Source organism: Bidens hawaiensis, unplaced genomic scaffold (assembly GCF_021521415.1).
Source record: "Bidens hawaiensis isolate Kalapana, Puna unplaced genomic scaffold, B.hawaiensis_p1.1 tig00021378_1, whole genome shotgun sequence".
In the NCBI taxonomy this organism is placed as follows: domain Eukaryota; kingdom Viridiplantae; phylum Streptophyta; class Magnoliopsida; order Asterales; family Asteraceae; genus Bidens; species Bidens hawaiensis.
The window spans coordinates 101304-162251 of NW_027493320.1; the positions used below are offsets into that span (position 1 = coordinate 101304).

Here is a 60948-nt window from a genome sequence, read left to right on the forward strand (position 1 = left end):
AATTGGATTTAAATAATTTCATATTTTTATAGTTGGCCGATAATAATCTTATTTCTTTTCTTATTACTAGCCCCACGTTTCATCCTGTTTTTTCTCATTAGACTTCCGTTAAAAAAGACTTAACTCCATTAAGTTTTTGTGATTTTCAAATTAATGTTTTAGGGATTTTGATCGGAAAGATGATACGAGTTGATTGATGTTAAACTTACCTTGAAACAGTGCTCCAAAAGAATTTTTTGAACTTAATTATTATCGACCAACTTAAAAAATATGAGATTATTTTAAAAAGTTATAGATATAACACCAATTTGTTTTTTCGCCAAATTTTCATTGATAATTTCCAAAAGATATATATAATGCGAAGATACTATATCCTAAATTGCAATCTGTATAATTCAATCCAAAAGTTTATAAAGTTTTTAATTTATGTATCAATAATTAAATTAATCATAAAAGGTATTTAATACACTTTCTTTTAAACAAATGCAATTTATGGTTTTATGTATTCACTTTTTTGCAAGTTGACAAATAAATTATCATTTAAAAGAGAGTAAGCAAAGATTTTACACTTGAATCATTTACAAAAAGACGAAATGTAGTTCCCTTTTCTTAAGCAAGCAAATTAAACTTGCATTTGTTTTACAATAAAAAAAATAGTGTTTTTGGATTAAAAAAGTTCAAGTCATCGTTACACACTTACACAGTTACATGACATGAGTACAACGCTTAACATTGTTGAAAGATATGTTTATTCCAATTCAATGTCAAACACAAGTTATTATTATTATAAACACAATTTATATAAATATATAAACACAAGTTATTATTATTATTATAATTCAATATCACATATGTATAGGATGGGTTATTTGTTGTTTAATTGTTTCTTTAAGTTATTGTTACATGACATGAGTGCAACGCTAACTATTGTTGAATGATATGTTTATTCTAATTCAATTCAATGTCAAACATAAGCTGTTATTGTTACTTATAACACAATATCATATATGTTTAGGATTGGTTTGTTTTTAAATTGTATCTTTAATATGTTTTTTTATTTGTTGTTTTGCGTATAAATTTTTTTGACTGATATTAATAGAGATGATCAACAAAACCGGTTCCTGGAACCGAACCGGTGGACCCGAACCGGTTCCTACCCGTTTTTGTAGGAACCGGATCCTATCTGATTCAACCCGATGATCCGTGACCGGTTCTTGCATTTCTGAGTGGGGGCGGGTAGGAACCGGAACCGGTTCTGGAACCGGAACCGGTTCCTAACCGTTTTTTTGGCCGTTTTTTGACCGTTGGGGTCAAAAATAGCCGTTTTTTGACCGGTTACGGTACAGGAACCGGGTTAGGAACCGGTAAGAACCGGTTAGATAGGTTAGGGGTCCGAGAGTGGGAGAACCGGTTCGGTTCCCTAACCGGTTCGAGCCTGGAACCGGTTTAAAAGGTGGTTTTGAATATAGGAATCGGTTAGGAACCGGTTCCGGTTCCTAGTCCCAAACCGTTTTGAACATCTCTAGATATTAAGCCAATTTGGTTGTTGCTAGCTGATGTTGTTGGGCTTATTGGGAAGCTTGGTGAGCTTGGCAACCTGGGTCTGGCCCATTTCCTCTCATACACATGCGTGTGTTGTACTAGTAGACTGTAGAGTTTATGTATAGTCCCTCCCAGTGACGGCTGGCCGTAAGGTTTCCCGGAAAATGTCCAAATCAAACTTTAAAGCAAGCGTGGACCCAACTAAGACAACATAGTTTAATCAAAGTGGGGCAACAAGACTCTGGCCAAATTGGATAGTGCAGTCACTACAAGAAAAATACCATGTAGGGACGAAACCTACAGGGACTACAAGTTGTTTCTAACTTTCTATAGTTCATCCTATAAGAACAACATGTTGTCTCTACAGGGTTTTCCTGTTTTTAAGTTTGGTAACTCTATAGAAAGGACTTGTGATCTCTATAGGGTAAAAATAATTTCTTTTTAATTTTCCTTAATTCAAATTTGATGAAAAAAAAAATATTAAAAAAATGCTAAAACTTGTGGAGACAATATGTCGTCTCTACAACATTTTAAATTCATATATATTTTTTGATTTTCTTTTAATAATGATCAAAATATACGAAAATAAAAAAAAATTCAAAATATTATAACTTGTAGGGACAACAAGTTGTTCCTATAAAGTTTAATTGAAAATAATTTGTATTCATTAAGCGGTAGAATTTCCCACCATTTCAAAAAAATAATGTTAAAACATAATTTACTCTGTAGAGACAACATGTTGTCTCTATAGACTAAATTAATCTTTTGTGAATTTATAAAAAAAATATATTGAAACTTATAGAGACAACATATTGTTTCTAAAAAGTTTAACTAGTGAAATTTAGGTCAATGTTTCAAAAACCGGTATTTTACTTGTACCAGATTAGGGTAAAAAATGGTACAACCGGTTGAACCGGGTTATACCGGGAGGTTCAACCGGTTGAATAGTTTAACTTGTAATTTCCTATAAATACAACTTCAACTCCAAAAATAACCCAAAAGTAAATGATCTCATAACAAAAAATAATCCAAAAGTCATATTAAAAAAAATATACAAAAGCACTCAATTTTAAAAAAAAAATAGTCCTAAAGTTTACACGTTTGAATGTTAATTATTGAGTTAAAAGTAATTTTGAAAAATTATGGGCCGCAAATATAAAAATTTCTCGTACTTAAAACCGGTTTGTCGGTAAAAACCAGTATTAAAAAAAAACCGTCGGTACGATTTTTTAGCAAACCGGTCAAAAATACCGATCTCTAAATATCGGTCTGCTGTGCGAAATTCGGTTTAACCGGTTCAACCGGCCGGTTTGAACCGGTTTTTAAAAAGTTGATTTAGGCGCTAAAATTTCCCACCAATCCACCAAATTAAAATTTTTAAAATTAATAGAAAAAGTATTTATCATATAAACTATAAAATATGTCATCTTTAAAGGATTTTATAATAAACTGTTTTTTGTTATTAGTTGATTGGTAAATAACAACAAATTTATAAAAAAAAGGTTTTCACTTTCATACGGTTTAAATTTATTTGGTTGTTTTTTTATTCTTGATTGGTTAATATAATTACTTCTTTAGTTAACATAATAATCCTTACTATTATTTGTTAAAAAAATCACTATATTTATTTGGGTATGTGTATGCATGCATGTATGTGTATTTAAATATATATATTTATTTATGAGTAACACATAAAAATTAAATAAAACAAATGCAAATTACATAAACTTAAAATAAAAGCTACATAATTAAACAAAAAAAATCACATAACATTAATATTAGACATAACTAAAGATGTTCAATTGAATTAAACCAGCAATCTGAACGCGTTAAGTGTTCGTCTTTCATGACTATGTGTTTGTGTGTGTTCGATTGAATCATACGAGTAATCTAAATTTATTGACCACACTCAAGAACTCGAATATCCAAAGTAAGTATGAGATACATTAGAATCTAGATACCTTATTCACGAAGAAGAATGATGCTCAACTAGAACTAGTAGAAGGTGATTTGATGACTGTTTCCCAATGAGAATGATGCTCAAGAATCTATGGTGCAAGATTGGATAACTCGATCCATGGTCTCAAGCTAGTGATGCTCGTATGAAGCTGGTACTCGTCCACTTTTAAGGCTAGAGTATCGCAACTTTGTTACAACTATCCAAGGGTGGGAGACCCAACCTAGCATTACATAGTTTTGGGAACATCTTTGGTCCTTTAACTTTTGAAAGTTGGCAAAAGTAGCATGAAAGTTTCAGGATGTTACAGCAAAACAGTTAGTCGGGCGTTGATTAAAACCGAGATCAAAATCTTGTATGTCAGGTATAAGAAGAATGATCAGTTCCATTACAATCAGAACTGTAATGGTGAGAAAGACAGGGGTACGTACTAGGAGAACAAGAAACGTGGCCGCCCCAATAAGAAATAACGAAACATAAACGGACGAGATGACAACTTTAAAGAAGATTCACTGGACAAACATATCAGAGAAAAATAATCAAAATACCAAACGGAAGCGATTTCCGTATAGGTGCAATATTTGTTGACGAAAAGGGCATGTGGCGAAAGACTGACAGCAACCTACCGAGCAAATAAACATGTTTGTTGTTAGAGAAATAGAATCTAGGATGTGGATGTGGAGGCGAATATGGCTGAGGTTCTGCGAAAATATGCAGCCGTCATCGAATCAAAACCGACTTGTTAGATGAATGGTTTCAAGTAGGCTCCTGTTAGTGGATAAGTCACGAAGAAGTGCCACAGTCGAATTAATTGAAGGCAACCTTAGAATCATCTACTATAATTTGGAAATCGTGTTGGATGAAGTGAACGAGGAGGTAGCTTCGTCTCAAGTTACTGGTTATCATGATGGAATAGAAAATGATGTTTATAAACCAACGAAACTGATGTTAGAGTTCGCATAAGGTTCATGTAAATGATTTGTATGTGTATGGGTCCGGCTACATCGTTTGTGTCTGTTAGAGTCTATAAGTATGTGTCTTTAAAAATAATGAATGAACATGAACAGTTACTTAACGAATAAACACGAACACAAAAAAAACTTAACGGTCAAACATGAATAAAATCTTATCTAATTTAATTCAAAATACAATTATCTTTTGTTGGATTGTTTTAAGAAATAGACCCTGAAGAGATAAGTATGTTGTCCCTATAGAGTCGGCTGGTCAAAAATCAAATTTACAAAAATTTCTCCATTTTGTTTTACCCAACTTAGCGCCAAAGTCCATCCTTCTCTCTTTTCCCTCCTACATTTTCAACCCATTTCCATTCACCACCATTCCTCACCTCTTGTCGTCGGCATCCACCACTGCCGAAACTAGTATCATCCGTGGGCGAATCGTTCAACTCACCAGTTGCTTAGCTAAGTTGCGTTATTCCGTTCACCTTCCCCTCACCCATGTTCGAAGTTTGTACACGAGGCATGATTATTCTACAACATCGCGAAGACCCTAAGTTTTTTTTACCTCATTGAACCCTAATTTTGTGCGATTGATTATTCCATGGGGTTTGCAAGGGGTTAAGCCCTAAATTCTTTCAATATTTTTATAGAGTTTTGCAGTATTCGAGTTTGTTTTGACCAAATTACTTTTATTTTGTCAGGTGTTGGCGATGGCGGTGTTAGTTTTCTTTTTCGGCTTTGATGGGGGCAAATACCGTATATGATGCAAGCATTTGGTGAAACCGAAGTAAGGGGGTGTTTGGTACAGAGAATGGAATTGTAAAGAAATGGAATAGAGAAATGGAATTGCAGAGAAAGGGAATTGGTCTGGAGAATGAGAATTGACTGTTCTGTTTGGTAGTACAGAGATTTCAGTAGAGAAATATAGCTGAGAATCATTTCTCTTGTTTGGTACATAGAAAATAAACAGAGAATTATATCAACTTTATCATTAGCACAAGTATTTTTTTCATAACAAATATTTATTAAAAAATAAAAAACATATAAAAAGATGCATAAATTCCAACCAAAATATGCATTGATCAAACCAATTCACATACAAAACATAGTTTTTAAGCAAAAAACATCAACCATAGTTAAAACCAATTCACATACAAAACATACTTCAACCATACACAACTATCCCATTGAACCATCGGTATACAACTCGACCATCTCAATTTTCTCTTCTATTGTCAACGCAAGAAAAGAACGTCCTAGATCCACATCTTTACCAATCAAATGAGCTGCTTTGAACCGTTTTTTCGTAGTGATACATAAGTTAACAATTCAACAATCTCAACATCTTTACCAATCAAATAAGCGGCTTGACATTTGACTGACCTCTGCATAAGTTAACAATTCAACAATCTCAATTAATTAACCACTTCCTCAAAATTATTTTATAAACAAGGTGTCACATTATAAAAGCACAACATTTTGACCAATTTTATAATGGAATTTTATGATAAAATACCATAACATATAAGATAATCAGAAACTAAACATCACACTTAATTTCACTATGCTATACTACTTCCAAACCCAAAAACATGCAATATCTGACTATACACATATTAGTTTAACGATTATTTTACTACTAATTAAAAATAAAGAAACGAACTTACGGTCCAATTTTTCACCAACGCCAAGAACTTCTTGTACGTTACGAGTCATAATTTGGTGAACCTCATAAAGTTCATCATTCAACTTAGAAATGTTCCTCTGAGTTCTTGTGTCCTGGTACAGTTTCTTAGTCCTCTGTATAAATGTATCTATTCAACAAATTAAAAAGAAGCAATTAAGCACAATACCATAATAACAAAAAAAGCAAAATGAAACAAAAAACAAGTAATATCTTACCAAATTTTATGAAAGCATACGGTCTTGCAGCAGTTTCAATTTGATTTCCATAACCACGCTCGAATTCATTCTTAAGATCTTCAAGATATTGGAAAGCAAGTTTCTTCGGATAAGCACGATCACACATTGTTAAATAACAAACACGCCCTTCAATAATATAACTGATTACATAAGTTAAGGAACCTAATGCATATGATTTAGCATTTTATATGAAAATTAGCGTACGAAAAGGAATGCTAAAAAAACACTAGCACAAACTTGGTAGCCAGACCGTGAGTAGCCAGTCTGTGTTTGTTCGTTTGTGTTTGTGAACCGTTCACAAACAAATCCAATTTCTTAACGAACAAAAAATTCCGTTCGGGTTAGGTGTTCGTGAACCGTTCGCTTATCCTATAATAGCTTAACGAACGAATATGAACACGCAATCATGATATTAAACAAGTTAGGGCAAATGTAGGATACTGGAAAACATAAGGGCCGGTTTCAACGGACATCCTGGATGCATCATTTTGTCCCCTCGAAAGATTCTTAAACAATGCTTTAACTTGCTGTTTGTAGAACTCTGCATCCTGCAAATCGCGACCGTCGTCAAGTCCTTCGGCTAACGGAAGGCCATCAGTGACACGTGCAATCATTGTCAGCTTCACCATCTTTAGTTCGAGAAGCTGTCACTGTAATAATAATAAATCACATAACAATAATATTATAACAGATCGATACAAACAAGATGAACATTATTTTCTATCCTATTTCACAATTCATTCAGGTGAGCATAATCGATCGAGAATTAACTTGATTCAGGTGAACATAATTGCAATTTGATCTGGAAAATAATAAGAAATTGAAGATTACCTCATGCGTATGTGATAGGATCCGACGGATTCGAAACGGATCCAGAAGAAGGCAAATTGAATTGCGATTAGGGTTTTGGTGATCGAAAAATTGGGGATGCAGTCCAAATAGAAATAGAAATACAAATAGAAAGATCGAACAGCAGGGAGAATTCTTTCCATTTCTCCGCTTTTTTTAGAGAAACGAAATCAGAGAAATGGAAATGGTTTATTTCCATTTCTCACCTCTTTCTTTCATAAACAAACAAGAGAATTCTTTCCAATTCCATTTCTCACCCCTCAATTCCCTCTACCAAACACCCCCTAAGTGATTTGCTATTTGTTACTCCTAAGAGTTGTATTTTCTAATTGTTTCGATTTCACTTTTGGTTAAAACACAAGTCAGTTTGACACATCAAGTAGCAAGTGGCTCAATTTGTGGCTATTAGATTCTCTAAAAAAGTTGGAATTAGACGTCATATTATTTGTAATGTTATGCAAATACCTTATCAGTGATATGAATAAAATTATTGATAGTGCTAGTTTGTAGGCTAAAGCTTTGATACTAACATTGATGTGTTGCATAATGGTGCAGATAACTTGTTTTGGAGACAATATTATCCTAAAAGGACCTCTACAGTGGTATATTTAAATCTTACCATTATCATTTTGAATAAACTCATTGCCAATGTGTTTTAGTTACTTTCTTGATATTCACTTATCTATGTCTTGATACTTCACTTATCTATGTCCTACACAGAGTTGGTGCCATAGTAACCGTGACGATGATCATCAAACTGAACAACTTTTTCGTAGATACACTTTTCACGTTACTATCATGCTGTCACACATTTCAGGTGATTGTTTTAATTTTTACTATTTTTTTTATTTGAGGTTTGGCTGTAACTTATTAGATAGGATGTATTTGTTTGTGGATTTTCAATTTCCCTTTTATTACATTTCTTTGCTTTTGTGTTTTTTAATTCGGGCAGGTTCAAAATTGCAAAGAGTTCTTTAGCATAAGACTTGGGTTGACCCAAAATACATTTTGCCTAAAGTTGTTTCATTTTTATTTTGTTCAGGTATGAACACAGCTACATTTTAGCTTTTCATTTGATTATTATTCTTGTTTGAAGTTGGAATTTATAACAATGCTACATTTACAGGCCATGCATTTACAACTCTGAAAGCTAAACCAAAGAAGCATTTTAGGCAGAGGTTAGTTTTGCGAAGAAGTTTTTTAGACAGAGGTTAGTTTTACCCAATATTGGTTGAATTATAGAATTTTGTTTGTTTTGAACAGATGTATGCTGAACTTCGAATGCTATTCCCACTTGCCAACAAGAGAAACTCATTTTCTGCAAGCGGAAGTTATTGCGCCCGAAATGACAGAAGATGGAAGTTGAACTTTCACCACTCTTGTATACAAGACGCCTAATGGCTATTCAAGGGTGATAAATCTATATCATTATACATGTACTTGCGAGTTTTCACAATTTCTATTTCTCATTGTAGATAAACCACAAATGATATTGTATATTGATTGTGTATCTAATATAGTTTTATTCACCTGAAAATTATATTATTTCCATTATAACATGTTATTTGGTTGAAGTGATTTATTATGTTTGGATTTGTAGTGTTTTAACAGGTTTAAATTTGTTTGATTTATTTGGATTTTCTGGTTTAAAAACTAGAAAAAAATGTATATTTTTTAAATTTTTTAAGACCTGTAGAGACAACATGTCGTCTCTATAGGTAAAAATATGTTTTAATTTTTTATAAAGAAAGACCTATAGAGAAGACATGCCGTGTCATGTTGTCTCTATAGGTTAAAATATTTTTTTCTTATAAAACTTATAGGGACTACATATCGTTCCTACAAGATTTCCAGAATTTTTATTTTTTTATTTATTTCAAATCTATTGGGACGACATGTTGTTTTTATAGACTAAAAATATATTTTTTTATTATATGCTTATTGGGAGGACATGTTGTCACTAAAAGTTTATCTTTGAAGACGACACCTATAGAGGCAGCCTAACGACCTGTTGGTACGAGCTTCTAGTAACAAAATTTGTGGAAACATGTCGTCCCTATAACCTTTTGAGACCTATAGAGACAACATGTTGTCCTTACATGCCAAAAACACTTGGTTTCTACATGTGTATTTTTTTGTAGTGAGTTGCCTAAACACAAAAGCGTCTCGAATGGAAAAAAGGTTGTACGTTTTGGGGTCTGTATAAAAATGAGAAAGAAGCTGACTGGTCAATGGTCATTATTCCATACCTATTCGTCTAAAAAAATATTTTACACATTTACTCTTTACAATCAATGTTGCATCTTGAGTTCATACCGGGCCATAATGTTTTGCTTCATTCTTTGTTATTTTGCGAAGTAATTCTTTGTTACTTTTATAGGAAAAAGAAAACCCGAAGACATATGATTGCTAATTGTATTATCTGCGATTATTTTTATCAGTTTAATAGGTCAATTTAAATGTAGTGTCATATTCTTTTTATACTTTTTTAGGAGTCAATTTTCGGTATGGGAATATCTCATAGAATAGTAACCAACTTTCAAAAGTGTTCCAATTAGGTCACTCATGCATATTTTTCTCAAATCGGGTCAATAAATCTTCAAATCGAGTCTCACCGATTTTTTTGTTTGTTAAGAAAGAAATGGAGGATAAGATATGGGAGTCAGAATTTGCAATATATGTAGTTATATTTTTTTAAAAATAAAAAAAGTTAATTATATTAAAATTCAAAAATGAAAAATAAAATTCACGTCGTCACTCAACATCAACATAAAAAAAGATAAAATGATTTCCTATGTGAAACAAAAAATAAAAACGTTAAAAAAACATGTTAAAACCTTTAAATTAATAAAATATGAAAGTTGAGTAACCTAATTGAAACAATTTTTAAAATTGAGTGACTTAATTTGAACACTTTTGAAACTTGATTACTATTCTATGAAATTGCCCCCGGTATGGGAATATCTCATATAAAAGTAACATCAACGTCCACCTTTCTCCACCCCCAACTACCAAAACCGTAATATCTTACTCAACTCAACACCAAAACAAATCAAAACATGCAAACGAATAGACAAAAGCTATTAATTCTTGTGAACTAAATAACTACGATAATCACAAAAGCTTATTTTAATCGCGTAACAATTGTATATATTGTTTTAACTGTAATACATAAGACACGTTAATAAGTACATATATACCCAGTTGTCTAACCAACGCTAACACTGTATACAAGTGGACTAAATAATATTAGTTTCCTACTTAAAATTAGTTATGTATTACAAAACTATATATGGAAAAATAACACCCTTGATTTAATTTTCCGCATGTTAAAACCATAGCATAGATTAAGATATTATCTAAAAAATATTAAAAATTCGTAATACTACACTTATAACTATTTCAAGTAAAAGTTCCTTATATGTTATTTTGGCACTCAACAGTTCAATTTTTTTTTCACCAATCATAAAGCTATAAATTCAAATCTCAAAACCAAAGTTTCTTGGAAACACAGATATATGTTATATATATGTCTATATATGTACATAACAACACTACTGAACTTGCATACACTCCAAAGCCTTGGGTGTCCAAAACTTAATATCCCATGGTTTTCCTAGAGTTGCAAGCCGAGGTTGTACAAAGCAAGAACATAGACCAAATCATAAGGTTTCAAAAAAAAGGCAAATAAAAATAATACAGGACCATAAACAAGTGACGGAAATAAATGATATAAGGATAAAAAAACGTGTAAATGATATGCTTGGTAACTTTGATTTCTTTCAAGTCAAAGTTAATCATTTGGATCAACAACGGGAGCCCTTTCTGCAAACTAGAGCTCCTGCATTGGTTGTGATAGTAGAAACAATTGATGACGGCCTAGCTCCAAGGCTTGAGGCCCTTGCATAACTAGATGAAGCCCCCGCACCTGATGCTACAAAAAACGCACCATTCAACATCAAGTCCCCTTCAGACCTCCAATTCCAATTTTTCCACTCATTTTGTGGTGCATCCTCGTGTTTGGTCACCTACATATTTCGTCGTTATCAGTAAATAATCCTCGAATACTAAATCTAATAGTTATATTTTACTTCATGATATGTTTTGACTAGAAAGCTATGCATAAAACATTGTACCTCTTTGCTAAATCTTCTATCAGGTGCGAGGAACTGATTCCCCTGGCTATTGATGGTCGGGTTTGCACTTCCTCCGATCGCGTACATCTCCCAATGGGTGTAGTCATTGTTCACAACATGAAAGTACCCGTGCCGGCATCTACAATTTTAAACATGTAACAATCTCAACACACAAACTACATTTATTTAAAAAAAGTAGCAAAAAAACATCTAAATAGTTAGATTTTGAAATACATCCTTAAAAGGTTACAAAAAATCCACATGAAAGTAAACAATAGGTTCAAATACCGAAAAAGTTAAAAAGAAAAAAATAAAAACATTTTTGGCGGTCAATAAACTCGTTTGACCCAAAATAGTGTCGGTGATAACTTTTATTCAAATCTAAAAAAATAAATAAAACAATACCTTGGCATTCTTTGGACCAGTCCTTCACCAAAGTGATTAAAAGCAATAGTGACTTGCATGTTCTTGTCTTGCTCATAAGAATCACTATGGCCTAAAAGCATCACTTTATCATGGTGGGTCATGTAATTGTTAGATAGCGTAATTGCGGTGGACCCCATGATGGCGTCGATCAACCCGTCAGCACAATTCGACAACGAGCAATGATCGACCCACACATGACTTCCACCGAATATAGAAACACCATCACCGTCACACATTGTCCTCCACCCGAAGTGATGAGGGGAGCTTCGTACCATAGCATTACCCGCGGGCTTACAATCATGAATATTAATTCCATGAATAATAATATTTGTAACATATTGTATCGTAATGCACGGTCCCCCAGCTATGTGCACACTCGCGCCACGACCATCAATTGTCTTAAAACTATTCATAATTAATTCTTCTTTAAGCTTAATCACCATGTCGCGTTGGAAAATAATCCAGAGCGGCTCGTCTTGGATGACACCATACCGTAAAGTCCCAGGTTTAGGGTTAACAGCATCGTTGTCACTAGAATCAGTGACAACATAAATCTTCCCATCCCTACCACCAACGGCTCCTTTCCCAAAGCCAATGGCGCAGTCTGCCAGACGTTGACGGTTTTTCTCCCAGTTAGGGTCACACCGCCAACAATCATCAATAGGGTTTCCTGTCCCACAGGACAGGAAACCCAAGTTGCGTCTGGACTCATTTAAACTCCTACACGAACAAAAAGTACATTGACATAATGACATTAGTTTTGAACATTAAAAAATATATGCAAAGTAGTGGGTTCATCAGTTCATCAGTTCATGTGGTGAATGTACCTTTGTACTTGTTGTACTGTGTGCTTAGGATCTTGTACGGTGGCGGCTGAGATGAGTGTGGGGATGAAGAGAGAGAGGAAACCAAGACAGAGAAACAGTGGTGCCATGGTTGTGTGTGTGGGGTAATGTGTGTGTGTTTATTATAGGTTTGAGAGATGTGATTAACATGAAGGAAATGAGTGATATATATAAAGAAGAAAAAGTGCGTGAATAATGGCGTAATTAAATGAATCTACAGAGGATCGTTTATGGTAGGTTATGGCCGTTAATAACTTTATTTACTTTGTATTTAAAATAATTTATATAATAAGATGATTTTATTATTAAGTATAATATTGCTATATTTAAAAAAGTGATCTTATTATAGGTTGATGTATTGTTCGTCTATGGTACAACGGTGCATCCGAACACTTGTAACCAAAGTCTATCTAACTAAAGTGCATGCTCATTACATGACTCGTGTTATTTAAAAAATTAATGTCTAACCTATCTGTCTTCGCTACCAAAATTTTACATTTTTAGGGATACACGTTTATCTAATTTTACATTTTTAGGGATACACGTTTATCTCTTGTTACATAGTGATGACGGGGGTAGCCCAAGGAAATAATAAAATGGCTGGAACATATTATCGCTAAATGGGTTAAAAGGTTAAACGCTTCAAATCTCGCCCAAATTTATGTAAATAAGCACCCACGTGCTACAGTATAATGTCACATCACTATTCACATCCTTGTCCTCTCTGAGCAAAGGACACATTCAGATAAAGTATTATTATTTTATCTATGGATCATCGGTCCAAAGCTTCCCGCCCAACAATGGTCAACTCTCTATGCAAACAAGAGGCTAACTAGTTAGTTACATCTAAACTAAAAGGCTTACATCTTCTCACTTATATAAAGGATGCTTAGCCATAAACACAAACACACCATATTTGGGCAGATAACACCATCTCCCTAATCTTCTCTTCTTCCTTGAGAAATATGCTCATAGCTTATTTCTTTCTTACTTCAATATCTTCATAGCTTCACCAAGAACATCATTCCAAAATCGATTCCAAACATCACGGTTCTTGATCATTGGTGAGCTATAACAACAAACAACTAACTAGTGAACCTCCTTCTACGTTTTGCAAAAGTAGATGGACACCACGACCTGCGTTAGGCTAATCTGAACCCTTGAAGCGTTTTAGCCTAACCAGTCTATTCACTATCAATTGTCTTATCTTTGTTGTAGCAATAAGTTGGCGCCCATCGTGGGGCTACGCCGCTTACTTTATCATAAAGACCAGTAGTGTAGCTCCATCACCATGACAGAAGGTGAATCTCCCGAAGAAGTTAATCAAGTGTCAAGAACACCAACACCAAGCGCCGGTCAAGAAACTCCGGAGACAACCTCGATTTTCTCCACTCCGGGAGGAACCTCGATGGAACCTTTGTTCCTCGAGTTTTCACATTTTCGAACTCCGACTCCTTCACGATCTGGGGTTCCTTCTCCTCATGCAGGAGTCACGAACACCCCCGGAACGTGTCGACTTGACGATGGAAGGTGTGTCACGGCATTTCTTGCAACTAAGACATCTTCTTAACCGCCACGTGAGCCAAGAAAGAGAAAAAGGGATAAGATTAAGGCTGGAGTACGACGACGATGAACCCTCACTGTCACTCGGACGTCCACCTTCCCCTTTAACCAGCTCACAACCTGCTGCTTCTCATTTAGAGGCTGGTCCAAGTGTAACCTGTCAACCCTTTAACCCATCTCCCTACACCTATGGGAGACCAAGCCCAACGGCTTTCCCTTTGTTCACTTCACAACCCCTTGGACACGAAACCACTCTCGACCAAATATGGCAGTCACCAGCTTCAAGTGTTCCCCCTACAACCACTACATGGGAGCAGGCCATGTCGGTCTTACCCTTGACTCGAAGTGCTACAATGAGCACTCCCATGGGAACAAACCAAATAGCAGCAACCCCTGAAAGCTTTCAAGGCTTCAACCTCATGCCTCAGATGATAGCCCAAATGATGGCACACCTCCCTTGGACCCAGCTCATCAACCAAGCATTGGGTACTCACCAGGGAACGGCGAGTCATAATACAAGGGTAGATGAAGACCTTGCGAAGCCTTACAAACCCGACAACCTTTCTTGTTTCTCTCAACAAATTGCCGACTATGACTCTCAAACAAAGATCAAGATGCCACCCTATATAAAAACATATGATGGGACTGAGGATCCCGAAGACCACCTCCAGGTCTTCACTGGGGCGGCCAGAATTGAAAAATGGTCCCACGCTAAATGTTGCTTGATGTTCATGCAAACATTAGTCGGATCAGCCAGGATATGGTTCAATGACCTTCCTGCTCAAAGCGTTCGAAGCTTCGATGATCTGAGCAAAGGGTTCTTAGCCCACTTTTCACAACAAAGGAGGTATGTCAAGGATGCCATGGTCATTTTCCAGATAAAGCAGAAAGATGATGAAAGCCTTCGAGACTTTATCTAAAGGTACAAAAAAGAAGGGTTACAATATGTGGGGGCTGATGAAAAAATGAGGGTTGCAGGCTTCATGAATGCCATCACCTCCAAATACCTCACAAGAGACTTTAACAAGTGCCTACCTAAAACCCTTGAAGAAGCTCTTGAGCGAGCTGAAGCTCATATCCGAGGCGAAGAGGTGGTCGATTTCAAAGAACAAAGAAAAAGAGTTCCTAGTTGGCGAGGCAACAGCCCCAACCGAAAGAAAGGGAACTACAACCCTTACGATAAATACCCAAAGAGTTCAGATAAAACGAAGGCCTGAAGGTCGGAACCCTCTAAGAAGAGAAAAGACTGTGAACTTCACAGCCTTAACCAAAACCCCTCAGGAGATCCTTGCCACAGAAGAGGTGAAACACAACTTCCGACCTCCTCGACCCTTGCCCAAGAGCAAGAAAAACGAAATCTCAACCCAGTTCTGTGATTTTCATGAAGAAAAAGGTCACCACACCAACGATTGCTTTCAACTCAAGAGAAGAATTGAGGAAGCAGTTAAGTCTGGAGAGTTGGCTCATTTGGTGAAAGGGGTAAAAGACAAGATGGCTGAAAGAAAAAGCAAAGAGGTGAATTTGGTGAATATAGACGATGGTGTTTCATGCAAACGACAACGCTTGGAGGCTTGGGAGCTTCAATGTGTCTGCTTCCCACCACCTCAAGGTAACATACTTTCAAACCCTTTGGTGGTAGAAGCAAACGTGGGAACACTCAAAACAAGCAAAGCCTACATCGACACAGGGGCGACCACAGAGATCATGTATGAAGGTTATTCAATCAACTAAGCAAATAAGAACGTTCAAAGCTTCAACCCTCCGGGTCTTCTATAAAAGGTATCTCCGATGTACCCTTGAAGCCTCTAGGCCAACTAACCCTTGATGTCTGTTTTAGTAAAGGCAGGATGAAGAAAACCAAACCACTCACTTTTGTGGTTATCAACATTCCTTCCAACTATGATGTGATCATAGGAAGGCCGGGACAGTGTGCGTTCAACATGGTTGTCTCAGTTGGTCAAGGTGCTGTGAAGTTCCCAACTGACAGGGGAATCGCAACCCTTCAACCTTCCCAAGAGATTTACACGGTTGAATGGGAGAGTTCAAAATGTGAAAACGAAGAACAAGGCTTGATCATAAACCCAAAGTACCCTGAACAAAAGGTACGAGTAAACACAAGCATTTCTAAAGAAACTTTCTCACACCTTGAGAAACTGTTGGTATGTTACAACGATGTCTTTGCTTGGTGCCCAGAAGACATGACCGGCATCCCTCGAAGCATTGCAGAGCATGAGCTAAAAATACCACCTGACGTCAAGCCTGTTGTCCAAAAGAAACGGAGCCTGGCTCCTGAAAGAAGCTTGGCAACATGCCAAGAAGTTGAAAAGCTTGTACAAGCTGGGATCCTACGTGAGGTCAAGTATTAATCTTGGGTGGCTAATCCAGTCATGATTCTAAAGCCCGACAAGTCTTGGAGGATGTGCATCGACTTCAAAGACTTAAACAAAGCATGTCCAAAGGATTGCTATCCCTTACCCGAGATGGACCTCAAGGTCGACTCTTTAACCGGTCATCCTTTTAAGTGTTTCCTTGACGCTTACAAGGGTTACCATCAGATTCTCATGAAAGAGGAAGATGAAGAAAAAACCGATTTCCACACGGACAAGGGTATCTTCTGTTACCAAAAGATGCCCTTTGGCCTACGAAACGCCGGTGCGACCTACCAACGTTTGATCGACAAAGCATTTGCTAGCCAAATCAACAGAAACTTGGAAGCTTATGTCGATGATCTAGTAATCAAGAGCAAAACCGAGCATCAAATGCTTGAATACATACAAGAAACCTTCCAAAGCTTGAGAAAGATCAACATAAAGCTCAACCCGGGAAAGTGCTCACTCGGGTTCGAAGAAGCCAAGTTTTTGGGACACATTGTGGGAAAACAAAGCATAAAAGCTAATCCCAACAAAGTCAGGGCTGTTCTCGAAACCAAATCTCCACAAAGCAAAAAAGAAGTGGAAAGTCTGAATGGAAAGCTTGCAGCCCTGAAGCGTTTTACCTCCAAGCTTGCTGAGAAGTCCCTACCCTTTTTTTAAACGCTAAAGGGTTACACCAACAAGAAAGATTTCAGGTGGACGGAGGAATCAGAGGAAGCCTTCAACCAAATGAAGCAACATTTGGCTTCACTTCCAGCTATTGCAGCCCCTGAAACAGGAGAACTGATCTCTGTCTATCTCTCAGTCGCTGAAGAAGCATTAAGCGCGGTTCTAACCATCGAACGAGACAAAGTTCAGGTACCCGTTTATTTGTTTAGTAAAACACTAAAACTGGCAGAGATCAAATATCCTACTTTGGAAAAACTTGCTCTGGCTTTAATTCAAACGGCCAGAAGGCTTCGAAGGCACTTTCAAGCACACCCTATACAAGTAGTCACCGACCAACCTATCAAAAGTGTGCTTGAAAAACCTGAAAAATCAGGTCGATTGGCCAAATGGGTTGTGGAACTAGGTGAACATAACATCACCTATGTCCCAAGAAAAGCTATAAAATCCCAAGTCTTGGCGGACTTCATTGTGGAAATCCCGAAGCAAGTCATTCCTGAAATACACACAACTGCCACTGCACCTTCTGACCCTGAAGCCTGGAAGCTTTTTACCGATGGGGCTTCCAGTATCGAAGGGTCAGGAGCTGGGCTCGTTTTAATCAACCCAGAAGGGTTAGAATTTACATATGCTCTTCAACTTGAATTTCAGACCACCAACAACGAAGCTGAATACGAAGCATTGATCGCTGGTCTGAAGATTGCCAAAGAGATGAAGATTCAAAAGCTACAAGTCTTCACAGACTCGTTGCTTGTTTCAAGTCAAGTCAATGATAGCTATATTGCAAAAGAGCCCAACATGAAGAAGTACCGTGAAAAAGCAAAAGGGTTAATGACCACATTTCAAGAATGCACTATCAAGCAAGTCCCAAGATCACAAAACAAGAGAGCTGATGCCCTAAGCAATCTAGCATCCCTCACTTTTGCACACCTCACCAAGAAATTACTGGTGGAAGTGCTGAAAACTCCTTCAATTCAAGAACTGGAGGTTCAAGATGTAATCACTGAAGAAGGTCCCAATTGGATGACTCCCATAGAAAGGTTCCTCAAGATTGGTGAGTTACCTTTGGACCAGACTGAGGCTGAAAGGGTTCGAATCAAATTAAGACAGTATGTGTTGCAAGGAGAAACACTTTATAAAAAGGCTTACCTTGCACCACTAATGTGATGTGTAGGCCCCAAACAAAGTCAATATCTGATCAAAGAGGTTCACGAGGTGATATGTGGAGCTCATTTTGGGCCAAGAACGGTGGTCGCAAAATTGATGAACCTCAGATACTTCTGGCCCACCATGCACCGAGATGCAACGGAACAACTTAAGAAATGTGAAGCTTGTCAAATTCACGCACCGGTTCCCAAAAGCCCTAAACACGATCTAGTCCCCATCTCCTCGGCTTGGCCCTTTCACAAGTGGGGGATGGATATTGTTGGTCCATTCCCACCGGCCAAAGGTGGGGTAAAATTTTTGTTAGTAGCAGTTGACTACTTTACCAAGTGGCCTGAAGTCAAACCACTTGCAAAAATAACGGGCAAACAAGTCATCGACTTCGTATGGGAAACCATCATTTGCGGTTATGGGCTTCCAGGAGTGTTGGTCACGGATAATGGGAAACAATTTGCTGAGAAGCCTTTTAGCACATGGTGCAAAGAATTCAGAATCACTCAAGTGTTCAGCTCAGTCGCATACCCACAATCCAATGGCCAAGTTTAAAGAACAAACAGAACAATCGTTGAGGGAATCAAATCAAGGCTGGGAAGGCATGACAACAATTGGCTTGAAGAACTCCCAAACGTTCTTTGGGCAATAAGAACAACCGAAAAAACAAGTCACAAACGAACGCCTTACAGCCTAGTGTTCGGATCGGAAGCTGTAATCCCGGCCGAAGTCGGAGTTGTGACTCAAAGAACACTCAACATGGATCTCGAATCAAACAACAATGAGACCATGTTGAATTTGCAACTCCTCGAAGAAATTCGTGATCAAGCCGCGATACAAGAGGCTAAGTACAAACAAAAAATGGAAGCTTATTACAATGTAAGAGTAAAGCATGAACGCTTCAAGCCTGGAGACCTTGTACTCTGAAACAATGAGGCCAGCAAGAAAGAGAATCAAGGAAAGTTCGGCCCAAAGTGGGAAGGACCATACACAATCCTCGAAGCTCACAAGGGTGGATCCTACAAGCTGACCGACTCAGAAGGCAAAAAGCTTCCAAGACACTGGAACGGCAAAACCCTTAAAAGGTTCTATGCCTAGTCAAAACCTAAGAATGTATTTCAAGAGATGTATAATTCTCCTTTTTGTGAACAACAACCTCTTGAATGAATGATAAACTTTTTGTCATAACTTGTCTTTACTATCCTATAATCAGGTTGAGAACCTAGCAAGAAACTCCATGGCAAGGTCCATGTAAGGGGATGAGCTCCCAGGCCACATCGCTCAATAGGTTCAAGGGTTAAATGGACCTATATAAGGGGTGAGTACCTATATCAATCCAACTCCATGAGACTTAGAAAATTTTTAAACTAAAACTAATCTCATAGACAGGTCCGAACAGCCTACACCAATTCGTACCTTAAATTCCAAAAGTTTACGAAAACAAAAAACATACACTAAGTAGTGATACAAAGGATAGTCAACATGTGCTTTTTACCTAATGAAGCCTTGAAGCTAAAAGTGACTGCAGCACTAAAACTTCTTAAGGAAAATTAGCTAAAATCACATTAAACTAACAAGACAAGCAATCAACACACACATAGAACATCATAAATTCATAAACAAGGCCATTCTAAGGCCATAGCATCCATACATAATAAGCCAATTAAGGCTAAAACAAGGAAATCACAAGGATTCCCAAGAAAATGTTCAAGGGCCATAAAAGCCAAACACAACCACAAGGCAGAAACTTTAAGAGTTCCATGCCAAACCTACATTGTTCAAGATTACTTAACATTGTGCTAAGAAAGCTACGAATAAAGTGTTTAAACATCAGCAACAGGCTTTGAGGTACTAGCCTTACCACCCTTAGCCTTCTTTGACTTCTTAACCTGTGAAACAACATCAGCAACAGCCGAGCCTTCAAGGCTTGCCACATGAAACCCGTCGCTTCTCCCAGATAAGGTCTCTTCACTATCACCGGAGCGGGAACGTTTTTTCGACCAGGACTCAAGCACCTCCTTAGCAACCTTCTCATCAAGGCCGGTTGGTTTCAAGCCCTGCAAAACTGAAAGAGGCTTACCATAGCATGATGAAACTTCACCCACATAAGGGTAAGTAAGCCTTTCCATCGCATGAACTGAACCGGTGTAAAGCTTGTAGGCTTCAGGGTTGAACAAGGAAGACTGCTCCATAGGCTGACCGGTTTCGTGATTATGAAAGCCTGCAATAAAACCCAAATGCTTTCCATGGCCTAGCAGCTTCGTGTAAACATCACCCAGCACCGAGTTAAACTCTTTAGAATGAAGCAAGTAGGATACAACCTGCTTAAACCCATGCTCGATCAACCACTTGTTATCTTTAGAAGTCTGGGTAACCGAAGCCTTCAAGCCTTCCTTCTCCATCTCGAAGGCTCCCCTCTGCACCTCTAAGGCTTCACGATCAGCATCCAACCTAGCCCTATCAGCTTCCATAGCTTTCTTCAACCCGGCCATCTCAATCTCATGGCCACGAGACAACTCTTCAATCTTTTTCACAAGCACTTTCTCCTTATCAGAATAAACCTCAACTTCCTTCTTCATGGTCGTTATAGAGGCCCTCATCTTCTCCTTCGTGATCATAAACTCCTCATATTCCTCCATCCCTTTCCTAAAACGGGTGACACCTTCTGCCAAAAGGGCAGAAACGTTGGAATAGTTCAAAATCAACCGGGACAACAAGGAGTCACCTTCCATCTTGGAGATAGTATCACGAACCCCCGGAGGAGCAAAATGGGCTAAAGCATCGGCACAAACTTCAGGATCCTTGAAACTATCCCCAATCCTGACACTCCATTCCGGCACATAAATCGCATTTCCGTCCAACCCTTGAACGACTGGCATCTCAACCTTCTTGCCAGCCGATTTCTTCTTCTTAGAAATCACCAACCCCTGTTCCTTCTCAACCTCCATAATCGGACCCTGGTCTTCAGAAGCTTGAATATCATCACTTACCTCAACTGGTTCATGAGAAGATGAGGTAGCAACAGACTTCAGCAAACGTCGTGTGGAACGACGAGTGGAAGACTTTGGAACAGTACTTTTGGTGAACCCTTTAACGTTTTCAACCCCAGCATACTCAGCACCCTCAAAACGACCCTCCTTACACCGAACAACCGAATCCTCCCCAATAACGGCTGCAACATCAGTAAAAGCAACGTCGGAAGTATCATCACTCTTTAGGAAATCCAAAGCAGACATGACTGCAAAAACAAAACAAATCCATTAGCAAATATATCAACAAGATAAACCAAGTACGGGATAAACAAGCGCATACCCTTATTATCCCTCATAAGCACGGGATCCCGATTAGGCTTATCCCAAAGTTTGCTAATTCCTAATAACACAAGAAGATGTTCGGGAAAAGGGCGAAGACGTGAAGGACATTCCCTAATACGTTTCAGAAGCAAATCGTTCAACTCTGATTCGGCCGGTTCAGGCTCGTTTAAAACGGCTTCGGGTTGTCTCCAAACAGGTTTAAACGGAAGGATAGAATCGGAAACAAAGAAAAAACGGTCCTTCCAAGAACCGAGGGTTGTAACCGTTGAAGAAACCAAACACTTTTCAACCTTAGTGTGTTCAAACGTATACCAATCACCGTTCTTTGCCAAACGAAAGAAACGGCGAAAACTCAACAACGAAGGGTCATAACCTAAGGCTCTACACAAAACTTCAAAGTGCAAAACCCTAGCGAGCCCTAACGGATGGATTTGGCCGAATGATATACGTTAATACTCCAAAACATTAAGAAAAAAAACCGAAAAAGGGTGTCGAAGGTTAGAAAATTCGAAATGACGGCAATATAAAGCAATAAAACCCGCCGGACAACGATCAATGGAAGAGTCGACCGGCGGAGTAATCGGTTTGTACTTCAACCCTATTCCCCATTCAATACAGAACGATTCAACCTCTTCTTGGGTTAATCGGGAAAAACTGATCGAAAGGTCCTTTTTGGCAACCACAATTTTGAAAGAAAAAGGAAGGATCGAGACTAACCTGGAGATGGATTGAATGAAACTTGAAAGTGTTTATGGTGGAAATTGTTAAAAGAAATCTAGAAGAAAATAAATAGTTATCTCAACAATAACTATTAATGAAAAAGCAGTTATTGGGAACTACAATATAGCAGTTACCATCAAATCAACTGTCACATCAATAATTCAAAAAATAACCAAATCCGAACAAAGCCTCGAAGCCTTTAAGCAATAAACAAAATATGTGAAAAAGTCAGAAGCCCTTGAGCTTACCTCTCAAACACCTCTGACTTGGGGGGCTGATGACGGGGGTAGCCCAAAGAAATAACCCAATGAATTGGGATTTCCCTATTGGTCCAGGTCATTTCGAGGCAAGCGTTATGATGAAGAGGATGAGCTTCAAGAGAATGATTCGGAGTTCTTGCAGAATGAGCTTCAAGAGAATGATTTGGAGTTCTTGCAGAATAAATGGCTGGAACATATTATCGCTAAAAGGGTTAAAAGGTTAAACGCTTCAAATCCCGCCCAAACTTATGTAAATAAGCACCCACGTGCTATAGTACAATGTCACATCACTATTCACATCCGTGTCCCCTCTGAGCAAAGGACACATTCAGATAAAGTATTATTATTTTATCTATGGACCATCGGTCCAAAGCTTCCCGCCCAACAATGGTCAACTCTCTATGCAAACAAGAGGCTAACTAGTTAGTTACATCTGAACTAAAAGGCTTACATCTCCTCACTTATATAAAGAATGCTTAGCCATAAACACAAACACACCAGATTTGGGCAGATAACACCATCTCCCTAATCTTCTCTTCTTCCTTGAGAAATATGCTCCTAGCTTATTTTTTTCTTACTTCAATATCTTCATAGCTTCACCAAGAACATCATTCCAAAACCGATTCCAAACATCACGGTTCATGATCATTGGTGAGCTATAACAACAAACAACTAACTAGTGAACCTCCTTCTACGTTTTGCAAACGTAGAGGGACACCACGACCTGCGTTAGGCTAATCTGAACCCTTGAAGCCTTTTAGCCTAACCAGTCTATTCACTATCAATGGTCTTATCTTTGTTGTAGCAACACATAGCACTATATTGACCCATACAATTTTACGCTTTTAGGGATACGCAAATTTGAACGTGACTCTGGTTGAGATGGTTTCTTACAATTTTTAGACGTTTTATATTAATAAATTACCGACCATATGTATATGCATACTTTCATAAACACTCGTATTAGCACATTTTTAAATAGAATAGTTAGGTATGATTTGTTTTAACGGTTTAGATTTAGGATTATGGATATAAAAGTGATTTCAAATTAAAAATTAAAGGTTTGCAAGAGTGGGGGCTTTTAAAAACACATCTTGTATGGGGCATCCTCAACTTCCTATACCACACATACTCTCTCCTACTATCTTAATTCCCACTTAATGCCCCCTCTTTCTCTCTTATCTTTCCCTTCTCTCTTGATCAAATTAAAAGAATAAATAAATTATTTATTGCTCAACTTATATTCTAACTTTCTAAAATATTTTGTCATAGATGTCCGGTGTATGGTGCTTGTACTAATAATAGTAGTGTGGACTTAAATCCTTTAAAGTATAAAAGTAGGTAGTATTTTAGGTGCAAGAGTATTTTAGGGAGTAATTTATTTAAAATCCTATTAGCTATAAACGAGATAAAACAACTACGTACACAAGCTACAATGTTAATAAAGAATGTGGATGATCACTATCTTTAAAGTAATTAGTACCAATTATATCATAAATTAGTTAATGACTAAGACTCTGTAGGAAATCTTGTATAATAAAATCAGAAAATAAGAAAAGATATAATCAATAAACGACATGGTAAACCGGGCTTGCGTTTAACACAATTCCCTTAAACAGATTCTTAAACAGATTCTCGATCTGTTCCCAGGGTACTCCGGTTCGAAACAGAATCGGTGCTCTGCCGGACTCGGACACTTGCCTGAAACGGAATCAAAACAATATTGCAGTAGTAGAGATGAAGAAGATAATAATAATCAATGCTGTTAATGACCATTAAATAATAGGGCTCGGGTTTTCGGAGTAGTAAATATATGATGTGTTTTGATCAAGCGTCTTAAAATTTATTTAATTAATATACATGTGCTATGTGCTTTGTTTGTTTGTCTTGTTTTGTTTTTTTAAATTTACATTAATTAGAATTAAGATTTGACTAAACATTAAAATTAATATATATTAATATAGATAATCTGAACTGTTTTTACAACCCAAAAAAATTATTAGTAAAAATTATGTGTGTAACTTTTGGGGATTGTTTTGACGTTTTTTTTATTTTTTATATTTACTTATTTTTAGTAAAGATTTTAATCAACAACAATCATATTAAAACATATATACTTTACTTCATATCAAAATTAAAATATTGATATGTCAAAGATTTCATTTCAAAATAAAAACTCTTGGATTCAAGTTTGACATATGACAAAAATAAAAATAAAAACATTTTTGGGTTGGGCAATGCGGTATTTTTACCTATGTTGGGCAAAATTCTTACAAACTTTACAATTTATATAGTTTTTATTTAAACATTTATCTATTAATATGTTTACACGAGAGAACTTTTTTCCATCAAACTTTACAATTTATATAGTTTTCATTCACACATGTATCTATTAATATGTTTACCTGAAAGAACTTTTTAATATCAAAGAATTCTTCTTGTATTTTGCAATTTTGTATACAATCTTCTTTAGCATTTATTATAAAATCTACTTAAATTTGTCGTTCTCGTGAAAGGATGGTTGAATACATTTTTACTTGAAAATAATAATCCGGCTTTTGGTGAGACCTATACCCGTAAATTCGGTTCAAATGCATGAGAAACCTTCATTCAAAAATAAAACAATCTGATTGCTTGAGAGAATGTAGGAATGTTTCGTTTATATATATCCTATACTTTACTTAGGGGAAATATCACTGGATAACAATAATGGTTTATTTTATAAGTCAAGACTTAATGGTCTTGATTCCATTTCCTCTATTTTAGGTAAAGTAAATACTTGTATTTGACATACATCATTAAATTAAAAAGTTATATTCGAAATGAGACAGTTATTCTTATACATATAGTTACCTTGACTTTTCCCGATAAAAAAAATACTTTCAAATTCCAAATGAGACGGGTTGACTCTTTCTGATGCATATAGTTATTTTGACTCTTTCTGATAAAAAATTCCTCTCAAATTTCAAATGAGAAAATTTCTAATTGTCGTATGCTTTTCAATGACAACGAATATGAGCAAGTGACAATCTCTTTCTATGGTTGGTTTGGTCCTTTGATGTCCAGTTTTTTCCAGTGAACAACTGTATGTTGCATTATATTGAGTAACGAGCAAATGCGGCTTAAAATTGATATTATTAGATAAAGATGGGAAAACTTTCGATAAAACTTCAAATGTTGTATACGAAGAGATTTTTTTAAATTTATAAATTGTAAAGTCAAAACTTCTTTGCAGATGTAGTATAGATTGAAGTATATATGTAAGTACATTTTTACGCATAGTTATGTACTTATTGTTTACGTTTAATTGTGTTTTTTATTTGCATCATATTATCAAATTGTAATTTAAAGAGTGACTTGTCCCGTGTAATACACGGGGCCAAAATCTAGTAATATTAATAAATTAAATCTTTAACCAATGAAAGTAGTGCCTTGGAGAAGGCCTTAAATCATATTGAATCATTTAAGACGTGTGTAATATTTCCTTCATTCAACAAGCATAGTATACGAGTTTTAAACTACTAAACAATAAATTAAATATAACAGTTCATATCGTTTTTCTAAAGTTGGTTATTAATGTCTCTGAATTTACTACTTTGGCTACATAGGCTCACTGAACGTTATATGACTTGATAACTATATTAGTTTTTTAGGAACTAATTGTATTATTGTAATTACATGATTAATCAACATTACACATTTTCTATAACAATCTTACAAATCATTAATGGTAGTTTAGACAACAAAATCAATTTTCTAATAGACTTTAAATAAAATAATATATAATCTTAAATAAAGAAAATATTTCCTTGAAAATAATCCCTTTGTGATATAATATAATATATCTTAATTAAGAAACAAGCATTGATTAAGGAGGTTTTAATGTGTTATCAAAATTCAACCCTTTGTGATTATGTCACACTTGATCAATTTCCCTTTAGACAAGGGCACATGCTTTCCTCTATGGATTAAAAGTTTTATGGACCCTTTTAACAACCACTTTGCTCCTATCATTTTCTTTTTATGGTAAGATTGGGTTGCAAAATTTTAGAAGACCTTAATGTCTTTAGATATTGGTGTAAGTTCTCATGGCGATATTTAACTATGGTAGCATGTGGATTATTAGCGTGAGTATTTGCTACTTGATGTTTTTGGTGGGCCTCAAAGCCCCCACGGACATGTGTGATCACCACCCATTATCCATCACATGGATGGTCACTCAAGATTAAACCTTCCACCCAATTATAGATCAAGTTAATCTTAGCCATGTGTTATGAACATTATTCTTAGAACCATATCTTATCTTTTAGTTTACATCTAAAACCGTCTAAACGTTCAATTGAGCAGTATCAAACTACTTTCATCTGGTTTGATCGGTTATGGCACCACCCTATTGAGCTGGTGAACTCTAATATGATAATTCATTCGTATTTCATACCCCGTATAACTTTTATTACATACTCTATATTTTGTTAATGTTGGAAAATCTCCACTAAACGATAAAGTAATCTCAGTTATTGTTTTATACATCCGAAACCACAAGACTATTTGACAACTAAGATTGTCTATTCGATAGCCGGTCAATTATTAAAAAATATTTTTCTTTAAATTTAAGTTGGCTACTTTAAATATCTAGTGATTATGTGATTTGATTGGCTACTAGTCAATGTAAGCTCTCATTGTAGCCGATAATAACATGATAATTCAAAAGGTGGACATCATTTTCCAATTGTGCATTAAAGATTAACTATTGAAAAAGGGTCGAGCCATGCTAGATGATGGTTTAAGATGGGTGGGTTTTTAGATGGTGATAGGTGAGGTGATGATATTGACGTTGCACCAAGTTCATCTATATATTGTACACGTGTCATCCACTTGTCAATGCCACATGGCAGTCACTCTCCACCGATAGTTCTTCCTTCAATTGCACATGGCTTACAAAGATGTCTTTCACATCATACACTTAATTTGAAAGTATTCACATTTGACCATTTTGGGATTTTCCACATGATTTTAGCCATTTGTTATTGCATAATTTGTGGCTAAATTAGGTTGATTTACCTTGGGGTTTCAAAACATTTGACCAATTGAAATTACCGCAAGTCAAATAGACAAGAACTTAAATTTTCAAAGTTTGTTATGTAGGTTGAATATTGGTTGGACTTTAATTGTATATCGTTCTATATCAATATAGTTTTTAAAGGCCAAATATTAATTCTTATATTTATTTTAGTTTCAAATGTTGATCAATACAGTTGAGTGTTGTTATACGGCATTCTCATCTCTTGATCAAATCACTTTTGGGGATGCAATTTTATGCGTTATAAATAAATACCCATCTCAACCACATAGATAGAGGCATCAAAATTTGACTTGCATCATTCCTATAAAAAGGATTTAATAGTAACGGCATTAAGTTCTATGCTTCTCCTTTATTTCTCTCTCAACTCTCCTCCGAGATCTCTCTCTACATATACATATTTCTATGCATAAATATTTGATGCTAGAGATATTGATACGTAAATACTAACTTTATTTTCAAAGTGTAATCGGTGTTCTAGCTCTGATGCTTCCACATACCCAATTGTTGATGTCTATAGACTGATTTGAGTTTCGTGAAGACAAGATGTGACTTAACATCACAATCAAGACTCCTTCGCACTAGAATGGTCTCCAGTTTGTATTGCTAATGAAGGCCCAAAACAAGCTGCTTGTGTTTGTAGGGACTTGTATACCTAATGATGATTATTGATTGTCATAGAAGATATCCAAGTTTGATATATTTTAGTTTTGTATAAATGGATTATTAAAATGTGGCTAACAAAGCCGGAGATTACGTGTCAAGAATTAACATAAAAAGGGGTTAGTTTTTTATTTTAAATGACGGGTAAAATATAATAAAACACGAGTCCTTAGCAATATGCTAGAGACCGTAAACGATCACATAAGAAAGACAAGAAACAAGGTCCTTAAAACTAAAGCTACATAAGTAGACCAATATATGTGGTTCAGTTCACCTTATACTTCACCGAAGAACTTGACCCGTTTATATTGCCATATGCACCAACATGCTATTATTAGGATTGCTTGCGTCAATTTTTCTTGAGCTTGTTCCCTTGCACCTGGCTATTAAAGTCCAAGATGTCCCTTAACAACAATGGGAAAATTGGTTGAGTTTACAGCAATTAGGTAGACTTACACTTTGAGCTAACTATATTGGGGCTTTTAAAAATTTATAGAAATACGAACTATCATCACCCATAAAGTTTTGGATATGGTGAAGAAAAAGTACCGAGTTTGGGGGGCTTATTAAATATTATTTAATCAAAAGAATATTCTCGTAAGTCAACTTAGAAAGATAGCATCATCGTTCCACCATATATCTTAACACATAGTCACTAATGCACTTTTGGTTCATAAAAAGCTAAAATAAATGGTGACAAATGATCATCTATTGAGAAATGAGCTGTATTTGAGCATTTTAGTGAAGTATGGGGTTAGTCTAACTTTCACTTATTTTATTGCTTAATATCTTATAGCTGTCTTGCTTCGTATAAGTTATGTTTTATCTGATCTCATTAATTGGTTAGCCAAATTTCATTGATATTTGGTAAGTTTTCCAATTATAGATTCTCACTAGAGAAGTCTCACTAGACTTATTATTTTCATTTTCTACCTCAAAAGTCTAACCTTTATAGTATTAACTAACCTATCTTTTGAACAATATTTATGTAAAGGAACTAATTTAAAATGGAAAATAAGTTGGATAAAACTTAAACTTTGGGATGTTACACCTTTTTCCTTCGTCAAGTCACAAAACGAGCTGCGACCATAAGAAACTCTCATTAGAGGGCCCGTGAGCTTTTGCTTTAAGGACACTACGACGCTCAAGTCAATAACATCTCACCACTGATAACTATCTACCTAATGGACATGCTTATTCTCATAGCACTTAAGCTTATTAGCATTGGGTCCACTTGGTCTTGTCTAACATGTTGGGCTTTTAGTTCATTCATGAAGATTTGTGAAGATATGTCATAAAAAATTGTAGAAGGCTGCCCTGAACTAATAAAAATAAGCACACATCATCTCTTGTCGTTTCGATCTAAAACGTCATAATTGTCGCTCGTGGGAAAAACTTATTAATAGTGTTGTCTTTACTATGCTTTGTGCTTTTCAACTATTCATTCGTTTAAGTCTAACAAAAAAATTATTAAACATTAACAATTTATTTATGTCCATGTTCATTCGTTTAAATTTAACCAAAAAACTATGACATCATAAAAATTTAAAAGAATGAAAATAGTCAATACCAAAATTTGTTACTTCGCCTTCATTAATTTAATAATTATAACTCTACTACACGTGTAGGACTTCTAGCAACCTAGCCCTCTACAATGAATGAGAGTGCTCCATTTAGGGGTCAACCGAACCCAAATTAATCGATGATTGAATTAACCAAAATCGGTTCAGTATTTTTTGAACGATCGGTTTACCAAACCGAACCGAACCTTCCATATTTTCATGGCTACCACTTGACCTTGCATAAGATGTCGGATTTCTCATTGATTCGTGAATGTTTGATGTACCATGTTTTGCTAGATAAACATTAAACATACTTGATAAATCTATCTTTTCAATTTTTAGCAAAAACGGGTCTATATCGTTTGGATATGAAATCACTCATGTATGTGACTTACTGATTTTGTTTGAATTGTTCCATCGAGTAACTAAACTAACCAATCGAATACCAAATTATTCTCAATAAAAAGAAACCGAGAAACGATGTCTTAACAAAACTGATTAAATTAATCAAACAAACAATTGAATCCAAAAGGCTTAGCATTCCCAAAAAATTCAATCATAATCCAAAAACAATAAAAGTTGAATGATTACAATCACATATAAACCCTACACCGATGGTGATTACAAATGGTTTAGTAAATCACAATATCGAAAAAAACTAAATACGGTCACTATAAAGTTATTCATTAAAAAAAAAAAAAACTAAAGTTCAACGAGTCAATCTAACGGGAAAACAAACTCTTGCAACATCAATCAGCAGCAAGACTGCCGCTTTTGTCCTCAAACCTGCTAGTTGCAGACCAAACAATTGTTAGTTTTCTTTCATTTCTCAACCGGTTTAATTAATTTATTAGATTATAACATTTCTCAGACTAATAATATCACAACTCATTAGGCCTAGTTCAATATAAAAACCACATAATATAATATTATAATACTAGTTTTAGAGCTAATGTAATACACGAGATGATCTAAAAAATTAAGTTACGAATAAAGCAATACATAATGTATATAGAAAAATGTATTACATCTATTCTTGAATCATTATACATAAATTGATTTTATTTATATCACAAAATGATATTTTCCAAAAAAAAATGAACTTAACAAAAAAAAATAATAATGCACGTGCATAGGAATACCTAAGAAAAAACCCATCTACTGAAAATTATTCTCGGTATCATATATTTATATTATAATTGAAATAAGTTTGATTATGAACCAACTTCGGAGAATACTTCTCATATAATAATAGTTTTGAGCTACACTATGAAAAAGATTTTGATAAGTTTGAGGGGCTTCTCGACTTTGCCAATTGACAAAAAAGAAAAAAAAAGGTTAACATACAACACTCTGTACGACATGCTTCACATACAACATTCTGATCACTATTAAATGAAAAGTCAACGCGGACACAAATGTTTCTAATTTGATAAAAGTTAGAAGCATTAATAGGCATTGAAGTGGCATGTCAGAAGTGTTTATCATTTTTTTCTTAAATTTTAATAGTCATGAGAAAAATACTCAATGTGTAAAATCCCGAATCTTTTGACTATAACTAAAAATGTCCTTAATAATAAATTCGAAACTCAATCACATTAAAAATTCTAACTTTCATTTGTTTTATATTTTCAAGTAAAAACTTTGAACCCGTAACACTTATGACGACAAATCTATTTGCATTCTCAAATTTTTAAAGATATTCAGATTATCCCTTTTTTACTCGTAACAAATTTGAGGCAAATGTAGTTAATTTTTACAAAACGATCTATTTACCAACTTTTAACTCGTAACAATCCAATTTAAGTTCCACAAAACACACGAAGCAATCATCGATAAAAAAAACAAGAAACTAAATATGATAAACTTTATTATATATGAAAGTGATTGGTATATACTATCCATACAATTTAACACATATATGTATAGTTTAGTAAATTAATCGAAAAAATAAATAGATAGATTTAAATCATATAGTTATAATTTATAAATTTATATGAAAATGTACATAAATGGATTTATTTTTAATAAATGGATCAACTTTAGACATATATTTTTAATTTTAACGATTAAAAGAATAACTTCGTAAATTGAAAGCATATTAGAGTTTTTTTTTATTTTTTTTTATTTACAATTTTCAACAATATACATAGTATAATATGATAATGATAACATTTAAAATTATATTATTTTCAATCTTTAAAAACCACGGTTTGTTGTTGATTTTTAAATTTCACCAAGTATGTTGTGAAATATATTCTAACAATGTATAGTAGTATGATATATAAATATTTATTTTTATAAAAGTGTATAGATATAATATAAATAGAGTTTAAAGAAAAGTGAATAAGTTAATCATATTACATAAAGTGAATAATTATGAATCTATGACATATATTAGTTTTGAAGAGAAAAAAATTGTAAGAATTAACCATAAACCGACACGTGTTTACAATTATTTTACTTTATTAGAATATGTAGATGTAAATATAAGTACCTACACACAGCGATCAATGGCCCAACTCAATGCTAGAATTGGACTAATCAACTGGTCTTTACGACTCGCAAGAATTCTATGATACACGATTAAACTGTATTTTTGTTGTATAGCCTTTTCAAACACGATGGATGTTGAATTCCATCTTGTATGTACGTCCTAATTCGGGCTTAAGCCAATGGAATTTGTTCATTTACAAAATTTGCGATATCTGTAATAAATCTTTTATTTGGGCTAAAAATGTGACGTATCATTTGTTTAAAAGCCTATTTTGTTGGTTCAGCCGTTTTTAGACCGTCTTGTATGGTCAAATTGTCTTTTAAATAGTTGTCTATACACAAATAAGTCATTTAGACATAATTTATTATCAAAGTGAAGCCATAAAGATCAAAACAAACTAAAAATTAGCAATCACCTTTAAATTTATTTCACATTATGTATAATCCTTAGAGGTGCACAAACCGGTTTCAAACTCAAAGCCGGTTTGGGTTAAAACCGGTTCGATTTGGTCAACAAAAGTGAAAACCGGTTTATGATCGGTTTTTGTTCGGGTTGAAACGGGTTTCTTACCATGTTACGATTGGTTATCGGTTCGGATTTTCATCGGTTTCGGTTCGGGTTTTGACCGGTTTATGTTCGGTTAACCGGTTTTGATGGAGAAAATTACGAACCGGTTCCTAACCGACGGTTTCAATCAGTTCCAAACCGGTTTCTACATAATCAGTTTCAAACCAGTTTGGTTTTCGGGTTGGTTCGGTTAACCGTTTATTTGCCCACCTCTAATAATCCTCGCTAAAAGATTCACCAAAAGATAATCTCTGCAAACAAAATTAAATCAGCTCATTATAAAAATGGAAATTAGAGCCAAAATGTTAGCTTTTCAAACTTACTTTAAAAATAATAGAAGGAAGATACATCTACTTACATTGTCTTTTCTTTCCACTATTAATGAATTGATGTCTTCTCCAACATTCAAGGGCCCATAATCTGTCTCTAGTGTTTTTAGTTGTGGAGTAATTGAACGGCCCGCTGTGAAGACTTTTATTTTTGGGCAATCCTTAACTACCAAGGTATTGAGGGATGGCAATTTAGAATCGACCTTTCCTAAACAAAATCCCTCGAGATCCCAAAGATCTTCAAGTTTTAAGGACTTTAAACAGGGAAATATAATCTCACTCACTTTGGCATCACAATCTTCTTCTTTGACAATTGACTTCATAGATGAGCAGTTTTGTATATGTAGCTCTTGGAGTTGCATGACACAATTAACCATGGAACATGTAAAAACGTGTTTCAAGTTGTTAGGTTTGGAAACTCCAATATTCTCCTGTGATTGTTCTTCCATATATACTTGAGACTGTTTAAACTCAATAAGTGCACTTCTCTTAGCTTTGGAATATTCACAACAGTTTGTGTAGTATTGGTTGTTACTTCCGATGCTACTTCAAATACCTCCTTCACACAATAATTAGGAGAATCATGATTTGCACAAAAGTGGATTGTTTCAAGATTTTGCAGTTGTCGCAGCTCATTGGATTTAAAAATCTTTGTACGTTCATCATCATAATAATTGCATTCGATCAAATTATATAAAGACCAAGTTCTCTTTTCTGGAACAGTAGGGTGCGACCTTATACCATGTAAACTTGGTGTCTGCAAAGGCAAAACAAGAAGAGAAATAATAGCTAGAGAAAACACAAGGGTAGATGTAACATCTTAGAATCCATTTGTCTCACTTCATATGTAAGGCCTGATGTTAGAGCCAAGAAAAACACAAAATTATGATTCATTGTATTATCTTAATTTATTAATTTATAATGTAACTAAATGTGTTTAATACTTTTAGTTGGATGATATCTTGTTTCGATAATGTAAAGCAAAAAAAACAAAACATACCTGATCACGCAACGTAGGTGTCTCGTAAAAGTTAAGGCCACATTCAAGATTATGTTTTCCTAGCTTTGTGTGTATGTACTTGAGCCTAGGAGCTGTCGACTGACTAGCTGTGAACACCCTCATTTGGGGGCAAACATTGATCATGACATGCTCTAATAGTGGCCATTGGAAGTCGGTATTCACCCCTAAGAAGAAACCTGCAAGGTTTGGTAGAGAGTCTAGTTCAACTGATTTCAGCTGGGGAAAGACCATCGGCTGAGATATTTCCATTGTATCTTCTCGAGCTTCTTCCTTCACAATCACTTTCATTGCTTTGCAATAGCTTATCTCCAACATTTTGAGATTTTTGAGGCTTTTGAGGGTGGAAAGTGTGAATATGAATTCCAAGCAATCACATTTATGGATGTTCAGTATTTTTAGGTTGGGGAGTTTATGTGTAGCAATATTTGTTGGTCTTGGAATTGGGACTTTTGTACTACTACTACAACCACTAATATTGTTATGGTTGATCACTTTAGTTTCAAATATCTCTTCCATTGTATTACACTCTTTTATACTCAACTCTTGAAGATTTTGCATTTGCTCTGCTGCATAACATGGTATTACACTTGACAAAGCATGGCATTCTTCTATATAAATCTTGTTGGAATTTTGCCATAAGAACATGTCCAATTGATGAAACTGCAGTAAAATGAAAATCCGGTATTTAAAAATTCTAATTAATAATCCTAAGTTAGCTTATTAACCCAAATCATATGTTGTACCAAAGGGTTTGTAGCCAGTGGTATCAACATGTTTGTTAAAGTGGAGTCCCTACCAAATTATGAGGGTTCAAGTCTCATGATGGACAAAAGATGGTGTAATACTTTGCCGGTAAAAAAATTGATATTAAGTGGGCTTTCATTTCATATTTGACCATTGATTATTAAAGTTCGCTTAGTTAACGCTGAATGGAAAACAGTACATTTAATGAAATAGATGTTTTTATAAATATGTGGTTTTTAAGGAACCGGAAAACCACAAATTTTAAGAAACCATTTTATCTATCTTTCCTTTCAGATTTATACAGGATTAGTTTACAAAATATCATAGAACAGTGTAAATATGATGAAGATTGAGAAAACACGTGTACCTTAGATTGACCATGAGTTATGCCTTTGGCAACACCATCACCAATTTGGTTGAGATTATCTAGATGAATGAGGTTTAGTTCTTGAAAACGAGGGAGCAACAGCAACATGGTACTGGTTGTGTTGTGTGGGCAGATGTAGATGGCATCATGTCTTCATCTTCATCATCTATGTTTAAAATAACTTCTTTCATGCCTTTACAATATTGTATGTTGACTTCCTTTAGGTTGGAAAGAAGCTTGACCATTATAGGTGGAAACAAGTACTTAAGGCTATTGCATGCAAACAAATATACGGTCGTGAGGTTTTGAAAAGAGGTCTGTGGTTGGTGTTTGTGAAGAATAAAGAATTCCTTCCAATTGTTACACTTCCACACATGAATTAAATCCTTCAATCTTTCTAATTCTAATTTTTCAAGACTGGGAAGTAATACTAATGGTTGTTGTTGAGTTGTTACGTCGGATTGTTCTCTATTGCTTAGATTTGCTATCTCGAACACCACTTCCATCCCTTGAGTTGCTTCAAACTTAATATGACAGAAACCGTACGTAAAATCAAAATAAGTAGTCGCAGGTGTAACTATGTTTTTGAACCTCCCACACAAAAAGATAGATATGCGTTCTACCGCTTGAAAGCTACGGATACGGAAACTAGAGTGGTCATTTTCATAATTTCCTATCCTCCATACCTCTCTTAAGTTGTCACATTCCCACACGGTAATCTTTCTCAAGAGGACGCTGTTACTAAGTTGCTCAATTTTACCCAAGTCTATGTTAAATAACTCTTTAATGGAACCACACTTCTTAACACAAAGATCTTCTAAATGACTCAGTAATCTCATTGGATTGCTTGGAAAAAGAGTCATAAGATGAGGACAATTTGTTACTTTAATCTTTCTCAACATAGAAATTTCACAAGGCCATACCCCCGTCAAGATCTTCAAATCTTTAATTCTCAAATAATCCAACTTTGGCATCACAATCTACACATAATTCAAAACTTATTATATATAATTAAAAAATCCAAAACGTCAAAACTGAAATATATTTAATTACCTCTTTGTTGAAGATTCTCATTTTAATAATACGCGGAAGATGTTTGAGTGTTAATTCCATCAGCTCTCGAAGCTCCATTACAATATTGATAGGGTCACACAAACTTTCCAGCTTGGGCAGGTTATCCAAATGAAGAACTTTTAAGTTGTGGAATGTAATCACCTCGGGTTCATTATTTTCACCATGTACCACTGATTTCAAAACAGGACACGAAGTAATATAGAGTCTCTCAAGTTTCGTCAAACCTTTTGCCACAGGAATTGTGAAGAGGTATGTCAAGCGCGCGGTTCCGTTAAATTGGAAAATGAACTTTGAGGAGGAGGAGGATGTATTAGAATATCTTCAAGATAACTCATATCCTTCACCACCAAATAAAGTACCTCTGTTTTGCTAAACAACTTGTTAATTTTGCATTCAACAAGTTCACTGCATCTGATCATAAGCTTCAACGTATTTTTTAATAATCGAGTTTCAACACGGATACCTCGAAATTTCTTTCTAAATTTTGATATGCCCCCCACAGAAATGCTGAACCTTTTCAGGTTCTCAAAGGAGAAGTAAATCAGTTTGGCCTTGTTATGAAAGAATTCGATCTCTAACGCAGAAAGTTTCGATGTAAGCACCTTAAGTTCATCGCAATTTGCATCCGAGAACATGAGAATGCTCCCTTCAGATGCTCTCATATAAAGCTCTTAAAGTTTTTCCAAGTTTTGAAAAACACCGTCATCAATACAGAGGGTATTACATCCGGTCAGATCAAGTAACTTTAGCCTTTTCAACCTCCCTATTTCAGATGGTAATTCTCCGATACCACAGCTGACAAGTCTAAGTACTTCCAAGTTAAGAAGCCCTCCCAGAAAAGATATATCGTCATCCACCAACGAGCATGAAAAAAGAGATAGTGCTCGAAGGTTGGTCGAGAATTGCGGAAGCAATGGCCGATGCATATTCGTATATGCCACGACCATAAGTTTCTCCATGCTAGTATAAAAACCTTTGGAAACTTGAGTGCCCAGTTTCCACTAAGTTCAAGGTTTGGGTGATTTAAATCTAGTGCCCAATGCCCATTCACTAACATCAAAAGTGTAAGGTTTGGGTGATTAAAATCTGTAGGAAACTCTGACATGCCTGAGCAGTTTAATAGAATTCTCTCATAACACTCTCCCTCTTTAAGCTTCTCAGAAACATTATTATTATGGCTCACTATTGAAGCTTGCTTGACTTTTGAAAAACGGCTTAAAACAAAATCCCGCACAAGGTCATGCATTTTGACACAGCCTTCACGATCATTTTTAATCAACAAGTTCGAACGTATGAGTTTGTTAACATTAGTGTGCACCCGGTTTCTTGCTGTTGCAATGTCATGAAAATTCTTAAACTTCAACCCCCAACCATACATCACCAAGTCCTCAATGTCAATATCATAGTCCTCCGGGAACAATCCACAAAGAAGAAAAGTTGCTTTAAGATCATCCTCTTTGAGATTCTGGCAGCTATACTCGAAAATGTTAGTAAGGACAGCATTGTCTCGTTCATGTATACGAAAATGTGAAAAGTCTTGATTCTGTACACAAGAAAGTGTATCTTCCCATGCATGCTTTTCATTGATATTTTTAAGTGTGGAAGCAATAGTTTTTTATGGCAATAGGCAAACCACCACATCTCTTTACTATATCTTCTCCAATATTATGCAGGTCAGTTTCAGTACCTGAAACTGTTCCTACAGTATCCCAGAATAACTTTTTGTCTTCTGGATCTTCCAAAATATTAATTTTGAAAATTGAACCAGCTTCGATGTCCATATTGGCGCAAGTAGATTCTTCTCGTGTTGTGAGAAGCAACTTGAAGCCATTTGGCAAAGGACTCATTAGTCCAATATCTTGGAGGTTAAAGAAGTCCCAAACATCATCGAGTATTACCAATATCTTCTTTTTACCCTCTTCTGACTTCACCTTGAATCTTTCCTTAAGATGCAAAGCCCTTGTATCATTAGTTGTTTGAATTAAAGTTTCACCTGTCTGCTCTGCAACAGTTTGTTGAACAAGCTCCAGGTTCGGACTTTGCCCAACAGCCACCTTCACAATTAAATCAAACATTTTCCTATCTTTAGCAACCTTCTCTATTTCATTCATCATTGTAGTCTTTCCAATTCCCGCCATTCCACAGAGAGCCATTTTTTGGGTCTTTAAGTTGTTTGATTCAAGTGATTCCAACGCTTTTTTGAGTATCGTACCTCTGGACGGGATCATGCTTTTGTTTTGGTCATCCTCATGAACTACTGGGGAGATTGATGGCCTTGGAGGGCTAACCGCACCAAGAGGTATTATATCATCAGTCCACACCATCTTACTTTTTTCGTTCATGAGACGGTCTATGTCTTTCAGAATATCAGATGACTCTCTCCCTACTTTATATCTCGTCTTTAGGCTAAAGCATCCAACTCGGCCTGCTGGAAGTTTCCCCGCCCTTTCTTTGATTGATTCGACTTCTGCCAACCAATCCGGGACACGATGAGGCACCACTCGCCTATCTCCTTTCCTTAACTCCTGCTGAGTACGCATATCCTCTTCCGCAGCATCCAATACTTTCACTCTTTCCCGCATGTGTTTGACATTGTCAGTTGAGGAAACCAAGAAACCCAAGTGTCTCTTAACAGGAACAAGCAGAGCTTGAACAACGGGTGTTATAATTGCAGGTACGATGTCCATGTTGCAAGTGAATCTGTTATTTTTACAAACATTGACGATGTTTAGTTTTCAAGGACACACATGGGTCAACATTTTTATATAATATTGAATTCCTAATCTTCACTATTGTTGAGGGTTCAAAAACATCTAGATTGTGAGTGTCATTAGGGTGGGTTGGTGTGAGTTAGCCGATAAAAAAAGAAATTAAGTTAAACGACTACTTCTTAATCCAGGTATAAAAATGTTACAATAACACTGTGTAGGGCCAATATTCTATATTAGTTTTAGGATTGTGTATGTCTTTATATTTGCTTATAGTCGGTGTATTACGTACCTCGGTACGTTTATTTTGTAAGGACGAAATGTAAAAGTTGGAGAAATTGGGACCCTATATAAGGTCACTTAACCCATTTCTCCACAACTCTTCATAACTTAACACTTCCAAGTAGGCATGTTCACGAGTCGAGCCGAGCCCGAGCCAAGGCAAGCTCAAGCTCGGCTCGATATTCAATCGAGCTGGCTCGGCTCGGGCTCGAGCTCTTTATCGAGCTAAAAATTTGAGCTCAAGCTCGGCTCGGTTTTAAATCGATCCGGCTCGGCTCGGCTCAATTTGGCTCGATTTTACCTGTAATAATAAAAATTATATGCAACCAGCATGTGTGTGTGTATATTATTATTATATACATGTGTGTGTGATAGATATATATATATGTATATATATTATTATTATATTACTATTTATAGCCCCTACACCATTACACCCCAAAAACAAAAGCCCACTCGTTGTTGACTGGGCGCCACATGGCGCAAAACGCCCCAATTTGTAGCTCATCCACTACACATAGCCTAAATAGTAAAATAGTAAGGGATGAATTGTAATAATAGTATAATATGAGGGTTGCATGTGTAATTAGTCATTTGTGTTGATTGTACTTGAACGATGAGACGATAGGTGATGAAGCAAGCTAATTATTTGAGAAATCAATCTCCTTTATGTGATTTGTTCTTCTCCATCTTTAGCTTCGTTTACCTGTTTTGATATGTAACACCCTACAACCACCATCATTGTCTTCATCAATATAGACGCCGCTGTCACGACGACAACTGACAGTGATTAAGAATTTGGCTACTGTTACACCTTGGTTCTTTGATATATAAATTTAAAACATTTTAAAAATGAACTTTTGTAAATTTCACCCTTGAACTTTGGATAATTATTATGAACTATTGACAGTTTAGCCCTTAATCCTTTGATAGTGATCGTTTAGTGTTTAGTCCTTCATTTATTTACTATTGACATTTTATTCTAAAATCTTTTCTGATCGTTTAAAATTGATCGTTTCTTAGAGGAGATGTTATAAGGTTTTTGTTGGTCAATTTTTCTAATCAATTAATGATGATTATAACAGATCGATTCTCCGATGAATATATTAAAGATAATTAACAATCCATTCTTGCACATAGAGTTAGTTATTTATTATAATATCCGATGAATATATTCCGCCCACTTTATTATAAGCATATTATATGTTTTTTGAGATTTTCCGGCCAATTTGTTATTGTTTTGTTTAGTGAATATTAAGAAGTGAATTTCTGTACAATTTCTTAATTTTTTTTCCGTTCAATTTTTTGTTGTTTTCTTTGTCCAATTCTTAAATTTTTCGTCCAATTTCTTATTGTTTTGTTTACTAAATATTAAGAAGTGAATTTCCTTTCAATTTCTGATTTTTTTCCGTCCAATTTGTTATTGTTTCTTTACTAAATATTAACAAACATAATTTCCGTCCAATTTTTTATTTTTTTTTTTTCGTCCAATTTTGATTCAGTTTGATCAAAAGTCAGAAACTTCGATTTAATGATACAATTGTTTTGAATGTTTAATAAATTTGTTTGTAAATTATTTGTTTCATATATAATATTAATCTTTAATATTCCAAAAAATTTAATTATAAATTTACTAAATTATAAACTTACTAAATTTACTATATATAATATTGATATTTAAAATACATATTAAAGTATAATATTGAATTTCCAAATATAACTTATTCTATAGTTTTCTAAAAATATAAATGTACATTAACTTAATCCGTTATTAGTTGACATGTTTACTATTATTTGAAATTCAAATTATATTTAAAGCTTTGACTATAAAAACGATAATTAAGGAAATAATTTATGTTTTTATTATTGTTATTATTTGATTCCTAAATTAGTCAATGTATTGTTATTAAATATTAACTGATTTTAGAAAAACCTTAAACATGGAAATATTAAATATTAGAATATAATACATTCTGAGAATATTTTTTTTATAATCAATCGGTTATTTTTGGACATGATTAGTTGAATATAATTTATTTTTTTAATTTATAATATTCAATGTATAATTATTCTAATAATAGTATTTTTTTATAATCAATATGTTATTTTTGGAGTTAATTATTACAATAAACCGGTTTATTATACTCAAACTTATGTTTAGAAAGTTTCTACACATAATACGTTTAACAAAATTAATATTATCTAATCCTACTATGTTTTAATTTGTGGTCAAAATTTTGAATATCAAATAAGAACAAATTAAATTCTTGATTATTTTTACAAACTATTTTTGTTAAACAGTCAATAAATTAGTTTAAAACGGATTTGACATTTCCATCAGCACCTTTAGCAACAGATTATGATACTTTGGTCACTAATTCCAACAACTCATCAACAAGTTTAGCGACACCAACACCAAGTGATTTAGCGACAGCAGTACATAATGAACCGGAAATTAACTTACGAAGATCTACACGTGTTTCGATCACGCTGGTTAAGTTCAATGATTATGTCTTATGTTCGAAAGTGGAAGACATTGAACTTCTTTTGTTAGAAGAAGGTGAATCAAGGAATTTTGGTGAAGCAAAATCTAAACCGGAGTGGATAAAGGCTATGCAAATGGAACTCGAATCCATACCGGGTGATTGTTGGTAATTCCGGACCGTGCTCACAAGTTGGTGAATATGGAAGGACCTAAGTTGACAAGTAGGTTAAGTTGGTTTTGTTTCCTAATTGTAATATGCTTAATATAGTAATGTCTTGGTCATCAAGTTAGGGTCAGATTTAAAATATAGGGCTTGGTTAGAGGCTTTAGATGTGTGATCAATAGAGAATTATTGAAACGAGATTTTGAGTCATTTTTCTTTTGCAGTAATAAAGTGTTTGATCGATCTTGTGTCTTGAAATGGTATCAAAGCTTGGTGTGATCGTGGTCTAAGATCGAAGTACCCGAGGTTGAGATCAAGATTTAGACACCCATGGAAGCATGTCGCCGTCGTGAAGAGATCTAGGGCAGATCGTTTTCGCCAAGGAGAGATCTGCAGAGTGTGATCTAGGGTTAACCAATCAGAGACGCCAAGGAAGATCTAGGGAGTGTCAAAGAATTGCTTCAAGAAGTTGCGCCAGATCTTCTTTATTGATCTCGGGAACCACGGAACCAAAGCCGATCAGTTATATTTGCTACCCAAGTTAGTGACAAGAAGACTGTTGTTTGATTTTCTAGGTTAATTGATTCAATTTACGATTTCAAGTTGTAAATTAGATATGAACCTTGATTTGAAGGACTGGATCTAGAACTGAAGACAATCAATGGCTGAAGAACAAGAAAAATCAAGTTACAATTACATTTCCGAAATTACGGGGGTGATTGTTGGTAAATCATTAATATGGTCCCATAGGTGACCAGGATGGACCTATTGGGCTCATGGAATCCATTAATGTTGTAATGGGTTTATGGGGTTGCAATTGAGCTTTATATTTGGTAATTACTTGTTGGCCAAGTTTGTGTCACCCTATTAATACATAGCCATGATTAGGGTTTTTGTATTATGAGATGAATTATTGTATTCAAGTTTTTAAGCTAGTTTATTGATTATAATAATATGAGAGGTTTACCTAAATATCGTGTGCTCATTTGTGTTTCTATTATCAATTCGTTCTTGAGAGACGGTGAATTGTAATAATAGAGGAAGTGTTAACGAATATGATGGTTGGTAAGTGTACCCTTATAAATAAACTACCACCATACTGTCCATTAGGTATTCAATTACTGTTTTAAGTAAGAAGGTGCTCTTATGAAGGCTTAGAAAAACAATAATATCGTGGAGATTTTGCTTGGATCACATACAAGAAAACTTGGCAGTTAGGTGTTGCTTCGGTCGTTTTTGAAACATTTATTTGGAAACCAGGCTGGAAATGCTATTTGGTAAAACATTGGTGGGGAGATCGATATAATTCAAATGAATATACCACCATTGACAAGCTAAGTAATGAGCTTTATTTGGAAGTAATTCTAGTAACAAATAGGAACCATATATGGATATTGAGATTGTTATAATATTATGTATGAATATATTGAAAACAAATGATATAGAATTGGCTTTGGTATCATTACCACTTATCAGGTTTGTTATTGACCAACTTGCTCAAAGTTTAAAGAAAATGGAATTAGGTTCCTAGGGGAGAAGAAGTGAGAATCGTTACTTACCCACAGCTCTTTGTCTTACAAGACAAGTTGCTAAACTAAATGTTGGTGGTGGTCATTTGGGAGGAAAAAAAAACAGATTATAGTGGATATTTGGCAAACTTGTAGTTTGCTAGAAAAGAAAAGAATGTTAAAAGCTCTCCATAGAAGATAACTAATGGTTAACTAAGCGTTCCTTTGCTAGATGGTGAGCATCACAGATTCATTAAATGGTACAATCCAAGGATGGTACCAAGTACAAATGCTTGATTCTATACCACGGGTAACCCACTTTATGATCCAAATAAACGAGACAGTTGGGTTTTGTCATTGTCATATATAAAGCTAATTTTTTATACATGGGCTGTGAAACTATGTACAACCATCATGTGTAATACGGGAATATCAAAGAGTCCAGTTTGATAATCACAGTGCCCATACATGTGAAGACTACAAGATTTAAAGCTACATGTTCTGACTTTTGAGAAAGATGTTTCAATGAAAACAATTCAACAATCAAGACCTGATAAAGCACAACAGTTTGGCTTTGATAGTTTTGATCAGCAATTCAACAAGCCCCTACTATTATTTGGATATTTGAGGACAAAAATCTTTAAAGGGGAAAATAATGTCATGTAGTAAGGCAATCCGTAATGGGGCGAGACAAAGGGCGAATTGGGGCGAGAAGAAGGGGGAACACCCCCCCCCCCCCCGGCAATATGTCGGCAAAAAGGGGCGGGGGGCGGGGTTTTCTTGTCGCCCAGCATGTGTGTGTGTATATTATTATTATATACATGTGTGTGTGATAGATATATATATGTATATATATTATTATTATATTACTATTTGTAGCCCCTACACTATTACACCTCAAAAACAAAAGCCCACTCTTTGCTGACTGAGCGCCACATGGCGCAAAAGGCCCCAATTTGTAGCCCATCCACTACACATAGCCTAAATAGTAAAATTGTAAGGGATGAATTGTAATAATAGTATAATATTAGGGTTGCATGTGTAATTAGTCATTTGTGTTGATTGTACTTGAACGATGAGACGATAGGTGATGAAGCAAGCTAATTATTTGAGAAATTAATCTCCTTTATGTGATTTGTTCTTCTCCATCTTTAGCTTCGTTTACCTGTTTTGATATGTAACACCCTACAACCACCATCATTGACTTCATCAATATAGACGCCGCTGTCACGACGACAACTGACAGTGATTAAGAATTTGGCTACTGTTTACACCTTTGTTCTTTGATATATAAATTTAAAACATTTTAAAAATGAACTTTTGCAAATTTCACCCTTGAACTTTGGATAATTATTATGAACTATTGACAGTTTTGCCCTTAATCCTTTGATAATGATCGTTTAGTGTTTAGTCCTTCATTTGTTTACTATTGACAGTTTAGTTTAAAATCTTTTGATTTTACCAACTTTCATCCTAAATTCAAGCAACAATGTTAAAGAAAAAAGATTTGCTACAATGTTAAAGAAATGACTTTCTAAGTTCAAGATTATCTGGAATAATAAACACATGTTTAATCATTTGTACAGAATAAAACTTAAAACTGAAAAGGGTTAAGATATGATCACCTTCAAATATCTCTAAATACACCACCGATGAAACTGGAAACTTGAATTGATTAGAAAATGCCGATGAAACTAGAAACTGCAATTGTAATAGTTTTTCATAAAAGAATTGACGAAGAACTAATAATATACAGAACATTATGAGACGAAAGCTGCCTAAAATGCAAGTAAAAGAATTGATGACTAAAACTAAACGGAAGATACCTTGAAAATGCACCACTGGCCAATGATGAGACGATAAGCCTGAAATGATTTAAAAAGGAATGTGAACTGGACAAACTCAAGTGGGAGCTTTATAAGCTTCAACTATGTCTACAAAGTTAAATTATTTTTGCAAGTTGCAAGTGATATTGGCTCACATTGATTGAAATATAGTACGGAGTAATTAACAAACATGGTTACGTTTTAAAATGCATGAAAAATTGACATGTGCTTTTGTATGTGAAAATAAAATTTTAACAAATATATTTTTTTACTTTCAAATTATTAAATAGTCATTCCCCTTATTTTACGTTTGATTCTAGTCTAATATAATCTCAAACATCCATACCCAAAATCAATGATTTAAAACCATTATTGTTATTCCTATAAAAGCAAACTTCCTATTATAACTAATTCAATTTTACCTTTTAAAATAATATATGCACTATTCATAACTTTAATAACTGATATATTCATTTACATAAAAGGACCAATAACAATAAAAAGCCAGGTAAGCGGATAACAAGTTGCGACGTTACCCCCATTTTAAATAGTAAAACCAATACTACAGAAAACAAAGTTATCGTTCTTCGGCATCGTTGAGTTGTTGTCCATAACTGAAGTTATGATAATAAAGAGTTAAAACGTATAAAAGAAAAGAGAAAGATCCAAACTGACAATAATTGTACATGGAAAAACTAGGTCTACAGAGTAAAATTAAATAATAATAATAATAATAATAATAATAATAACAATAAGTGTGGGTGAGCACCCTTTAAGCAATGTTTTGAAACCCGGACCGGACCGGCCGGTTGGCCTGACCGAGACCGGTAGGCAAGTCGGTCTGGTTCACACGCATAACCCGTTTTCTAACAACCCGGTCGGGGTCTGGCGGTTTACGTTCCGACTGGAACCGGTCGACCGCTGGTTGAACCGGTAAGGCTTTGTTTTTGTTAAATAAAAAAGATTTGCTGACACTGGGATCGAACCCGGGAGCTTTACTAGATGAAACGCTTAACAAGCATCAACCAACCAACCAACCTTAATCTATGCAAACTTACTTGAAATATAAATCATATATAATGAAATTAACATTATAAATTGATGTGTGCTACGCGTGCGATTAAATAAGAAATGATGAAATTATTTGCTTTTGCACAAGATCATGTTTTAAATTTATAAAAGTGATTTCTACAAAGACTAAACACACACAAAATAGGCAAGTGTACCTATCGTATATGTAGAATAGTATTGGTAAGAACCAAGTATCGATCCATGGACACAAATGTTTCTATTAATAAATCGTTATTTTACTTTAATCGGAGGTTTTAATCATTTTGGGGTTAATTTTCTTCAAACTTCTTATAAAATATAAATACTTATATATGATATATAGGTGACCAAGATAAGAAATTCTAAACGAGTTTTTCAATTATGCGAAGGTTACAATCTAAGATCAAGAATCCACTCCATTTTAACATTGATAATTAATATTTGGACATGTGATAAACTTGTCATAGCAATATATGATAGATGGCTCCTTAAACCTTAAGTGAGCATCTTTGGCACTAAGGAGATAGCATGCGTATTTTAAAGTCCACCCTTTCCTAATGTCATACCATCTCAATGATGTCAATTTAAGTTGGCAAGTAGTTTCATAAAGTAGAAAGATTAGGATTGACTTTGATTTCTCAAATACCAATTCTAACAACTTCGGGTGATTGTAGTTCATCACACAACCTCCCCTTGGTTGATTTATGTAGGTTATAATTACACATTCCGTTAACATATGATTTCTTTAACTAATTTGATATCCTAAGCAAAGCTATTTTCGGATTACCAAGGTTTAGAAAAATACATCATAACTTATATCTCATCATTTCTAAGTACAATATAAGGATCCATGTTTCGATAATGTATCAAAGTATTTCTATCTTTCAAGAACATGAATCGATCATGAACGATTGCCAATGGAATTGACAACCACCAACTTTGAATTAGTGATTTAAGATAGTGAAACATTTCTCATCAAAAGATAATTGTAATATAACCATGTACTTTACTAGACTACATCACTTATCTTGATTAATTATCAAGTAAAACAAAGCTTCTTCATAGATTTTAGATGGTAAAAGGAGTTTAGCTCATAATGAGCATGATGATAAACATTAAGATGATTGATAGTAACAAATACATGATTAAACTTGGAACAATCTAACCAAATATAGATGAACCCTTCTTCTTAATGATGGTAATGATTGTTGATGATTGATGGTGATGATCTCCAAGCCTTCAAACTCTTCACTAAATCTCTAAAGTGAGTGTTAGTGTGTGTTTTTATAAGAGAAAATCGGATAGAAATCTTTTCAAGGCACACCAAATGAGTGCAACATGAGCCACTATTTATAGGCAATCTGGATAGTGAGACACAGCCCCGTGCTTGATGAGCACGCCCCGGTGCATTTTTATGACATGTGCCAGATTCGTTTTGTCTTTTTTGTGAGGTTGCAACGGCCCCGTGGTTGGTAGGCACGGTCCCGTGCTTTTTAGTGACATGTGCTCAATTCTTCTTTGTCTTTTCTGTATTCTCGTCCACGGCCCCGTGCGTGATGAGCACGGCCCCGTGCTTTTGCTCCCAGATTTTGTCTTTTCTTGTGTTAGAAACATGGGGGCGTGTTTCTTGAGGCATGGGGGCGTGTTTCTTTGTTTTCTTGTGTTTTCTTCGTCTTTTTGCTTGTTTCTTCGTTTGGGGCTTGGTTTCACCTGAAATTATGTTTTATTATGATAAGTAGTCTTTTATGCTATGTTATTTGACAGAAATTGCAGTTTTTAGAGATTATTTGATGCCGAAAAGATGTATATTTTTATATACATCAAACATCCCCACACTTGAACATTGCTTGTCCTCAAGCAATCTTCTTATAAATATCCTCTAAAAATAGCAAGCTTAAATTATAACCATCCCTTAAATGAGCTTCCAAGAAGATGAAACAAAATAACCAAATTTTTAGTGATAATTAAGAATGAACTTTTGTTTTTGTGAGCTTCCGTTTATGCAAAACGTCACGTTCTCACAATGTTCACTCACACTCGGTTTTATATCTGATCATACCTGTGATGTATGTATGTGACCACTCTTAGTCGAAATGCAACATGTGATAAATAAGCTTGTAACGAATTCAAATCTCCACCTTTTAAAGGGTTGCATATATCAGAAGGTAAAAGGGTTTTGGTTTAGTATGAGTAGGAATTGGTATTTTGTGGTGGTTCAAGGGTTAATGAGGATGGTAAATACAACTTCGTACTGATTTTCGAGAGTCTTAAGATGTCTTCAATGGTTAGCTCCTTTTCTCCGAGTTTTTTTTTTTTATAAAATGACTCTTTTAAGGTCAGATCGTCAAGACCAGTTTTATCGAGGATGTGGATTAGTTCTTCCTCAATCCTGTTCTGAATATAACTTCCAACTCTAATGTCGTTCGGCTTTGAGCCTAATAGCCCCCATCCTCATTAGTTCGGTATATTCATGCTGAGACTGAGTTTGACTTTTTCTACATCTTTCTTCGTGGGACCAGTTTCCGCAACCTAAGCATCGTTCATATCTTTTTGCTCTTCTCTTCATTGCGTTTTGGCGCCACTTTTTCCTCACCTCATTGCTAAAGAGAAAGATTCTCTCCCTAAGTTCTGGAGGCAACCTAGGTTTTGTGAAGTGCATGCAGCAAAGGAAATTGAAATCGAAAGAATGCATTTCTAGTTCTTTAGGGTCTGCCGGTAAAATACTAGTGTTGTATTTTACCGGTGATAAAGGATAAACTGATCGTTTTTTTTCGATTTTGTAATTTGGTAATGGGTTTGATGGAATTGTGTAAATATTACCTTCTTCCTTATACAACTCTTCGTGCGGTCTTGAAATGAATAATTGCGTCAAGTTCTAAATCATACGAAACATATCAGCTTCCGAAAAAATATTTATATGGCATGAGGTTTATCTCACAGTAACGGAGGAATTGGGTATTAACGCCATATTTTGCATAAATTTATTATCAATATTACAAAACTTCTGTCTAATTTTTCACTTTATGATTGGTTATTTGCAAAAAATTTTCTTGGTTTTCTTTTTAGGTTTAGAATAATCTTTGTTTGCTGCAAAAATATTTGTTGTTTTAGAGAATTTTTATAATTAGTTGGACAAACAATTGGTCAAGTAATTCCCCTCCCCACGCTTGAATCTCACATTGTCCTCAATGTGACAAGATTCATGGAAATATAAAAATTCTAATTGAGTATTATGGGTAAAAATGGAGAGTTACTTCCCTATGGGTCAACGAAATTTCGAGAGAGCGTCCCCTGTTTTTCGTCCGTTTTCCTGTTTTTGTACCTGTATAATATAAAATTGCAAACATCCACAAACAACCAAGCATAAACTACTGAAAATTGGGTATGGAATCATCCATCCCTTGCCATATCGGGCTAAATTAGTACCTAACATAATGTCTTTGGCACCCACGGCTAGAGGTGGACAACAAAACCGGTTCCTGGAACCGGTTCGGTGGAACCGAACCGGAACCGAACCGGTTCCTACCATTTTTTCGTAGGAACCGGTTCGGTTCCGTTTCAACCCGACGATCCGGAACCGGTTTGACATGTTTGGAGGTGGACCGGGTAGGAACCGGAACCGGTTCTGGAACCGGTTCGACCGGAACCGGTTCGGAACCGGTTATAGCCGTTGGAGTGGTTCTAGCCGTTGGGAAACGGTTTTATGGCCGTTTTTTGACCGTTGGGGTCAAAAATGGCCGTTTTTTGGCTCCCCAAACACCCCACTACTAGTATAAATAGGTATTTGGTGTAATGGGTTCATCACAACACTCAAAACGCAAACCCGAACGCAAAAAAATACAAAAAAACGCTATTACAACGTTCTGAGTTCTCTAATCTCTTGTTTTCTCTTCTTCTATATTCATATTTGTTGTTATGGCTGCCTCACAATCATCGGTTGGTCAAGGTTCCACCGCCGGACCAAGTTTCGTTCGTATTGTACCTCATAATCGTAATCAAGAGATTTGGTGCAATTGGGATTTGGTTGAATTGAGTGACCATTCATTGAAGGCTCGGTGCAAGTTTTGTGGGATTTATTTAAACCCACTTTCGAATTCAAATTTGAAGAAACACATCGAAAGACCGTATTGCAGGGCGTTGAAACAGAACGTCGAGTCGCAACAAACGCAAATGGATAGTGAAGGCGGAATATTTACATACCAAATTGATCGAGTTCAAGATCGTATGGCGAAGTTTGTGATTCAAGAAGCTTTGCCGTTTAGCCACTTCGACAACCCTCGCTTAACCGCCATGATTCGAGATACGCTTCAACCACAATACACTCACGTAAGTCGTCATACTCTTAAACGTTATTGTTTAAAATTGTGGAAGAAGGCCAAAGAGGTACTAATTGCATATTTTGAAAATATAAATACGGGAATAAACTTAACTACTGATGTTTGGTCGGCTCCACATCGTCATACTCTTAAACGTTTTTTTTTTGAACTTCTTAAAGTAAATAAAATGAATTTTATGTTAATTGTTTTTTTTATTTAACATGTTATACAAATACGAGCAGCGGAAACGAAAAACGAAAAAAAAATTATTTTTTACACTGTAACCGGTTGGAACCGGTTACAGTGTAAGAACCGGTTTAGGAACCGGTCAGAACCGGTTCTACCGGTTCCGGGTCCGAGGGTTGGGGAACCGGTTCGGTTCCCTAACCGGTTCGAACATGGAACCGGTTTAAACAGTGATGTTGACTAATGGAACCGGTTCTGAACCGGTTCCGGTTCCTTTGACCAACCCGATTTGATCACCTCTACCCACGGCCATAAAGATATCCAAACCAACATAAAAATAAACAAACAAGTACGACGGAAAGTAAATTGTTTTAAAAAAAACATCATAAGTTCATGAAATACTACCAACCACTGCCCGTGTCCGACCTACCAGTGCCGCCAGTCATCAGTTACCCGTGTCCGGGTCAAATGGTCCCCACTGCCTGTCCATGCGATGGCCCAAACGATCAATCTCTCGCCTCGTCTTTGCATATTCGGCAGCTCGTTGTGCATCTGAGGCAGCCATCTGCTCTGTAATCCTGTCAAATGAGGCGGTAGTGTTAGCTGAGAATTGATCAATAAGTTCATACATACCCTCGAGAGAGTATCGGCTATCGTGTGACGAACTGGGACCGGCCCCTGATGAAGATGGGCCTCCACTCTGATGGTAAGTTCGACGGCGGTGCTGTCTGGGTGGTGATAGTCGTCTCTCATGCACATCCTGTATCATCATCTCTGTCGGGTCTTCTGGGTCCCAAACTTGGTTGTTCTTATCACAAAATCTCCACACACCAGGGCTGGTTTGCTGAATCATCTGCATGCTTTCACAGTAATCAAGGTTGAGAGCTATCGGGTCTGGGCTTGGAGTTCCTTCTGTGTCTGCACCATAAGCCCTGTAGAGGTTGTGGATCCAGGGACCACCAAAGATCAGGGTATGTCCTCGGGCAGTAGCATTTGTCATGAAAAGTTTGCAAAATAGCATAGTGATATTGCATGGTACTTCGTTTTTCATGCAGTACAATGCCCAAATATCCCTCAGGTTGATAACCCCTTCACTCTGTCCTCGAGCTGTGACGGTGTGACTCAACAGACGGTGGATGTACCTCATGAGCGGGTCACACAGTGCTGTGCTTTTTGAAACGCTCGGTCTATACTTTGTTGTTCCATAACTCAACTGCTCCCAAGCTTCCTCCCTTATGGCACATGCTTCAGCTTCATCATCATCACCTTCATCTGTAAATGTTGTTTTAGCCTCGTACCAGATGTCTGAGTCGGTTTCCTCGGTCGTGTAAATTCCCAAATCAACTCCTAGTTGGGTGACAGGAGTTTTATGCCATACACCCCCACATCGGAATTCGATTGCCGCGTTATCCCACATGTCAAACCTTTTCTTCTTTATATTAAACGAGGCCAGGAATTCCTTTGTAAGTTCCGTCACTGATTCCCCCGTTTGGCCCAAAACCCGTCTCCAAGGTCCCTTCACAATGTTTTGATAGCGGTCTTATTGGTTGACGTGTCTTAGAGTTTCTTCACATGCATGGAAATTGGCTTCGGGGTACCTGTTGTTTAGATAAGTTAATCGTGTGTTTGCATGTCTGTCCTTTGTCTTGCGGTTTCCGAAGACGAGGTATGCATGAACTTCGTCCCCATACTCGGCCATCTGCAATTTACACTCAAATTAACCAAAATTCATGAAAGATTTGCAATTTTGCTGAAACAGAGAGCAAAACATGGTGGCGTGCTTTAAAAAGCACGGCCCCGTGCTGGTGCCTCTGATACAGTTTCCTTTGATGTTTGACTTTTGGTTGACCACGACTCGTGTTGTTTTGGGCACGGCTCGTGTTTCTTTCATAGACTCAAACCCTCGTTTCCAACCGGTTAAATAAATTAGGTTTAATGGTGTGTCGGGTATTTATGCTAAAACTCTAAACTCGAATTTTTTTTTTCAATTAAACCCTAACTATCAATTATTCAACAATCTATGCAAGCAAATTAACCCATATTCTTTTCGGGTTTTGACCCGAATTGGTCGATTTGAGCGATTTTAGGGTTAACCTAAACCTAGAATGACGAATTTGAACAATGCAATTTGTTAAATTAACATACCTTAGGTTTAGAATCGAATATTTGATGAATAAATTAGCAAAATGTTGGATATTCGGCGCTTTTCCAATTCAGAACGCAGTGATTATTAGGATTGGTGGTTGGAGAAAGTTATTTTATTCATTTAAAACTCGTCACTGCTCTGTGACCAAAAACACGGCCCCGTGCTATTAAAAGCACGGTACCGTGCTGCTTAGTGCAGACAGTGTTATTTAGATTCTGTTTATTTATCGAACTGGTTAGCTGGTTTTTATTTTCTGGTTATTTTAACATGGTAATTGAAAATCCTAAATTTCATTAAAACATAAAACTAAAGATATAGTTAAAGATAGACATAATTAAAGATAGACGAAATGAAAAGTACAACAACAACTCTCGGATCCTAACACATAGTACTAGCGAAACAACTTCAACACGAAACAAAGTTAGAACTTCAACGGCCCCCACTTCCGAATAAGTCCTGGATGTGTGGTGGTGCTCGTTTGGCTTCCAAAAGTTCGTCAAGATTTTTGTTGAGCGTAACGATTTCTCGGTTGAGAAAGTTAAGTTTGGAAGTCACATCTTTGTGGTGTCCATCCACAACATGGAAGTTCTCGAACCTAAGCAGGTCGACTTTGTTGATTAACTCGATTACTCGAGCCTCGGTTTGCATGTTGCTCTCAACTTGATCTCTTACGATGCATTGGAGTCTCATGATTTGCTTCTCAATGAAGGAGGATTCATGTTGTTTCCCCTTTTTCACTGGCTTTCATTCAACCCGTTTTCCTTCCATTTAGGTAATTTGTGTTTGGTGTGAATGGAATAGTGAATTTATGCATGCATTATATAGAGACTGGAAAGTTGAACACGGCCCCGTATCTTTAAAAACATGGCCCCGTGCTTTTAGAGGAATAAATGTTTCTGAGTCAGAGAATTGTACGGAGTCAGCGCGTATCATGCTGAAGATTCTGGGGTGACCATGGCCTCGTGCTTAGGAAAGCACGGCCCGTGCTTTTTGTCTCAGTGAATTTCCTTTTAATTTTCAATACGATTCAAGATCCGGAATTTTTAGAATGACGTTTATTGTGATAATTTAGAAGTTTGGTCATCTAAAAATTAATTTTCATTAAAATAAAAATTCCTAGAATATTTACGGGATAAGCCCGGGTTTCCTAAGAAAAAAAATAATCAGGTTAAGCCCGAAGTCCTAACACATTGTGCTTAATGCACTTGTTTATACATAAAAATAGAAAATTAAGTTTCCTAGAGTTCCCCGAAAGGCACTCCTCCTCCGAATGGTCCTGGTGGTGGAAAATACGTGAAACCGAGAACTTGAAACCGGAGTTGTTCATTGATGTCTCGGAGTTCCATTTTCATGTTTTCCACTGATTCGGTGAGTTGCACAAGATGCATCTCAGCAAGGAGGTTCATTTCGGTGAGTTCTTTCACGAGTTCTTGGAGTTTCAAGAGAAGCTCGGTTTTTGAAACATGGCGGGCGTCGTTTCTCGGATGTCGGGAAACGGGGATTGCTTCACTCATCTCAGTTGGCATGCTGAATTCTTAGAGGTTTTTTTGGTTTTGGTTTTGGTTTTGGTTTGTGCAAGAAATGCAATGACACAAGGTGCCTTTTATAACCAAACATAAAACCGAGCACTGTACCGTGTTGTTAGAAGCACGGCCCCATGTTTTTACTCTGACAATTCTGTTACAAACCAGTCTGACTGAGATTTTTGCAGCGTAGATGCCGACCCGCATTTTTAGGCACGAGACCGTGCTTTTGAAGGTACGCCCCCGTGTTTTTCAAAAATTATCATTATTTATTTATTTATTATTATTTTTTTTATTCAAGGCCTAGTGAAGGTCTAGGCCAGATCTTGTTTCCTTAATTTCTTATTTAAAAAGTTTGGAGGGTTAATACCTCCAAAACTTCTTTTAGTGGACCGTCGATGTATGGTTTTAAACGATGTCCATTTACTTTGAACTTCTGGCCGTTTGGATTTGAAATTTCGATTATTCCATAGTCAAAAACTGATTCAACTATGTATGGACCTGTCCACCGGGATTTCAGTTTTCCTGGAAAAAGACGTAAACGAGCGTTATATAACAGTACACGGTCGCCAGTTTGAAATTTTTTGTTTCCTTTTAAATGAGCGTTGTGTATACGTTTAGACTTTTCTTTGTAGGACCTGGAATTTTCATAGGCCAGTGTTCTTAGTTCCTCGAGCTCACGAATTTGATCTTCCCGGTTTGCTCCGGTGGACGTTAGATCAAAATTCACTGCTCTGAGGGCCCAGTAGGCTTTGTGTTTTAACTCTACTGGTAGATGACATGTCTTCCCGTAAACAAGCTTGAAGGGTGTCGTTCCTATGGGAGTTTTGTAGGCCGTCCTGAGGGCCCACAATGCGTCATCTAACTTTTCTGCCCAATTTTTGCAATTCATCCCCACACTTCTTTCCAAAATTCTTTTAATTCCTCGATTCGAGACTTCTACCTGCCCACTGGCCTGAGGGTGATATGGTGTTGCCAGTCGGTGATGGACCCCATACCGTGCTAGGACCTTGTTCATCAGAGTGTTACAGAAGTGGGTACCTCTATCGCTGATTAGGGCTTTCGGAGTACCGAATCTTGAAAATAACTTTTTTAAAAATCGTACAACTACTCGAGCATCGTTAGTGGGAAGAGCTTGTGCTTCTACCCATTTAGACACGTAGTCGACTGCTAAAAGGATGTATTTATTTCCGAATGAGTTGAGAAATGTTCCCATGAAATCTATTCCCCATACATCAAAGATTTCACAAATTTGAATGCCTTTTTGAGCCATCTCATTTTTTGATGAGATGTTCCCGGCTCTTTGACAAGCATTGCATGCTTGGATCTAAGTATTTGTATCTTTGTATATAGTGGGCCAAAAAAATCCTGCATCAAACACTTTCCTGACCGTGGTGGCGGTACCATGGTATCCGCCTGTTGGTCCTTCATGGCAGTGTTTGAGAATGTCTAAGGCCTCCTTGCCTGCTACGCACCTACGAATGACTTGATCATCAACTATCCTAAACACATATGGATCTTCCCAGAAGTAAAACTTAAGATCGGAGAAGAATTTCTTCCACTGTTGGTGGGTAAGTCATTTTCTAAGGATCCTATAGGCTAAGTAATTTGCGAAGTCGGCATACCAATGACTTTCGTCTTTCTCTTCTATGACTGCTTGACTGCGCATGAGAATTTCATGTGGGAAATTATCGTTGATAATTTCTTTGTGAAATTTGTCAGGAGTTGGACATTCTAAGCGCGAAAGGTGGTCTGCAGCTACATTTTCTGCTCCCTTTTTGTCCTTGACTTCGATGTTAAATTCTTGGAGTAGTAGAATTCATCTGATAAGTCTGGGTTTGGCATCCTGCTTGTTGAAGAGGTAACGTATGGCGGCATGGTCGGTGTAAACTATGGTTTTGGAAATAACTAGGTATGATCTAAATTTTTCGAAGGCAAATACTACTGCTAGTAACTCTTTTTCTGTTGTGGTGTAATTTTCTTGTGCATCGTTAAGAGTTTTACTAGCATAGTAAATTGGGTGAAAATGTTTTTCTTTGTGTTGGCCGAGCACGGCTCCAACTGCAAAGTCACTTGCATCGCACATGATTTCGAATGGAAGGGTCCAATCGGGTGTGGTCATGATTGGTGCATTGAAGAGTTTGTTTTTTAATGTATTGAATGATTCAATACATTCCTCAGAGAAGACGAATGGTGCGTCTTTTTCCAGAAATTTGGTCATAGGTCTTGAGATTTTTGAGAAGTCTTTTATGAAGCGGCGGTATAAACCTGCGTGACCTAAAAAACTCCTAATGGCTTTGACTGAAGTTGGTGGCGAAAGTTTGGATATGGTTCTATTTTGGCCTTATCCACTTCTAGTCCGTTTTGAGAAATCTTGTGACCTAGAATAATGCCTTCTTTTACCATAAAGTGGCATTTTTCCCAGTTGAGCACAAGATTTACTTCTTCACACCTAGCTAACATTTTGTCTAGGTTTTTCAGACAGTGATCGAAAGAGTTTCCAAAGACTGAGAAGTCGTCCATGAAAACTTCCATAGAGTTTTCGATCATTTCGTGAAAGATGGCCACCATGCAACGCTGGAAGGTGGCTGGAGCATTACATAGTCCAAATGGCATTCTTCAGTAGGCGAGGTTCCGTATGGACATGTAAAAGTAGTTTTCTCTTGATCCTCAGGAGCAATGGGAATCTGAAAGTATCCGGAAAATCCATCTAGAAAACAGTAGAACATTTTTCCAGATAATCGCTCAAGCATTTGGTCTATGAAAGGAAGTGGAAAATGATCTTTTCTTGTGGCGTCATTAAGCTTCCGATAGTCAATGCAAACTCGCCGGCTTATGATGGTTCTCATTGGTATTAATTCGTCCTTCTCGTTCATCACGACCGTCATTCCTCCCTTCTTAGGTACTACTTGAACGGGACTAACCCAATGTGAATATGAGATTGGGTAGATTAATCCGGCATCAAGCAGTTTGATTACTTCCTTCTTCACCACATCTTTAATGTTGGGATTGAGACGTCTTTGATGTTGGACCACGGGTTTGTATTCTTCCTCCATGAGGATTTTGTGAAAGGAGGGACTGATGCCCTTGATATCCATAATCTTCCATGTGATGGCCTTCTTATGGTTTTTAAGAACCTTAAGAAGTTCGTCTTTCTCTTCTTTAGAAAGGTGAGATGAAATAATTACTGAGAGTTGAGAATCTTTTTCTAGAAAGGCGTATTCGAGATATTTTGGTAGTTCTTTTAATTCTAAGGCTGGTGGTTCTTCGATTGATGGTTTTGATTTTTCATTGTTTTCAATGATTTCGTATATTATTTCTGACTTTTCGTAGTTATTGTTGAGATTTTCGTCTTCTAAAATGGGTTTGTTGAGTGTTTTGTCTAAGAGTTGTGTTTCTAATGGAGTAGTGATGGAGGAATCTCGCATATAGCAAATCACGATGGAGTCTATGATGTCAACACAATATAACGTGTCATCGTGCTGTTGCGGATATTGCATAGATTTTCCTATGTTAAAAGTGATTGCCTCGTCATTGACCCTGAGAGTGAGTTTGCCGGTGCAAACATCAATGATAGCCTTTGCGGTGGCTAAAAAGGGTCTTCCTAAAATTAGAGGTACACTTCTGTCTTCCTCCATGTCTAGAATAACAAAATCTATTGGGAAAACAAACTTGTCAATTTTGACAAGCATGTTTTCAACAATGCCCCGAGGGTATTTAACGGATCGGTCAGCTAACTGAATGCTCATGCGGGTGGGCTTTGGTTCTCTTATCCCTAGTTTTGCAAAAACCGCATAAGAAATTAAATTAATACTAACTCCTAGGTCAGCTAGGGCATTGCTAACAGATAAATTTCCTATGAGACAAGGGATAGTAAAACTCCCTGGATCGGTCATCTTTGTCGGTAGCTTGCTTTGGAGGACAGCTGAACATTCTTCATTTAGGGTGACATGCGAGAGCTCCTCCAGCTTCCTTTTGTTTGTCAGCACTTCTTTGAGAAACTTGGCATATTTTGGCATCTGAGCAATAGCTTTGACGAAAGGGATGTTGATATGGAGTTGCTTAAAGAGTTCTAGAAACTTCCCATACTAGGCTTCCAATCGTTCCTGCTTCAGCCTTCCAGGGTATGGAATAGGCGGAACATAGTTTTGGACTGGCTCCTTAGGCTGTACTGTGCTTGTTGGAGTCAGCCTTTCCTGTGTTTTATCAGAAGATTTTTTTTTTCATAACTGATTCTAAAGCTGGTGTGACAACAGTGGTTGTACCGCTCCTGAGTGTAACGGCGTTAGCTGTTGCATTCGGATTGGTGATTGTGTTGCTTGGAAGAGTGCCAGGTGGTCTTTCGGATAATTGTCGAGCAATTTGTCTGATTTGGGTTTCTAGGTTCTGAAGTGATGCTTGTTGACTTTTGAGATCGGCTTCATGTTTTAATAATACCCGCTGATATCAACGGCTCTTGAGTCGGCTTTCTTTTCTGCTTCATTTGTTTTGGTCATTAGTTGGATTAACATTTCCTCGATCTTGGAATAGCTCGGGTTTTAATGGCTACTAGAACTTTGATCTTGAAATTGAGGTTTAGGCTGGAAGGGTTGATTATTGCTCTTTTTTCGAATCCGGGTTAAGGTTGAGTGTTACCTCCATCTTTCCAGCTGAAATTCGGGTGGTTTCTCCATCCTGGATTGTAGTTATTGCTGAAAGCGTTGTTCTGTCGAGCGATGAAATCGACTTCTTCCATAGCCATGATGACTTGCTTACAGTCAATCGTCTTATGGCTTCCTCCACAAGTGTCACAGGTGAGTCTAGTTTTTATAGTTCGGCTTGAAGTTGTTCGAATTTTTTAGAGAGAGCTTCAAGCTGTGCTGTGACAAGAGTGTTGGAATCAACGTGGTGTATTCCTTTATGTGTAGGTGTAGATCTTGGTGGGTTGTAAGTAAAACTCTTCTTTGCGGCCTTCTCTAGGACTTCAAATGCTTCGTTAGGTGATTTGGATCCCAGGTCTCCACCAGCGATCTGGTCGATGGCTTGCTTGTTTTGACTGGATTGTGCGTCAAAGAAAGTTTGTACCTGTAACCATACGCTCAGTCCATGATGTGGACATCTTCTTAGAAGACTTTTGTATCTTTCCCATGCTGCGTGTAACGATTCGTCATTATCGGTCCGGAATCCAGTAATGCTGGCTCGGTATTTGGCAGTTTTATCCGGCAAAAAATATTTGAGGAGAAACTGTTCAACCATCTGGTCCCAAGTGGTAATGGAACCAGAAGAAAGAGATTCTATCCATTCTAGGTCTTGGCCCCACAGAGAGAAAGGAAAGAGTTTGAGTTTGATTTGATCTTCTGAACAGTTTTGGATTTTAAAGGTTCCGCAGATTTGTAGAAATCGAGATATGTGAGAAAGAGGGTCTTCGTCGAGGAGACCATGAAATTGAACTGAATTTTCCACCATGTGAATGGTGCTAGATTTGATTTCGAAGTTTTTGGTAATTTCGGGTGGAGCCACTCCATTGCCATAGCTTTTGAGAGTTGGCTTGGCATACTGGCTCATGTTCGGCTCATTGTTCTGGGCCGCCATCATTTCTTCGGTTTGATTTTCTCCTGATATGGTGGTGTCTACTGATTCGTCTTTGATTGCTTCTGCGGTTTGTGAAGTCCGTTTATGAGTTCGTCGACGAAAGAGTCGTTCCGGTTCAGAAATTGGAGAGACAAGCGCAGGCTCAAAAGTAGAGGACATACATGGGACTACATTAAAATTAAACACTAAATTAAAAGTTAGTTAAAGTTAGTCTAAGTTAAACTATAAGTTAGGCTAAGCTATTCTAAACTATCTAAGGTTTAAGTTAATTAAGCTAAAGTAAGGTAAGGTAAATAAAGGTAAAAAGTAGGCTAGCCGTAAAATTGTATATTTTAAAAAAAATAAAAGTTATAAATAAAATAAAATATAAGATAAAAATTTGTACGATTATTGACAATGATTAAATTAAAACTTGGATTGTTCTTAGAAACGTACCGTGTCCCCGGCAATGGCGCCAAAAACTTGATGTGTGCTGCGCGTGCGATTAAATAAGAAAGGATGAAATGATTTGCTTTTTCACAAGATCGTGTTTTAAATTTATAAAAGTGATTTCTACAAAGACTAAACACACACAAAATAGGCAAGTGTACCTA

General features: G+C 36.1%; 3 protein-coding genes, 2 long non-coding RNA genes and 1 pseudogene across 5 annotated transcripts; 2 read left to right on the top strand and 4 right to left on the bottom strand.

The window, feature by feature from the left end:
- Positions 1-5157: 5157 nt before the first annotated feature.
- Positions 5158-8023, top strand: LOC143563386 (uncharacterized). Its single transcript, XR_013140659.1, has 3 exons — positions 5158-5245; positions 7786-7832; positions 7951-8023. It is a non-coding gene; the product is annotated as an uncharacterized LOC143563386 (long non-coding RNA).
- Positions 5806-7347, bottom strand: LOC143563380 (25.3 kDa vesicle transport protein SEC22-1-like). Its single transcript, XM_077050933.1, has 5 exons — positions 7213-7347; positions 6823-7031; positions 6361-6521; positions 6126-6272; positions 5806-5843 (listed from the first exon to the last, which is right to left on the bottom strand). The coding sequence occupies exons 2-5, from the start codon at positions 7008-7010 to the stop codon at positions 5806-5808; spliced, it is 534 nt and encodes a 177-aa protein (XP_076907048.1). The 5' UTR covers positions 7011-7031; positions 7213-7347.
- Positions 8024-8104: 81 nt separating the features above from the next.
- Positions 8105-8569, top strand: LOC143563387 (uncharacterized). Its single transcript, XR_013140660.1, has 3 exons — positions 8105-8272; positions 8357-8408; positions 8494-8569. It is a non-coding gene; the product is annotated as an uncharacterized LOC143563387 (long non-coding RNA).
- Positions 8570-10724: 2155 nt separating this feature from the next.
- Positions 10725-12837, bottom strand: LOC143563404 (putative pectate lyase 5). Its single transcript, XM_077050946.1, has 4 exons — positions 12620-12837; positions 11772-12512; positions 11367-11505; positions 10725-11258 (listed from the first exon to the last, which is right to left on the bottom strand). Exons 1-4 carry the CDS (start codon positions 12724-12726, stop codon positions 11037-11039), a joined length of 1209 nt encoding a protein of 402 aa, XP_076907061.1. The 5' UTR covers positions 12727-12837; the 3' UTR covers positions 10725-11036.
- A 20945-nt stretch (positions 12838-33782) lies between these two features.
- LOC143563395 (uncharacterized) lies at positions 33783-35625 on the bottom strand. The gene is made up of 3 exons (XM_077050941.1): positions 35518-35625; positions 34386-35066; positions 33783-34142 (listed from the first exon to the last, which is right to left on the bottom strand). The coding sequence occupies exons 1-3, from the start codon at positions 35623-35625 to the stop codon at positions 33783-33785; spliced, it is 1149 nt and encodes a 382-aa protein (XP_076907056.1).
- Positions 35626-36528: 903 nt separating this feature from the next.
- Positions 36529-39290, bottom strand: LOC143563396 (putative disease resistance protein At1g15890; annotated as a pseudogene).
- Positions 39291-60948: the final 21658 nt, after the last annotated feature.

Excerpts from the sequence above, each read along its gene's own strand:
- LOC143563395 (XM_077050941.1), bottom strand. The coding sequence starts at position 35,625 with ATGTTGCTGTTGCTCCCTCGTTTTCAAGAACTAAACCTCATTCATCTA. Across the intron at positions 35,067-35,517 it reads TAACTCATGGTCAATCTAAG|TTTCATCAATTGGACATGTT; the intron begins GTACACGTGTTT and ends ATTTTACTGCAG. Across the intron at positions 34,143-34,385 it reads CACCTACGTTGCGTGATCAG|ACACCAAGTTTACATGGTAT; the intron begins GTATGTTTTGTT and ends TTGCCTTTGCAG.
- LOC143563404 (XM_077050946.1), bottom strand. The coding sequence starts at position 12,726 with ATGGCACCACTGTTTCTCTGTCTTGGTTTCCTCTCTCTCTTCATCCCC. Across the intron at positions 12,513-12,619 it reads ACAGTACAACAAGTACAAAG|GAGTTTAAATGAGTCCAGAC; the intron begins GTACATTCACCA and ends TTGTTCGTGTAG. Across the intron at positions 11,259-11,366 it reads ATAGAAGATTTAGCAAAGAG|GTGACCAAACACGAGGATGC; the intron begins GTACAATGTTTT and ends CGAAATATGTAG.
- LOC143563380 (XM_077050933.1), bottom strand. The coding sequence starts at position 7,010 with ATGGTGAAGCTGACAATGATTGCACGTGTCACTGATGGCCTTCCGTTA. Across the intron at positions 6,522-6,822 it reads ACCGGCCCTTATGTTTTCCA|TTATATTATTGAAGGGCGTG; the intron begins GTATCCTACATT and ends TTATGTAATCAG. Across the intron at positions 5,844-6,125 it reads CGTTGGTGAAAAATTGGACC|AGGTCAGTCAAATGTCAAGC; the intron begins GTAAGTTCGTTT and ends TAACTTATGCAG.